This window comes from Rousettus aegyptiacus, unplaced genomic scaffold, assembly GCF_014176215.1.
Source record: "Rousettus aegyptiacus isolate mRouAeg1 unplaced genomic scaffold, mRouAeg1.p scaffold_m13_p_5, whole genome shotgun sequence".
Taxonomy (NCBI): Eukaryota; Metazoa; Chordata; class Mammalia; order Chiroptera; family Pteropodidae; genus Rousettus; species Rousettus aegyptiacus.
The window spans coordinates 66,906,616-66,965,448 of record NW_023416308.1 but is presented as its reverse complement, the minus strand read 5'-3'; the positions used below and the strand labels follow the sequence as shown (position 1 = coordinate 66,965,448).

At 37.1% G+C, this 58,833-nt stretch overlaps 1 protein-coding gene and 1 pseudogene across 1 annotated transcript; both read left to right on the top strand.

Moving 5' to 3' along the window:
• The first annotated feature begins 6,470 nt into the window (after positions 1-6,470).
• Positions 6,471-6,589, top strand: LOC118603192 (annotated as a pseudogene).
• A 7,844-nt stretch (positions 6,590-14,433) lies between these two features.
• CCDC83 (coiled-coil domain containing 83) lies at positions 14,434-55,466 on the top strand. Its single transcript, XM_036220477.1, has 11 exons — positions 14,434-14,944; positions 20,779-20,901; positions 22,858-22,942; positions 31,116-31,278; positions 34,556-34,723; positions 41,423-41,514; positions 44,106-44,174; positions 48,806-48,927; positions 52,227-52,306; positions 52,840-53,042; positions 55,284-55,466. The coding sequence occupies exons 2-11, from the start codon at positions 20,807-20,809 to the stop codon at positions 55,443-55,445; spliced, it is 1,239 nt and encodes a 412-aa protein (XP_036076370.1). The 5' UTR covers positions 14,434-14,944; positions 20,779-20,806; the 3' UTR covers positions 55,446-55,466.
• Positions 55,467-58,833: the final 3,367 nt, after the last annotated feature.

The window sequence follows — 58,833 nt, the reverse complement described above, 5'->3', positions numbered from 1 at the left end:
GCTATCTAGCCAGCTCTGAGGTTCAGGAATGCTGACAGACCCTCCACCCAAACATGGGGTGGTCATGAGCAAATCCTTCTTTGGTCTGTGTTGATTCCTTCTCAAAGAGTTCCGATTGGTGCACAACAATGTTAGGCTGAAATCCAGTAATGTGCAAAACATGTTTAGGAAATGCAAAGTGGGACATGCTTGGGAAACGTTGGTAGGTCCATGTGACAGCTGTCTTCAAAGTGACCATAGAGAGTTATTGGCAGATATCTATTTCTTATGATGATGGTTTTCATGCATCATCCTGATCTTCTGCCACCCTGAGGGTTTAGAAATAAGTAGGTTCTAAATCTGACTGTCTTCTAACACTAGTAACCATATTTGACAATCCTAGCGGATAATCTTCCAAAAGTCCCACATGGAATTAGTCACAACTTCCCTCATGCCAAAATACAGCCATAAAACATAGTGTTTGGTATTTCACAAGAATCTCTGTAGTGGTTAAATGAATCTCTCCAAGAATATCCATCTGACAAGAACAACAACAACAACAACAAAACGCTAAATCAGTTTAAATTAATGTTGCACTAAATTTTTTCTGAACATGCAAGCGGCTATAAATGCTAAGTCAACATATTCCAAAATTGGTTCTTCTCATTAGTAAGTCGGCGGTAATAGTTAAGAAAAATTAATTATCTCTTTAGATAGTATTACCCCAAAGACTACTTTTATAAGCTTTGTAGAATGACTCAACAGGTTAACTCGAGTCTCTGCTTAAACAATATTTTATTTGAAGTGACACTTCCTGGTAAACAGGTTTTTAATTAAAAAAGAAAATTATATTTGCATCCCTCGAAGATAAAGGAGAAACTACAGACTATTTAACTATCTACACTCTCTGTCTGTCTCTACTTATCTTTGGCGCCAGTTACAAAGCAAAACTACCTGGAAGGCTAATTTCTCCCATAATAATCCCCTCCAATTAGACAGGACTTAGCAATTTATAAAGTATGTTCTCATACATGATTTCATTTGATCCTCTCCATAGCCCTGTACTGCAGGTATAACAAGAATTAGAGTCAACTTCATTTTATAAATAAAAATGCTGAGGCCATGGAAGCCACATGACTTGCTCATGGTCACTGATAATTAGTGATAAATAGGACCCCTGCTAGCATGGGTTCAGCCAGGCCTTGAATCCAAGGTTTGTGATCCCAGATCTGTCTCAGTGTTAGCATCACTAGGTAAACTATGATTAAGTGTGCCTTATGTCTTAGATCACATTGCAGAGGTACCTTGAAGGTTTTCTAGTGCAGTGGTTCTCATACTACCTTCTAAGAACCCTAAAGGTCCATAGTGGTCCTTAAGAAGCCGTGGCAGAGAAAGTGAGGAGACGGGATACTGACCTACTATCTCAACCAAGGGGCTCTGTTTTTATGTCTTAGATCTTCACGTTTCAAGTAAAATTTTATTGGAAGAAAGTATTCCACTGCTTTTTAAAAAAAAAGTTTGAAACTCCAGTATTCTAGTTCAAACTTCTCATTTCACAGATTAGAAAAGACCTATAAGAATCACATAATTTGTCCATGCTCATACCTAATCAAGACTAGAAACCAGATAGCTCTCTCCATACCCAGACCACTACCCTGTGATTGCGAAAAGGTTAAGTCTCTCTGTACAATGTTTCATCTACATCTGAAGCTTTAGCATGTATCAGCATTACCTGGAGGGCCTGTCATAGATTTCTGGGTCCCACCTCCAGAGGTTCTGATTCAATAGGGCTGTGGTGGGGCCCAAGAATTCACATTCCTAACAAGTTCCCAAGTGATGCTGATGCTGCTGAACCATTAGTCTACAGGAAACACAGTAACTGAAAAGTCAGCTGAATTGACCAGCTAATTGCTCATTTCATTAATCTTACTTCATTCTGGGAAGGTGGGAAAGGGAAATTCCCCAACAGAATTCATAAACGCATTGCTTTAATTTTGCCGCTACGCATCCCTCAACATCTAGCACCGATATTCTATCGCAGCACAGATCCTAAACCCTCGTGTAGCAGATGACGATGATGTCCCAGCCCATAGCCCCTCATCCAACCTCTGAGTTTATCTGCCCCTGCAGTGGGCAGTTTCTATGCGTCTATGCACACTGCCAGCTTCCCCCGCCCCCACGGTGGCATCTCTTTGGTGCCTATCTGAGAACTTTCTTTAGCCAACAAGAGCTCACTCAGCCCACAGGTGGGATAGATGTGTGTGTGCCATTAATTCCCCCACTTTCCAGGGCTTCCTTTCAACAATGAGGACATTTATGTGCAGATAAATACTCCAGCATCCCTACCCCTCAGTGAAATAATTGGGACACTTTTTCAAAGATTCCTCAGAGGGTTCCTAGTGAGACTGCCTCAGTTTCCCACAGCAGTAACTTGCTCATTAATGTGCCCTTTATTTGCATCTCTCCCTTCCCTGTCCATGCCCTCTATCCAATTTCTCATTTGTGCTACCTGGGATCATTTCCTAAATAAACTAACTGCATCCCAAGTTCTTGTCTCGGACTCTGCTTTTGGGAGAAGACAAGCTAATCGCTGTCTCAAAGTTCTTCACTAAATTCACAGGAGCATCACCTTCTAGCTGACCCACACCTGCTCTTGCTCAGCTTTCGGCTAGTTCTGTGCTCTGGGGTGGCATTCACAAACCTTTGGGCTGGCAAACCCAAGTTGGTGCATACTCGCTCCATGGGTGTTAAATAAATGATAGGATTGTTGCTGCATTAACGGTAGCAGAAATTCAGGCTGTTGAATCATGTGAAGATACTCATGATTCATTCATTGTATACTTTAGACACTCTTCAGAAAGAGGCCCCAGTTCATCAACCAGATCTGGGAAGGATGCCTGCTTTAAAAAACCTGGTATTGTGCACGTTTTTCAGGGTGTCACTATAAAAAGTACCTGTAATTTCTGAAACAGAGATAAGATTCCTCTTGTACAGTTAAGGCAAGATGAACCTTTGGCAAATATTTACATTTGAGGAGTGGAGTTTCAGTAGTGATGGCATCGACATTTGTCAAACTGCAGTGCAAGTCTCCATGAAAAAAAAAAAAAAGAACTATGTGAGAAACAATTACATTGTACTCAAATTGAAGCCAAATAAGAGACAGATCTTTTTGGTCAAAAAAATAATTAAATGAATCAAACTGCATCCTAAATAAGAGCTATTTCATTTCACTCATTGTTCATAGATTAATTTTTTCTTTATTTAAAAAACAGTTTTATTGAGGGATAATTAACATAATAAGCTACACGTACTTAAAGTGCACAACAAAAAATTTTGACATATGTATACACTTATGAAACCATACAGCTGGCTTATTTTTAAAAGCAACATTGAGTTTTAAGTCTATATTATTTTAAAATCTAATTTTGGGAATAATCTATTAATTATTATATTTATGCCGTGATTCATTATGGGCTAAAAGATCTTTACACTACTCCCTATTTGAAATTATCTGAATATGCTCCAAATAGATGATTGGCCCAATTTCACAGAACTTATGAGGTATATCTGGCAAATATCACTGCCCAGGTCCATTTTGTAGTTCTGTATGTATATCATTTGTAAACTTCACAACAATCCTACGAGGTATTATTAATTCTATTTTACGTACTTGAGACTTAGAGACATTAAATGACTTAGAGACATTTACACAGCTAGAACATGACAGAGCTGGTAACTAGATTCATTCCATTGTGTTAATGTTTCCCAAACTGTTGATTTATTCATTTTTTATTTATTCAACAAATATGTACTAGGCCCTAGGTTAGATGTTAGAGATACAGCAGAGAAGGTGATAGAATGGTTTCCAACATTATAAAGTTTACAGCCAGTGGTGAAGAGAATTACCATTTCATTGAAATATAATTACACAAATAATTGACTTGAATTGTTATGAATGCTATAAAGAGAAGTACGGGTATTGGAAGAGTATGCATTTAAGGATCTAATCTAGTTTTTTGGCAGGCAGTTAAGGGAGGCATCCACGAAGAATTAATGTTTAAGCTGAGACCTGATGAATGAGTAGGTCTATTCAGTTTTTAAGTAGGGGACGTCACACGATCAGATTTGCAAGACTGATTATGGGAAAGCCACTTAACAGCAGGTGACAGTGAAGGAGGGAGGCAAAAAAAGTCTTCCCTGAGAATTGCAAACTACAAGCTCAACCCTCAGACAAGTTTGGAACCAGAATCCACATGCCTATGTAGCACAAGACAACTTCACACCTAAATATCATTCAAATTGGTTCTGAGCTGGTTAATGGTCTCAGGCATTTAGTTAGTGAAAGCAAACTTCCTGGAGAAAGATCTTCAAGCAAGTTTCAAAAAGTTTTCACATATAAGGTTTCAACAAACGTGAACTCACCATCAAAACACAAGGAAATAAGATACCATGAGCAAGAATTAGCAAAAACAGCAAAATTCAGAATCAGAACTACAAAGACTGCAGATATTAGATTATCAGATTCAGAATATAAAATAAGGTTATATATTTAAAGAAATAATAATATCAAAAGCATAATTAAGGGGCAAGGTATTTTAAAATTGATCAGATAGATTTGAAATAGAACCACATAAAACTACTAAAAATTATATATGTATGTAGATAGCACTAATCTTTTCTCTCTTAAATATATTACACACATTTTCTTCCAGGTTTGTTGCTTCTGTTTAACTTAATTTGCAGTGGTTCTTGCCACTCCTACATTTTTTGCTCTTTCAAGGTAAAATCTGTACATTTGCCTTTATGGCTTTTGCAGTTTATGTCTTTCTTAGAAAGGCTTTTCCTATTCCAAAATTATTTTTAAAACACTAGTTTTTTCGTGCTTATTCATTTATTTTAAGGTAGGAGTCTAATATTACTTGTAATAGATTATATTTGGAAATTCCATTTTATAAAATAGACATTTCTTTCTCTGTAATTTGAAATATTACTGATAAACTAATTTCTTGTTATAATAGATGAAAACTTATTTCTGTTACAGTTTCAGACCTCGCTTACTCCTCTCCACCATCCTCCCAATTTTTGGTTAAATCATTAGTCTCTATTTATATAAAGAAAAAGTGTGCAAATATTATGCACTGTTGAGCAGGTAGTTCCTACAATTATGTTTCCTTTCTTGAACAACTTTTTATTTTTCAGGAGTTAACAATTACCTTGTTATTTTCAGTTGCAGTTTGCTATGAATCTATTCAAGTACTTGATTGGGTTTGTCAAATACCTATTATTATTGTTTTCCAAACACTAAAATATAGCAAATAATCTTTCTATTCCATTTTCGCCCCCTGATAATCTTCCTTTTAGAACTCTCTAGTTCTCCTGTTCTAGTCTGGGTTGATTACTTTCTAGGCCTACTGTCATACTGAAATTCCCTTCACTGCTTTCTTGCACTGGATCCTTCAAATGTCAGGATATGGAGATGATTCCTCTTTAGAGAAGAAGCCTCCAGTCTCCTGCCTAGGGGTCATATACCTGATGGCTATTTAAAGTGGGTTCTTTCTGGGAGTAGATCTGAGAAAGAAGCCTGGCAGTCTCACTCACTGTTCATTACTCAAACTTCCCCATAATCAGCGTGTTCCAGCCTCATGCCATAAATCCAACCCCAACTCACTCCATAGGTCTTGTGTTCTGAGTCTGTCTGAGGTCTCTCTGGCTCATTATCTCCAGGAAACACGCTTCCTGCTCCCTATGGAGGGCAGCTCTCTGACTTCCAGGGATGGGGAAGAGGCCCTTTGGCTCTGACAGCCCCATACAAACTTCCACCAGTCCCTCCACCTCATTCCCCTTGAGTGGCCCCACCCCAGGGCCACCTCCAGTCCTGGGTCCTTTATGGGCTCTCATACAGGAGGCTCCCCTGTTCCAAATCATGTTTCCATCTACTCATTTTCTGCTTTGCAAAAAAATTTTTCTGAAATTTCTCATTTGCTAATACCTCCTTTTCAGTTATCTCTGTGGATTTGTACTCTCTCCACCTCCCACTTTGCCCTACCCCTCCCCATTTAGTGACGTTTCAGTAGGGGGAGGACACTTGGCCATGTAGAACCGGAAATCTCTTAACGTCATAGTGCCACATACACAGACGTATGTGGCACTACATATGTACATATAGCACTATGAGGTATGAGGTATGTAAACCGCCCCCTGAGCAAATAACTACTCATCTGCTTTCTGTCACTATAGATTTGTTTGAATTTTCTAGAGTTTTATACAAGTGGAATCATACATGTGTATTCTTATTTGTTTGGATTCATCTCCAAATATATTTGAACTTCATTCAGTTTTTAAATATCAGTGTTATTGAGGCATGATTTACTTACAAAGTGACCAGTTTTAAATATAGAATTTGATGAGTTTCAATATATGAATATCATCATGTAACCAATACTACAGTCAAGATAGAAAACATGTTAAAATAAATATCTTAAATTTAAGCTGTCTAAGGCCATGCCACCCTGAACAAGCCCAATCTCATCTGATCTTGGAAGCTAAGCAAGGTTGGGCCTGGTTAGTACTTGAATGGGAGACCACCTAGGAAGACCAGGTGTTGTAGGCCTGAAAAATAAGGGATTGTAAGCTGAAAAGGTCCTTGCAATCTGTGAGGTCAACCAAGGGTTGCCGCACCTAAAAAAAAAATAATAATAATGATAAATAAACAAATAAATAAAATTTAAGCAAAGATTTAAGGGAAGCGTGAAGTTTATAAGTTTCAGAGAAAGTTATGTGCTGTAAGCATGGAATATTCAGACATTATCCCATTTGCACACAAAAATCAATACCATTTTACCTCCTTTTTAAACTTACAAAGCTATGAGAACTCGATTATTCACAGGCAATATTTGTGATTGTTTATTACTTTTCTTATAAACACCTCTTTGATGCTTCAGGAAATAATTTCAAAGATGAAGTAACACGAAAGGGTTTGTGAGAGAGATTAAAACCTGAACTACGTTTGCATGCTGTTTATTCTTTAATTCATTCACCGTAGTGATTCCTCTGTTCCCAACCAATCTAGTCACCTTCTGTGGAAAGTGCCTCACAGCCCCAAAGTTTCTGTCATCCATGTTGTCTCAGGCCTCTTCCTTCCCATCTTGTCTCCCAGCCTTCAGTCTCTCCCCTTCCCATTCCTGCCTAAATATCGCTGTTCCTTTAATCTTTCTGAAGTCTTGCTTTTGGCATGCTGGGAAACCTTCCATAGCTTCTGGTGCTCACAGGATAAAGTCTGAGCTCCATAATGTTACCACCTTCGGGTGCTCCACCTGTGTGTATTCATGCTGATAGGCAGCTGGGAGCCTTCTTAAGAGAGACACAGGGCTGAGTCTGGTTGTTGTGCAGGATGGGCTGCTTTATCTGCCCCACCCAGCACAACGGGTGGAGTGGCCTGGGTCTAGAGAAAAAGGTGTTAGGACTATATTTGTTGCAAAGGGAGAAAAATTTATATCCTAAGCTTTATGTAGAAAGCCTTATAAAGCCCTTTCATTGGTTATTGTTAAGAAATTTCAGTGATTTATGTGAACTTAGGGATTCAGATGCTATAATAACTTAGAGGTTTTATGCTACATGTGTAATTTATTTGCCAAATACACAGCATAACTTGCCTGGGTTATTTTCTGAAAAGAATCACCATTTATTCATTTATCCAAACATTTACTATATATCTGTTGAGCATCCATTACATGTTAGGCTCTGTGCTGGGCACTGGTGGTATATTGGTAAAGCAGAGAGATATTGTCTACACTCTTACAGAGTTAACAGATTAGCTGCATGAGTCATTACAAGGGCAAAGAGAGCTGTAAATAGGAGGTAAAGTGCATTCTGGGAGCTGTGGTGGACACTACGCCCTGCCCACATCCCCTCAGCTGAAGGGCTCTTCCTATAGGAGACTCAGCCTGAGTGAGGACTTCTCTGGCCCGCAGAGGACAGGAACATGCTCAGCCCCTGCAGGATGCAAGCGAGAAGTGCAAGGGACTCAGTGTCCTAGGGAGCAGTCCTTGGCCAAGGGCCAATGAGAATTGAGAACTAAGTACCAGTTTCCTCTCCCTCTGGGTGGGACAATTCTGAGGGTGTTCTATACTGTCTTAGCCTGGGCTGCTATAATAAAATGCCATAGACTGGGTGGCTTAAACAACAGAAATTTATTTTTTCAGTTCTGGAGGCTGGACGGCTGAGATCAGGGTGCCAGCATGGATGGTTGGTTTCTGGTGAAATCTCTCTTCCTGGCTTGTGGGCAGCTGCCATACCCCTGGTGCTCACATGACTTCTTTTTGTGTGCTTTCTCTGAGAGAGGGGATGGGGAGGGGGGGAGGGAGGATCATGTGAGCTTCCCGGTGTCTCTTATGAAGAAACTGATTCTATTGTATCAAAGCCCCATCCTTAGGATTTCATTATAGGCCCTTTTTAATTTTTGATTACTTCCTTATAGGCCTTATCTTCAAATATCATCACATTTGGCATTAGGGGCTCTACATAACAATTTTGGGGAGACACAATTCAGTTCGTAGCATATATTGTCTCCCCTAGAGTTCTCCAGGGAGACTGAACTCCAGTTACCCACTTCCCAGTAACCTGTTTTTTAATACACTTACTGGCTTCCTTCTCTCCTCAATCCCCCATCTTCCTACCCAAACTTCCTGAGACTACTTCCCAAGTAAACTACTTGCTCTCAAATCCCTGTCTTACAGTATATGCTTCCGGGGAAACCCAGCCAACGACTGCAGCACATAACAGAGGGACCTGATGCAGACCTGATGGGCCTGGGTTCTAGGGAGCCTTACCAGTCATCTCACAGTTCCTTTCCTAAGGTCTCTGTGGGAGGCCATTTAAGATCTTAAGCAAAGGAATGAATTTCTGGAAGAATGTGGAAAAAGGACTAGAGGAGGTAAAAGCTGGATATAAGGCAACTAGGTGAGAAGTTATTCCTTCAGTTAATAGGGAAAAGATTGTGACCAGTACTAGGAAGAAGGTAGTGAAGATGAAGCCTGACACAGTGTCTAGCTCATAGTAGCTTCTCAACAAACAGTTCTGGATGAAAATTAGTGAATGTGTTCAACTATCTAGTCTCTAGATAGACTGACAGAACTTGAAGATTGCTTAGATCTAGGATTTTAGGAAAAGGATATAGTTGAGAATAATTCCTAGTCTTCAGGCTTGAACAGCTAAGTGGATGCTTGTGCTATTTACCGAATAAGGAACACAGCCTTGAGAAGATGGGACAAGTTGGAAGGGGTAGGAGTTTGGGGCATGATGTGCCTATGAGACATCTAACTGAGGCTGAGTAAGCATCTAGGTATATAGGTCTGGAGCTGGGTCAGAGATGCATGTTTGGGTCCCATCATATATAGATGCTAAGCGAGTGGAGCAAGAAATGTGACCTGGAAGAGCTCCATCTTTTTCTATTGTCTGACATTCTAAAATACTTTAGGAGGAGTACCAGGGAGAATTAATATTTAATGAGAACCTACTATGTGCTGAGAATCACACCCGGTGTGTATTTTATCTTCAGAACAGCCCTGAGGGGGATGCAATATTATTGCTATTTGCAGGTGAGGAGATTGAACTGCAGAAAAGTAAGTAACTTACCTAAGGTCACACAGCTAAGGTAAGCAGCTTCAGAAAAAGTCTGGACTGTCTTACTTCAAATTTCATGTTCTTAAAGAAAATAACCTTCGGCAAAGTACATTTCTGTATCCAATGTTTCTCAGTCTCACCAGACTCCACAATGAGCAATTTCTAAAATCCAGTGCATTCACTAGAAGGACCTTTCAATTTCTATTTCTGAAGACTATTCTCTATGAAGCACCCTCGTCAGCTACCCATCCCTTACGTGGACATCACTCTCTCCAAGTGGTCCCCCTGCTGGTGATCCAGTTTTGTACAGCCCTAACTGAAGTGTCTCAATTTCTGTCTCTGTATTTGCCTTTCTTTTCTGGGCTTATCATTTAAATGGAATCACATAATGTGCTCTTTCGCAATGGGTTTCTTAGCTAGTGTGCTAATTAGAAGGTAAAATATTTAGTATTTCCTCAACGTCGTATAAAGTATAGGGAGTGACCCCCACACCTTGTTATTTCTTTTTATTTAAAAATACATTGCAACAACATGGATACCTCAAGATAATTATGCTAAGTGAAATTAGCCAGACAGAAAAAGTTGAAAATTACATGATATCACTTATATGTGGGCTATAAACCTAAAAGTAACAAATGAACAAGGCAAACAAACAGAGACTCAAGGACATGGACAATAGACTAGTGGTTACAGGGATGGGGCGGGGGGAGAGGTAGACGTAGTAAAAGGGGTCAAATATGTGGTGACAGAAAGAAATCTAACTATAGGAGGTGAACGCACAGTATAAATACATACGCCTTAAAAGGGTACAACTGAAACTTACTGGATTTTTTTGACCAATGTCACCATAAAAATAAATAAATTTAAAAAAATACAGCACTCTATTGGTGTGGCTAATATTGATATATAATCCTGACAATGTCCCAATTACTTTCCCGTCTGCATACACTTTTTTGTAGGTCTGCATTAAACTTATACATTTATCGGAAAGAATTGACATTGACATTATTTAATGTTATGTATTTTCTACTCAAGGACATAGTATTTCCTTTGCAACCCAGTCTGTTAAGTCAAACATTTTGAGAACTTTTCAAAAAATTAAAGTTTAAACATATACTATCAATATTGTAGTTAAACTCTTTAGCCTTTTTGTGATATTTTTATATGACATATTTTCCCATAGTCTGTTCTAAGTCATTGTTTCTGATAAACAAAAAAGCTATTGAACTGTGTATAACAATTCTGCAAAGCAGTATAAAAGTTCTTCAAAAAGTTAAAAATAGAACTACCATATGATCCAACAATCCCATTTCCTGGTATTTATCCAAAAGAAGTGAAATCAGGATCTCTAAGAGATATCTGCACTTCCATGTTCAGTGAAGCATTATTCACAACAACCAAAATATGGAAACAACCTAAACATCCACTGATGGATGAACGGATAAAGAAAACATGGTATGCTCATACTCTAGAATATTATTTAGCCTTTAAAAAATCAAAAAGGAAATCCTACACATGTGAAATTATGCTAAGTGAAACAAGCCAGACACAGAAGGACAAGTACTGCATGACTCCACTTACATGAGTTGTCTAAAACAGTCAAACATACACAATCAGAGAGCAGGATGGTGGCTGCCAGGGGCTCACAGAAGGCGGGAATGGGGAAGTGCTTTAAACAGGACATAAAGTCTCGGTTATGCCAAATGCATAAATTTTAGTTAAATATTTTTGCGAGAGCAGATCTCATGTTGTATTCTTACCACAGTAAAAAAAAAAAAAAAAAGAAAAGAAAAGAAAAGAAAAAAGAATTAAAAAGCAACTAGAAAACAATTATACAAATATAGCTCTTAAAAGACGGAAGTTAAAATTCATGCTGCCTCATTCTCTAGATATGAGGTAGTGTTACTCCATGTGTTCTAATTCTTTTACTATGTTTGTTGGAGGCAGAGTTTCATAGACTACTTCCTGGTGTGGGAGTGAGCATCTTACCTGAATCATAGAAGGCTTTAGAGATTGCACAAGCTGACAACTTGAGCCAGGGAGATAAAGTCATTTTCTTTGCCAGTCACTGCAATCTTGCAAAAGGCAGAGCCTGAGACATGTTTCTTGGAACAGAAACTAGAGCAAACTGAGAGGCCCTCAGGCAGAAGAAAAATTGGAACTGTGATCAGTGGAGTTCGTCCTGGAACCTGTCCCTATCTTGACCTCTCCCACGCCCCTCCATACTGCAGGCAGAGTGAACTTTTGTAATCATAAAAGATTATGGTTCAGAGGACCTCTTATCTGTCCCTGCTTGCTTCTCCAGCCTCCTATCTCACCCCGCTCCTGTCTCTGGGACCCTATTACCTAACCATTATTAAATTTCTTTCAGCTCCATAAAATACTCATCATTTTTGTTTTTACCTCTAGGCCTTTGTACACATCCATCCCTTTGCCCCAGCCCCTCTCACACCCAACCCTACAAGCTCATTGTAAAGTCTCAATTGAGACCTCACTTCCTCAAGGAATTTTTTTCCCTGACCCTCAAGACCAGATGATGTTTTCCCTTAGCACTCTGCTTTTATTTACCCTTATTTCAGGGGTTATCCAGCCATGTTGCAATTTCCTATTAACTTGTCTGCTCCTCCCTCTCCTTAGACTGAAAGTGCCTTCAGGCAGAGATGGAATCTGTCCAATATCTGACCTCATGAGATACCCCAATTTAGAACTGCCCAGTCAATTTGCTCCTGAATTCCTGATTCATAGAAACTGTGAGATAATAAGTGATTACTCTTGTCTCGAATCACTAAATTTGGGGTAATTTGTTATATAGTAATAGATAACTAAAACACTATCAAAACTTAGTGGCTTAAAACAACAACCATATCTCAGATTCCGTAGGTTAGCAATTGGCAATCTCTTGCTCCTTGCAGCATCAGCTGAGGTCAACTCGGCAGTACTCAGCCGATGGATGGGCTGGTTGGGAGAAACCAAGATGGCTTCACTCATTCATCTGGCACTTTGTGGGCTAGAATGGTTACAACCTATATTTGGAGCCTATATCTGGCCTCTTTACTCTAGCAGTTTTATAGTTCTAGCTTTTATGTTCTGATCTATCATTCAGTATGAGTTAATTTTTTTTTTCATGGTATATAGTCAGGTCAAGGCTCATTTTTTTCCAAACGGATATCAGATATGCAATAGTTACAGTAGTATTTGTTAAAATATTACTCTTTCCTCATTTAATTACCTTGGCACTTTTGTCTGAAGCAAATGATTGTATCTATTTCTTGATTTTTTTTTTGTCATATTCTATTGATTTGAATGTATATCCTATTGATCATATTTTTTAAATGCCAAAAGCATGAAGTCATTCACTGGAACTGAATTGTTCTCAGAACATCACAAAGTCCTCAGGCATAACACATATCACCTGGCTCAGGCTCCCGATACCTGACACTCTGGCTCTAATTTACCATCCCCTGCTCTTCTCCCTGAGAGAGACCAAAGAACTCAAAAGTAATTTCAAAAATTAGTTGGGCAAAAGAGATTAGTGGGAAAAAGAGGTGTGATCTCTTTTTGCCAAAGTTCTAGAATGCTTAAAGGCAGCATAAACTTTTCCTCTCGAGAGTGTATTTTATATAATGACTTTTCTTTTGCAAGACACCAATTTCATTTTCTCAAATTTGTCAGAAACAAAGTTTCGGATAAAAAATTATAACAGGTTTCTTCTACTTCTCAAAAGTAACTTTGTTGTCAGTAAAATTTCTGATTTACTAGAAGCTTGAACTGGTTTGCAAAGTCAGTAGGTTAATCACTAACTCAATTCTCTAAAATTATTTTGAGATTTACTGTTAATACATTTAGTTGATTGCCTTAGGGCCTATTTGCGGAGGTAGTGATTCTCAACGAAAACAGGTGAAAATTTTCGAGAAGTATAAAATGTTTAGCAACTGTGCAAACCAAACTGGTTCTTGTGGTTTGCCAAAATCAGACAACATATTTGGCTTTTTCTACCACGGATAACCTCTATTCTACATCATCCAACATAGCAAGGCTAACAGAAAATCAGGGTCAAATGAGGAAACTCAGTAAATGGTTTTGATCTGGCTTCACTTTTTAACCACCAACTGGCAAAGACATAAGAAAAACTACACAGGAGATAAATAATAGGGTAAAAGTACATTTCTGACTATAGGCCTAGGCTCTTGTAAAAAAGCAGGCCTCAGATTTATAGGAAATACTTTGGGAATGAATTCAAAGTGCTAAGGAATTACAACATTGTTTTTCCGTTTAACAACAACCAAAAAATCCCCATATTTAAAAATTTTCGAGCAATAGCTTTTTTTTCCTCCTGCATCTGTGCTCTATTTAATAATTTTATCCCATAACCCCACCTGTTGTTGTTATTTCAGGGAAGACCAAATAACTAAAAAACCTTTATCAGATGTGTGGATCACAGCAAATTACTGATACTTAACAAATATGTAACACTGATAAAAGGAGATTCAAATGAGGTAGAATACATAAATGATCTCGAACAGGTTAATTTTTGGGTGACTTTTTACTCATGAGAAAAACTTCCTTAACCAAAAGCTAATTAACATTTTTATTAACTGCTTTAGTTCCCTTCCTATAAGTTCTTATGTTATCAGTATAACAGCATCAATCATAAAACATATAATAACATATTTTTTAAAAAATCAAATTTAAGAATGCCAAACAGGTGATTTTACCAAGAGGCCCAAGAGAGCGACTCACTTCTGTCATCCTAGGACAAAAGAATAAATGACTCAGATGTAACTAGTGGAAGTAGGCGCTCCCAGAATGTAAGAAATTGTCTTGAGGCAGAAAATGAGAAAGGACACAGGAGAGGAACAGGGGAACCTTAAAAGTTGTAGGTGTGCGATATTTTAACCCCTCGAATTAGGAGAGAGCTACAAAAAGTGGAAAGGGGGTAAAACGTAATCCATATTGTTTTACTTGAGGTTTAGGGGCAAAAAAGTAAAGTAAGAAGGAAAATAGGCAGGATCAAGGACTTTCAGAGCTGGAAGTTACCAAACCCAAAAGAATTCTTTCACACACACACACAAAAAAAACAACAACTACATAGAAATTGCTGTAGTGGAAGAGGCAGAATGCGGCAGAGGCCAGCAGAACCCCCATGGCGCGCACCACATCCCTTTCTTTCCCCATCCTACAAGTCTGAGATCTCCTTTTACAACGGAAGAAACGCAGATGAAAGTGACCGGCTCACGGTCCCAGCACGGAGGCCTGATGTCATGTCTCTACACAATTCACCACTTCCCGTTTTGCCACTAGAGGGAGAACAGGAGGGGCGGGAGCGCTTTGTGGAATCAGCTGGGTGAGTTGTGGCGGGGAAAATTCCTCGGGGAGGAAAGCTGGAGGACGCGACCTCAGTTGCAAAGGCGACGGCGCGGACCGTCGGCCCGGACTTTTTCCATACGGCCACCAGGTGGCGCTCCCGGCCCGCCGCGCGAGACTGGGCTGGGCGGTGGGACTTCGCCGGTCGCCTTGGAAACCGAGGGCGCGGCGGCGGCGGTGATCAAGCCGGTGCGCCTGATTCCTCCAACCCCAGGAGAGTGCTACCTACCCTTCTACTGCTGAATATCCGCAGCTGGAAGCCGTGAAGAGAGGTCGGGAGACTGTCCGGCCTCCTCGCTGGGTCCCTGACTTTTTCAAGTCTCTTGAAAGGTTAAGACTCAAGCATCTCCACCCCACTCCCACTGGTCCTGGAGCTTGTTCTACCCCTAAATGTGCCTGGCGTCGCACCCTCCTGCTCTCCTTCATTGGGCACTTAGCCATTAGATGGCGCTGGGAGGAGTTGGTAGAGGCACACTCCACCTCTTCACCTAGGGGAGCGAGAGGGAGGGAGATCTTTTGATCTAATGGGATTATTACTTCCCCCCCGCCCCCCCCCCCCGCCTCTTTCCGCCTTGCAGTGGAACTCCTGGATATATGGCTTATTTGCTGTTCTAGATCATCTGCTCTTGGAGGGCAGGATTTAAATTTGATTCAGGTTTGTAACCATCATGGTGCCCTCACAGTCTTTAGTACACAGTAGATGCTCAGTAAACTAATAATGCCTTCCATTTGCATGTGCTTCATCACTTGACAGTTATCCCTGGAGCATTTGAGTTTCATTAAGAATCCCGAGAGGAGGTAAAGATGGAAGGGTAACAGGGTGAGAGAGGTTTAGAGACGTCCCAGGTTATAAAACTCACTGGTGGAGGAGTAGGACTAGATTCAAGTCTTGCAGGACTAGATTCAAGTCTTGCTTTCCTCAGTGCTCTTCTAACTGAATTCCGGGTCAGGTGAATGCCTTCTGAGTAAGGAGGACCTCACACGTTCCTGCATCCTTCTCCACACCAGCACAGAGCGCCCCCAACAGTAGGTACTTCCTAAGTGCTGTGTGTGCTGTTGATGTTACCCTCATCCTCCGGATCCATAAGATTTTGGCTTATTATTATTTTTGTTAGATTTGTATAGTACCTTGTTTCCTCACTTCCCTTCTTACCCTTTAATTAATTCTCCACAGGACAGAGACAGTTGAGGAAGTGGTTGAGAGGTGGGAGAAGATGTCCCATCTAAAAAAAAAAAAAAAAAGATTTCTGTGAAAGCTGAAAGGGACAATAATAAGACTGGAATCATTTGTTTGTTGATTGGTCATGGATTTCCTTTTCACCACCTCAAAACCCAACCCCAGTATACATTTTTTGTATTCATCACTGCTCTTTGAAGACAGACAAGGCTTATTATTATTCTCTCCCATCAGAGTATTACCATTATCCTCACGATGATCTCTTAGGGGCTACGTTTCTTTTCTTTTTTAACATTTCTAAAGCCAATGGAGCACAGGAGTTGGGGAAAAGGGGGTGGTTCTGGTTGCATTTCAAACTATGTTATTAGCAAGTCAGGATCAGAAGCTAGACTAATTTTTAAGCTAAGAATCCAATATAATTGAGAACTTCAGTTCAAAAATGTGCCACTAACCAAAGGGTTTGAATTGATAAAGAAAATGCATGCTAATGTAATCATGCCCATCACAGTCCTGTGAATGAAGGTTGAAACTGTTATTCATCCAGATATTTTTAAATACCTTGATTTGAACATATGGGTTGTTCAACCGATTTTTAAACTGGCTCTATTTTACGTTTTAAAGCTATATATACATAATCTATGCAAAAAGATTATGTTTGGGCTATATATACATAATCTATGCAAAAAGAGGTCTGAAATATTTTAAGCTAACTTTTAGATGACATTATCACTACTAAAAGGCTTTCTATGAATACAGGGTGTTTTTTTTTTTTAATATATACTGGAGAGCACTTCTAAAATATTTTTAAATTGTATTAAAAATGTGTTCAAGCCTAAGTGAGGATTTGAGTGTAAAAGTGATTTCACTTTTCAAATTCATTATGAGCACATAAAGAGGGCTATTGGTAAAGAATGAGCACACATTATTTACAAGTCAGTCATTTAAATTAGACATTTATTGAATGTCTAGTGTGTGCCCATGGGAGATGCTGGCCTATGTGCCGATGTCTATTTTTGAGTTCCCAAAGATAAGGGTTTATTGAAGTAGTTGCTATTTGTATTTAAAAAGTTATATTTTGCCAAAGATGAATGCCATGAATGTTTTTAAATACATAGCTGAACACTATAGTGAGATATGTGGCTTTAAAGTTAGACTGCTCTTTAACAAAGGCTTTTGGAAGTACTGTATTATAATTATTATCATTACTATTATCATTATTATTATTATCACTTAGATTTACACAAGTTAATAGCTACTTAATGGCAAATCCAGGATTAGACTTTAAGACTTTTAATACTCATATGGAAATCTTTTACCTAAACTATGCTCTCAACCCCTGATGGAATCTTATTCAGAACTTTTGTCATTGCTAATGCTATTAAGTAAATATCTTCCATTTTGATCTACATTTTTATAAAATATTGCCTAATGTCAAGATCTATTCCAAATGTCCAGAAAAGGTATTAGGGCAGACCTTCCATCCTTTCCAGCCTCTACAAAATTATGACGGGAGTCATAATTTTGGATATTCATGGCTCTACCTAGTCGTGAAAAAAAAGTCATTAGGAGCTTTCTAGATATTGAACCAGCATCCTGAGACTTCACAGTAAGGGACATGCTCTGTTTTTTGAGCAATGTTGCAGAGTCAAGTAAGGCATTAGGGAGTAATAGTACATTGAAGAATAAGGCTAAGTGCTTCTCACTGAAAAGCAAATATCTCTTTAGTAAAAAATGGACACACGATAGCCTTATTTTTGGAAATAAGGGGAATATTTTTGGAAACATTTTCTGGCAGAAGGTGATTATAGAGTAGTCTCTGAAGAGGCTGGGACTTGAGTCTTTCAAACCCAGCCTCCTTACCTGCCCTCACTCCATAGTATATGTTATAGAATGCCCAGATGGAGGACAGACAGACAGCCCAAAAGGTCACACTGTAAGTGAAGATCTCTGTAGCATAATTTTGCTAAAGTGTTTTAAAGCTGTTTATTATTTTTAAAAATTTCTGCTATGGTATGCTTTGTTCTTCCTATCAGTCTGAGTAGAGATCTTGCCTCCTCTATATTTTATAACCACGGGCCAGGTAAAGTGCTACACGTAGAGCAGGCACTGAATGCATGTTTGCAGTTACTGGCAAACAGATTAGGTGTCCGTTTGTCAGGACATATTTCAAGTGAAACCTTCCTATAAGATAATCACATTACTTTGTGAATATTTTTCTAGAATTCTCTTCTGTTACTGAGATAGAAATCATCTAGGTAGTCAGGAACTGTAAATTCTTATAAATGTTTATGATAATCCCCCTTGTTTGTAGGGCATTATCAAATGCAAAAGTGCATTTTGAAGCAATGTCATTAGCTCATAGCACTAATGCAACTATTAAGCAGACAATCCAATTCACTTACTAATTTTCTGGAAAGTGTGTGAAACAATAAATCTTTATATAGTTTATGCATAAATTATTTGGGTTTAATGGATGCACACTTTAACTCATATTTTATTAAAATCCTTTTCCATGAGCTGCAGTTAGGTAACTAATTATACATTAGAGAATTGAAAACATAAGAGCCAGGTAACTTAGATAATTGAGTGAGATGAGGTCATTTTCCTTCCAGCACCAGATGGGTGCTGCAGGTGGGAACCGTGACACTTTGATCTCTTCCATATGACTCAGAAAGAAAATTAGACATTAATGTTATTCGTTTTAATTTTTAAATAAAATATTTTATAGTAAAAAAGCATTGTTATTACTAGGTAATTGTAAAATGAAACACTTGTCATCATGCTATCTTTTTGTGCAATGGTCAAGTTTAAAATTTCAATTCTGAATAGAAAATAATAAAAATTCAACTCTGCATCTGAAACAAACGAAAGTGATTTTTTTTTCGTAGCTGGTAAATTTTTGTGAATTGTGACAGTATAATGATACACTTTGGTTTGTAGCTTATGAAATTATTCTCAATATTTTCATATCTAAGAAGAATCCAGTTAATATATTACCTTGTCTTAATATATTAAATCTTTTTCTTGTGTCACTATGTACTTTTTCAGTCAGAAAGCATTTTAGTACATTTATATTCACATATAATAGAATCCATTAGAATATAAGGATGAACACACTTGGCTAGAAAAGTCCCAGATACAAAAGACTGAACTTTGCTGGAGGTCTGGGTGTGCAAGCAACATGTCTACAGAGAAAAAGTGTTTTCATTTTAAAGAGTTTTTCCATTTTGAGTCAGAGTAATCTATGCAGATTGCCAATTCAGCGATCCAAATAAATGATGAATGTTGACAATAGCAAACTGCATGGATTAACCTTTCCATATGTCACACTTGGCAGGGGGAGACGTCTCTGCTTTATAGTTAGTTACCTAAAATTTGAAGAAGTGTGATCTGGAGTTGTAACTAAAGGGAGCATAATAAAGCTCTTTCTATATGTCAGACACTATGTTAGGTGCCTTATATAAATATTAGCTTATTTAATCCTCACAACAGCTTTCAGAATACAATTTTTGTTCTCACTTTACAGGTGATGAAGCTAAAACTCAAAAAGATTAAGTCAACTACTCAAGGTTACATACATAGGTACTGGGTGGTGGTGGATCTAGGATTTGAGCACATCTGCCTGATTCGTTCATCTATCCATTCATTTATCCATTTGACAAAGATTTATTGTGCATCTTTTATTTTAGGTGGGGAAATACAATAATGCATAGGAACTATATCATTCCCACTCTCACAAAGTTTCCAGCCATTTTAACAAATAATTACAAAGGTTATGTATGTTCTTTCTGCCACACTCAACTGTTAATAGATTGATTGAAGGTTAGGCACTTATGTTTTTTTTGAGATTAATGGAAATCGAAAGATAAAAATTTGTTAAGACTGTGATCTTAAAAAAAGTAGTTTAGTGCCTATATCAAATCTATGAAGTATTCCGGTTTACTATAAAAATCTATGAACTGTGGGCCTGATTTCCCCTTTTTAAAAATTTTTTTTGATAACTTTTTATTATAACATGCAAAAGCAGTTAATAGTTGATGAAAAGTTACTGCCGATAATAGTACATTATTATTATTGTTATTTATTATTTTGCATTTATAAACCTCTTAAACATTTACAAAACACTGTAAAATATGCTCTTATTTCTTCTTTATAACAACGCTGGCCAAACATAATTCCTTTAGATTCTAGTTTCTTGGTGCTTGTGGAAAGTTGTGCTTTTGCTTTATCTTAATTTTAAAAAATTGACAGACATTTACTGAGCTGCTGCTATATGTGGTACCTTCTGCCAAACACTGGAGAAATAAAATAGTTGAGAAAGTTCAGTTCTTGCTCTTAAAGAAGCTGGACAGGAGCAACAGATGTAGATGAATAACAAGGGAGTGAGTCTCAGATGGTTTTGGGTGTGAGAAAGCTGTACATAGATCTCATCAGACTCAAGAAGAAAATAAAAAGGAATTCAACTGATTCATGATGTCCCAACATGGTGGTGGGTGTTAGGTCTGGGGACATGGAAGTAGTCTTGATGGAAAAGCCAATTTTAAATTAAGTTTCAGTAGTGCCTTATCTTGAGTAAACACAGGAGAGGGGCAAAGATAAGAGTTTATTTACTTTTTCTATGTCTCTTTTCTAAACAGGTATATTTCTTACTAGCTAAGCAACACAATGGAAAACACAGCAAAAGCAAATAAAAATGATTTTCAAGATGAGCCACCAAAAGACGTGAAGTTGCCTACCAGTGAAGCATTTCTGGACTATCAGTAAGTGTAGATTATTAAAAGTTTCCTGTGTAAATGGCAACCATTGTTAAGATGCATGTAACTGCAAATGGAAAATGATGCATTCGAAAGCCGTCAGGAGAACTAGATTGGAGGTGGATGGGAGGCATAATTGCACTCTTGTGCTATGTGCATATTTTTAAAAGTTTTTTTGAAACTGACTATAACATAGTCCAAAGTAGTAGCTATGAAACAGCATTCATTAATGTGGTTAGCTCCCTCCTTCTCTCCACTGTAGTACTGGTCATTCTCCCATATATTCACACCAGCTTGCTGGCCTGCCTCTTAAAATACAGCGCAGAATAATTAGTGAACATTCATAGAAAAGTAAAAGAAGAAATCTTCCTTCTTTACCTAACGTTTCATTTCCAGACATTCCAATTTGCATTATAGTTATAGATAAAATCCAAATGATTTAGAGAGAATTATTTTCAGCAAGAATAATATTTCTTAATGTTGCACTCTCAGGAGCTGGGGACAAAACTAGAGGTGACACCTATTCAGTGTTGATGTTCTGCTCAGCTGATGGAGCAAAAGCCCCTTGAGAGCTTTTGAACCTCACCTTTGGGCCGAGAGCAGGTGTTTCAATGTGCAATTCTTAGGGAGTGAGTGATTACATGTCAGTCTTTTTCCAAATACGAATGTACTTCATTTATACATTTATGGAACTAATACTTGAATGTTTACCAAGTACAAGGCAAGTGCTGGGTACTGGAAGACAATAGAGAACAGGACCACATGGTCGCTGCCCTGATGAAGCTTGGGAGATAGACATGAAACAAATAATCCAAGCATTTGAGAAAATGACATAGCTAAATCGAGGTTCTATAAAAGAAAAATGTAGGGTGCTGTGTAAAGGCATAACTGAAGGACTTGATATAGTCACAAGGGTCAGGAAAAGCTTCTGTGAGGAAACAGTGTTTCAACTGGTCTCTGGAAGGGGAACAGGTGCCATGGAGACAGTGTGGGAGAGAGAAGGGCTTAGGAAGACTCTGGGATGAGGAAGTGCTGCTCACAGTCTAGCAAATGGGAGAAGGCAGAGTGAGGGAGAGAAGCACAGACAGGCGATTTAAGCAAGGGTCAGATAAGCAGAGCCCTTTGGAACACTTGGTATTTGGGAACGGCAAGCTGTCTACTGGAGGGGACAAGGTTGAAAGTGGGGAGCCCGTGATTACCGGTGATGAGGTATTTGTTTGCGAGAATTGTTTTTCACAACATTCAAGGAAAATTCATCTCCTTCTTGAGAGACTCCAAATTTTTCAGAAGGCAGTGAGTAAAAAAGAACACTAAGAAAGAAATATTCATGGAAAAGGACTTTTAAGAAAGTTTCCCTTTTATTTTCTTCTTGAGATAACATTAAGTACTCACTTCTCAACTTCTCACATCTAACAGATGCTCAACAAATACTTGTTTGTGAGTGTTAAAGAAAGGTATCTGTGTCAGGAAGGAAGCTTTATTATTTATAGAAGAGATGGTATACTAATGAACTTGAACCAATAGGTATGCCTACTTTCCTATTGCAAGATGGTCATGCTTTTATAAAGTCTTTGTTTTGTCATTTTTGTCTGAATTTTTTTAGAAGTCTAGAAAGTATGTTTTCTGTGTGCCTTTTCCTAGATTCTCTTTAAGCTGGATTATTTCTATATAATTAGTATCACAATTATGACTATGAAATAAAAATGGTGACTGATTGGAAAAAAAACTTGAAGTGATCTCTCTAATATATATGTTAATATTTACATCATTTAATATTTTAGTGAGTAAAATACTGAGAAACACAAAATCATTTAATAAAGGTTCTTATCCCTAAATGGGTTCTTATAATATATTTAACACTTTATTTCAATCCAAATAATTTAGTTTTCTTTTTAAATTGTGTTCAATTAATTTTTATTAAGATAAGTAATTGTAATAAATCTTATCTTTGCTTGTTATCAGCTGTCAAATAAAGGAAAATGCAGTCGAACGATTCATGGCTCAAATAAAGAAACTTAGAGAAAAAAACCAAAAGTTTCAGGAAAGAGTGAGTATGAGATTTAAAGCCTATATCTAGTTGTTAAATATTTTTACAAATGCTTTAAGAAATTGTGATTTATGATGAAATGTACTCTAGGAAATTATCTTATTTAATGCTTAGAATTGGTTATTTTACAATCTAGTTAAGTTTTTTTTATATATCTGAAGCAAAAGGATACAACTGTTCCTATTAATTATAATGTCAAAGGAAGTAGCTTGAATTATGTTATTTAGCTCATGAGGACACGGAATCTTATGTTCAAACTTTAAAGCTCTGAAACTATGTTTATCTTTTAATTTCTTATCTAACCAAACTGTAAAACATTGGCTCTCTTTTTAATTTTTGTTCGTTTTTTTTTTTTAGATTTTCAGAGCCTGTGCATATGTTAATATTATTCAAAAAGTACAATCTTAGTTGTTAAAATGACTAATTTAATGTTTAAGATGATATATGTTTAAGATTGAAATAAATATCAAAGAGGTGCTGTATATGACTATCAGAACTAAAGACCAACCTAAATAAAGTTTGGAAGCAATAAATGATCATTAACATAACTTATCTTTTAAAGAGTCTCATGAATGAGAAAATACTGAATGTCCTTTATTAAAACATTTATTTTATATGGACCCTGAACTTTCCACACTTAACTGTTTAATTTGGCTTTTGCCTAAAAAGACTATATATCTACAAATCTTAATGCAATCTGGGGTCAGAAATCTGAGTTCGCATCCTGACTGTACAGCTTCCTGCTTATATCGTTTTGGCTGAAACTGGTATGAGCCTCAATTTCCCTCTTGTAAAATGGGAATTCCTGTCTTCCCCATATGGCTAATTAGTTCATTCACTCAGCAAATATTTTTTGGGCAAGACAAGCCTTGGCGATGATATAACTGTGCCCCTGACGTTGTTATGATTCTCAAGGATCAGTCCCTGGCAATAGGGACTAAAAGAGAAACTCGGGGCCATAGATGACAGTGGGAGATGAGAGTGAGAAGTTTGGCATTAGGTGCTTGGATGCAAGTTCCACATGATGAAATTCAGAGCACGAAAAAGGAATGACCTACCTGCCATCAAGGGACCAATGCATATGCCCCCATGGTCAGCACTGAGGCTCCTAGGTCTGCTTTGGGACTTCCATTTGGTTGTGGAAAGGACAAAAGATCAGGACTAAGGAATCACTTTCCCATAGCCCATCAGTCGGAGCCAGAAGCAAAGTTCTTGTTTCCATGAGGATTTGCCCATGGAGTGGCCTACTGCTCTTGGGGTCATTCACTAATTACACAACAATGAGGAGCATGGAGAGGCAGACTCTACCTCAAACTGTATGAATCTATTTCTTTTCATTTATGCTGCTACAGCCCCAGTTTAAGCCACTATTTTCTTTCCTCGATCCAGTACATTTTCCTGATGCAACCAGAAGTCCCCTTTGAATACTGCAAACCTCCTGTCAGTGCTTAAAACCCTGCAGTGGCTTCCTATTGCACAGAAGATAAAATCCACAGTCCTTCCAAGGCCCTGCAAAATCTGACCTCTACTCACCTCTCCAACCTTATCTCCAGCCACTCCACCTTTTGCTTACCACTTCTTTTAAATCTTGGAAAACCCAATCTCTTTATAATCAAGAGGCTATTTTCTCTTCCTGGAATTCTTTTCTCTTGGCTAGCTCCTTTTCATTCCTCCAAAGCTGGAATGTTACATAGAAATATATCTCCGTTATTAAATGGAAAGCTCTTTAGGCAGCAGCAATCAATCTTACTTATCTTTGTTTCTCTGGAAGGTCCCAGTTCAATAAATAGTTGTTGAGTTGATTCACACCAACGCCAGTGAAAGGAAAAATTTTTGAGGTCACATATACTTAAATTGATAAATTAAATATGACTCATTAGCAAGACATAATTTTTTCCCTTCAGTTATGTCAAAATCAGAAACACCCCTCTTCCTTCCTACCAGTCATCCCTTTGTATGCATGTTTAGTTTTGTTTAGATTATCACCTCATTAATATCTTTCTTTCTCTCTGATTGCATTCATTGTTCCACTTACCTCACTAGACACTTCATAGTTCACTACGTCTACTTCCTTACCTTTCCATTCATTCTTTCACTCCTACTATTCTATTCTACCACCACTGCTCTAGCAAAAGTTATTAATGACCAATTCGCCAGGTCCAATGGACTCGTCATAGTCCTTACTTCACCCTTCATCCCTTCAGCAGTCACTTTTGTCACCCTGAACCTCTTTTTCCTTGGGTTCCAGAACATCACTCCTCCTAGATTTTCCTCCTGTTTCTCTATTTCTTCTTGTTTTTCATTCATTGTTCTTTTTCTGGACCCACCCCTTAATTAGAGTGTTCACTAGGGTTCTATTTTCAAATCTTTTCTTTCAGTCTAACCTTTCTCTAGGTGACCTTATTTAACTCCATGGCTTCAAATGCCATCTATGTGGTAATAATTCTCATGTATATGTGATCAAATTTCAAAATTCTATTCACTGAAAAAACAGCACATGTAAAAACTGGTGAAATCTAAATAACATCTCTAGTTAACTTAAAAACATTGTACCAATGTCAGTTTCCTGGTTTTGATAATGTGCAGTGGTTATATAAGATGTTATCACTGGCGAAAGCTGGGTGAATAGGAACTCCGTGAACAATTTTGACAAGTTCTGTTCTTGTTCTTGTGAATCTTGAAAAGTTAAAAGAATAAAGCCCATGAGATAGGCTTATAACAAAACAAAATTAATCCCTTTTTTTTAGCTTATTTATTGAATCTTTTTTTTGTAAAAAAAAAAAAAAAAAGCTTGAAATGACAGATTTATAAAAATGGAGAACAGATTGATGGTTTCCAGAGGTTAAGGAAGGGGTGGAATTGGGAGGGAGAGTGAGAAGCTACAAAAAGACAACATGAGGGATGCTTGTGTTGACGGAAATGTTGTCTTGACTGTATCAGTGTTGATATTGTCAGTATTAATATCCTAGTTGTGATATGTATTGTACCATGGTTTTGGAATATGTTATAGAAAACTGGGTAATGGGTACATAGGATGTCTCTATATTATTTTTTTATGACTGCATGTTATACTATAATTACCTCAAAATAAAAAGTTTGATTTAAAATATGAAGATCAATCAACATTAGTAACTGAAAAATAAACTTTGTTACTCTTCAAACAATTCTCAAATATTCTATTTTCTTGAATGAAATAGATTTATGTTTTGTTTTCTTATAAATAAATTTAATTACTTAGGCCCAACATAAGTTATTTTAAAATGAAATATTCATAGAAACTTGAATCATAGCAATGAAAATATCCCTTGACACACTATTGCACTGCTAATCCTTTTTCCAAATATGGGCTTTTTCACTTATTTTTTTAGAAGTGGAATATTCCTTTCTCAAGTATGTTTGAATCCTAAATAAATCTTTATCCAATTTTACTTATGTTAGTTAATTTTAATAAGGCAACAACAACCTCTAAAATAAATTTCAGCTCAAAAATATTTACCATGATATATAGGCAGAACATTTACAAAGATGTTGATAATTTTAAAATCACTACATACAATTCATAAATAAACATATAATATAAAGAAATGTTTACTTTACCTTTCATGCCTAGCACATTTCTCAAAGTGAATCCAGTTCTTTTACATCAAATCTTTAACATGACCATCCTTTTTAAACATGTGATGTTTTTATTTATAAATTAAAAGTGTCATGTGTCCTAAAAATGTAATTGAATGTTGCAGAAACATTACTATATATTTGCCATTATGTATAAATTTAATAATATCTATACTAAACTCTGAGATAAATGCCTAAGAGTGATTTTGCTGGGTTATAAGGTAAGCAAATGTTTCATTTTGTAAGAAATTGGCATCCTTTTCAACAGAGTAGCTGCACTATTTCATAAACCCACCAGCAATATATGAGTGTTCCAGTTTCTCTATGTGCTTGCCAGCATTTGGTGATGTCACTATTTTATTTTAGCCATTCTCATAGGTGGGTAGTGACAGCTCACTGTAGATTGGGTTTGCATTTTCCTAATGGCTAATGATGTTAAACATTTTTTCATGTATCTATTTGCTATTTATATATCCTCCTGGGTGAAATTTATCTTTGTGTCTTTTGCCTATTTTCTAATTAGATTTTACCTTTTACTGTTGAGTTGCGAGAATTTTTTAAAATGGAGATAAGTCAGTCGATAGGTAGGTAGGTTAAGAAAATAATCTTTTAGACACTAGTACTTTGTTGGATATGTAATTTACAAATATTTTCTTCCAGTCTGTATCATGTCTTTTTATCTTCATAATAGGGTCTTTTTGCAGAATAAACTTTTTAATTTTAATTAAGTCCAATTTACCAATTTTTTCTTTTTCTGGATCATGCTTTTGGTGTCAAGTTAAAAGCTCTTGGTCTGGTCCTAGATCCCAAAGATTTTATACTTAAATGTTTATAGTTTCACCTTTTCCATTTAAATCATGGTCCATTTGAGTTAATTTTTATATACGGTATGAGACTTAGAACAAGGGCTTTTTTGTTGTTGGTAGTGGTGGGTTTTCGTTGTTGTTTTTGTTTTTTTCTACAGTGGTAGAATAAGAGAGGGCTCCGATCTCTTTCTCTTCTTATAAAGGCAATAATTTCATCATGGAGGCTCTGCCATGACGACCTCATCTAAACCTAATTGCCTCCTAAAGGCCCCACCTCCAAATACCATAATATTGCGGATGAGGGGTTCAACATGTGAATTTGAGGGGGCCAAGGGAGACATAACATTCAGTCCATAGCATAGCACTTCGTTCCTCTTAATGGCTGAACAACATTCTGCTTGCTCGAATCTGGTATTGAGCCCCTCTACTAAATTTTTCATCAATTATTATACTTTTTAGCTTCAGAATTTCTATTTGATTCTTTTTTAAAATAATTTCTTTCTTTTTATTGATATTTTCTATTTAGTGAGACATCATTCTCATACATTTGTTTGGTTCTGTAGACATGATTTCCCTTAACTCTTTGAACATATTTAAGATAGCTGATGTAATAAAGTCTTTGTCTAGAAAATTCAATATCTCTTCTTCCTCAAGGACAGTTTCTGTTGACTGCCCTTTTTTCCTGTATGTAATAAAAATCTCGATAAGAATGTGTTTGGATCATACTTTCTTGTTTCTTTATACTTCTTGTAACTTTTTGTTGAAAACTGGACATTTTGAATATTATAATGTGACAACTCTGGAAATTGGATTCTCTTCTCTTTCCAGGATTTGTTGTTGTTGCTGCTTATTGTAGTTGTTGATTGTTTAGTGACTTTTTAAAAACTGATTCTGTGAAGCCTATATTTTTTTTGTTGTGTGTGGCCACTAAAATCTTTGTTTGCTTAGCTTAGTGGTCAGCTAATGATTAGAAAGAAATTTCTTTCTTTCAAATTTTTTTTTTTTTAAAAAGAAATTTCTCTAAATGTCTCTAACCAATAAATCTCTCAGCCTTTGCTGAGGGCGTGTGTGCTTGTTAAGACAAGGCCTTTGCTGTGTGCTTGGGACATGCCTTCTACACTCAGCCAAGCAATTTACAACTTCACTTTCACCTCTACTTCTTGCTTCTGCAGAGCCTCAAGGTCAGAGGTCAGAGGTGAGCACGTAGGGCCTTCTGAACATGTGCACAGTCCTGAATATGCTCCCAGCCCTCCCTATACATGCATGTGGCCTTTTAGATTCCCAAGAATATGTCAGAGCTTTCAAAGCCCCCTATGAACATTTCATCTCCAGCTTTCCTTTAAAACTTTTTTGTCAACTTGTTGTTTACCCCAACTGTTATTACTACCTCAGGGCGCTATAATGTTCAACAGTTGCCTATGATTGTTTTTAATAAACATCAGTCTGGAAAAAGGCTGTTTACACACTGGGCAAACTCTGAGTCAGGTCAAATAAAGACAAGGTTTGCTAGTGGGATTTTCCAGGGAACTACCAGATTGGTCAAATAAAGACCGCTGTTTGGGAAATGGGCTTTGGAAGAGTTTACCGCCTCTCTTCTCTCCCCAACTCTCCACTCTAGGCTGCGAGGCTGCTGGTTTTTACCTTGACTGTGGGGCTGTTGGTTTTTAGGGAAAGTTAAAATGCCACAAAGCTCACTGTCCTTATCCAGATTCAACTATTTTTCTTGAATGGACACTCCCTAGGAGTTATTACAAGCCTTTAATTTCCAGAGTTCTGAAAAGTTGTTTTTGACAATTTTTGACAATTTTCTTATTGCTTTTATGAAGTAGAGGACTTTCGGAGGTCTTTACTCCAAAATTCCTGCTTATGGCACTCCCAATAAGATTTTAAAGAGTGAGTTAGAAGGAAAAGATCCAATTTTCAGATTTGTCATATTACGAATCTGTTGATATTAAAAATTCTTCAGACAGAATTAATTATACTTTAGAATATTGCAAACAAAATTCAGAGACATTAAACAACTAAACTGTGAATATCATACCTTTTTAATCTTTGTTTCTCTTTTTTGAAATCACTCAAAGCCTGTGTAGTCTCAATCTTTTTTTGGGAGGGGGGCCTTTATCAATACTGAGCATCATAAGGGTAATTGCCTATTACTTTTGTTCAGACTATCAAAGTTTGAAATTAAAATTCAAATGCACTGAAATGACAATCACATCATATAGCCTGTGGAATAGCTTAAAGAGCACTAAGTTTACATTAAATCCTATCTGAGGAGTTTATTAAACTAGTGCCCATTTTACTAAACAATTTTTAAAAATTAAGTTGTCAGTCCTCAAGTTTAAAGTTTGTTGGATTAAGTAACAAAGAATGGAGTTTTAATAGGCTCTAGCACTATCAATAAATCATAAATATTTAAATTTCTGACAGAATCTTGCGATTCAAAGTGTGGTTTGTGGGCCAGCAGGCTTAGCATCACCTGGAGCTTGTCAGAAATACAGAATTGCAGGCTTTGTGACAAATTTACTGAATCAGAACCTACATTTTAACTGTCCCCAAGTGCTTAGTGTTCACATTAAAGCTTGAAAAGTACTGGTCTTGATAATCAATTTTAGGAAAGAAATTATCTTTAAAGTATCCAAGTAAGTTAACAGGATAAAAGACACAAGTATCAGAAATAAAATATAATGTTGAGAAAGTAATAGTCAAGAGAATGTTAAATTATAAAAAAAATAATTTTTAAAAGAAGTATTAAAATATTTTAAATATATATATTTTATTAAGTTTAAAAAATTGAAGGAGAAACACCAAGGAGATGAATATTAGAACTTAAAGAGTGTCTAAGAAAATTACAAGGAAAGGGGACAGGATTAAGATGTATAAATTGCTAGTTATAAAAACAGTCATGGGGATGTAAAGTACAGCACAGGGAATACAGTCAATAATATTGTAATCACTACATACAATACTAGACTTATCAGGGTGATCACTTCATAAGTTATATAAATGTCTAATCACTATGTTGTACACCTGAAACTAATATAATATGTGAACTATAATTGAAGGATTTTTTTTTAATTAAAAAAATTACAAGGAAAATATTGAGTGAACGCCCATTAAAATATCTCAGAATACACATAATAAGATAGCAAGGGGAAGAATAAACTCTAAGCTATTAAATAAGAAGCTTAGAAACAGATGAGATGTCCACAGAGGAACCCAGTCCATATTTCAAGCTTGAAGTACTGGTATGGTAAATAAACATTATTCTAAAAGAAGAGAATTAGGGTCATTTGTGCAAAAAGCAAAGGATAATGTAAATTCTACAAGAGCTGTACTTTTTGTCTCTTTTGTTCACTGATATGTTCCTAGTCTATAGAAGACTACTTGGCACATGACAGATGCTCCATAAATCTCAGTTAAATAAATGAAGATCGTTAGAGAAGAATGGTGTTAGTGGGAGACTGAAGAAACTGACATTCAAGGTCTAATTTTAATATTCATTGATGCTAGAATAAGGTGATAGACTGACGGACTAATAACACAATTTTTAAAAATAGAACTTCCTAATGATTACTGTGCTGATAAGTTTAAGTCTTCCATGCTCCATAAACTTTTAGAGATATTATCGTATAACTTACTTCATTAAATATATGTTTCTCATTTTGCAAGCTTCAATATGTGACTATTTTGAGGGAAATCGATATAAATCCTTCAGCAGGTGCGTTAACTACTGCTGATTTTCATGACAGAACAGACACTTAAAGGATGAACAGATTTGGCACATACGGAACCTACTGAAGGAACTGAGTGAAGAGACGTCAGAAGGGTTAACGGTTGTAACAAGAAAGGATGTTGAAACAGCAATGAAAGAAAAGTGGAAGTTTGAAAGAGACCAGGAACAAAACCTGAAAGGTGAGTGAGGGACTTAGAAAATTATCACAAAGCTGTATCAAGTTGTTTCCTGATTATATTAATGCTCCTGTTTCCTCATACGTTCAAAATGCTGTGAACATTTTTCAGATGACATCTTTATCACCACAGCCACAAACACATGTAGGTAAATGGACAGGAGAAGGAAATGACAAGTGGGCAGTAATATTGAAACTAAGTGAGGAGGAAGAATAGGGGCAGTGATAAAAAACAAAGACAGATGAAAACCGTCTGACTCATACACCAGACAATATCCTATTAGGTACCACTCTGAACTCCTCATGGCGGACATATGTTCTTCTTTGGAAGAATTCTGCATTTTGTGGCTTCATTGGCTTCAGCCTCAGTTTAGACTTGGGAATGATGAGGTGAACATAACCATGAAGCTTCCCCCACCCCAATATCTCTAAGGAAGCTAAGCCCTTCATTTAGATGTGGAAAGAGGGATTAGAGTTAGAAAAGGGGGAGTTTGGGAGACATGGATAGAAATGATGCCAGGTACAGAAGATGAAAGACTCGGGACATACTGTTGCCTTGGGCTTAGAAAATACTGTGGTCCTTGGAGGTAAGTCACATACAGTTTGCCACATGTATTTTTTTTTTAATTTCTATTCTTTCATTCCAAACTTGCTGCTAAGATTTCTAAAACCACTTTTGCCAGACGTCTATAAATACCATCTCTGCTAGGAAGATGGAAAACATGAAAAGTGACCTGAGTGCTATCCGGAAGCAGTATTAGAAGCTGGGAGGCAAAACAATGGTTTTCTTGAATTTCTCCAAATATTTCGGAGAACCTCCTTATCCAAAGCACTTTGCACAGAGCAGACATTCCATTCATAGATATCTGTTGTTTTAAATGAAATTATTACCAAAAAAAAAAAAAAAAACCATTAATCAGCAAACCTCATTTTTTGAGGTCTCCAAAACTGTTCCCATATACCTCCTTCTTCCCGAGTCTCTTTATGGGTAACGGTGACGTCATAAGGTAGTAGATACCATATTTTGAGGGCTCCTTTCCAGAAGAGTTTTGCTTATATTTGGAAGGAATATTTTAATAAGCCCCTTGAGATGGAGGTAGAACCAAAACAGATACTCAGATGTGCTCACTAAACTGCCTTTGAAGGAGAATGGGCCTGGCTAGTTGAGATGTGCCTGTTTGTGGTTTGGGCCGAGTGCCGGTATATGTGTCATACGAGGCTGGGGCCGAGCTTGATGACTGAGCCCAGCAAAGGAGGACTAGGCGTGTGTGTGGTCCAAGGAAGAAAGAAGCCCACAGATGCTGAGGAGGAGAGGGAAAGGGAAATAGATGTGTCAGAAAAGATTTCTGAGGTGGTTATGTTACGTACCGGGCAGTCACTTGCAACTCAGTTTGGTTTGCGGAGCAGCAGCCGCACCTTCACGTGGTTGCTTCAATCAGGGCAGAATCTCAGACCCGTCCACAGTGAATCAGAATCTGCCTTTCGGCAAGATCCTAGGGGATTCCCATACACAGGGAGGTTTGAGAAGTACTAAAGTAACCCCCTTTTCCCAACTTTTAGTTAGGACTCTTTCAGTTGCAAGGATTAAAATTCAACCCAAACTAGCCTAAGCATAAAAGGATGTAATTTTTTTCATATAACCAAGCAGAAAAGGCAGGGGGCTACTGGCCTGGACCCAGAGCCTCATATGCTATCATATCTCAGCGGTTTTTTTTTTTTAATTCTCCCTCTTCCCTATCTCTCTTCCCCTCTCTCCTTCCCCCATCTTCCCCACCTCCCTTACCCTTCTCCTTTTCTCTCTGTCTTACCCCTGAAAGTTGTCTCCTTTTTCTGAGGCCATTGTCCCCATGAAACTGGAACTCTAACCATCGACACCTCTGATCTTACATCCTTATAACCTCAAACTAGAGACAAAAGAGACATGTTTTCCCCCAGCTTCAGTGAAAATATTTCTACAGAAGGATTCTGAGCATGTGCCTAACTTGGGACACATACTTACCCCTGGATCAATCCTTTTGGTCAGGAGAAGGGGCCACTCTGATTGGGCTACTTATTTGACAAAGGGTAGGAGAAGTGTGCCACCAGAAGGGAAGGGAAGAGGGGTGCTGTGACAATGGAGCAACAGCCACTATATCCACCTCTTTCAGAATCTTCAGTGATATCAACCAACATTTCCCCCCAAAAGCTGAATGTGGCACAGGGCTGAGACAGAAGCAGTCTGCTCAAATAAGAGGACAGCCAACCATCCGGACTACAGTAGTAATTGTTTAATGATGATAACAAGTGCCATTTATCAAGGGATTTTAAAATATATCATCTTATTTACATTTTTGAAAAAAAGATATGTCTGGAGTCCTCTGGACCTCTGGACTGAAGAGCATCCCTCTGGCCTGACTGGATGCTTCAGTCATTCCATAAATATTTATTGAACACCAACTAATGGCCAGACTCTGTGCTAAGTACTGGATTTACAGAGATGAATAAGATGTGGTATTGCTGCCAAGGAACTCTCAAACACGACGGCATGTGGTAGTGAGCAAATAACTGTTAAGTTCATTGTGCCTGGCTCTTCATAATGCTTCCTTTTCCAAAATATTCAGCAGGATGATATTCAGCCTTAAGACTGAATAGAATATCATGTTTAGCAAGTGTACTAGGGCAAACTGAAAGCTTATACAGTTGACATAGCTCAATATTTGTATATATTTAACAGGAAACTTACTTTTCACTCTGAAATCTTATAAGTGGGGACGGAGAAAGACATGTTGTTATGACTATCATATGCTATCATTTCACACAAATGAACTTTACATGACAGAATCAAACAATTGATGAAAATTGTTGCCTAGGACTGTGGAACTGTATAAGGTAACATCACTTTGCCTAGAGGAATAATGGCCAGAAAAATGTCAATTTACTAATAAGAACTATATATGATATAATATATTGTACAAGATGGGACCCTTATCAAACTATCATAAGAATCGTTTAAGCTTGTGCTCTCCTAGGCAAATAGCTTGTCTGTTATAGCTCTCAATCACAGCCCAAAATAACACATCTACTTTAGAATTGGAGTTTAATTTTACTTAGATTTTGAATCATGAGAAATAGTTAAACAATAATTTAAATCATTTAGATTTCCTTAAATTGTAGGTATAAAATTGGATTTATGAGATAAGAGCATTTTAATACGAGAGCCCAACTTCATAAAATCAGATTGCAATATATAATGATTGCAAGGACAATAGAAATGACGTGGTGTTTTGATTTTCTTTTAACAGATATGCGCTTGCAAATAAGTAATGCTGAGAAACTATTTCTTGAGAAACTTAGCGAGAAGGAATATTGGGAAGAGTACAAGAATGTAGGGAGTGAACAACATGCTAAACTCATTATCTCCTTACAAAATGACATCAATAAAGTTAAAGAGAATGCAGAGAAAATGTCAGGTCAGTTGCAACAAAGCTAGTTCAAGTTCAATAATAATCTTTAGAGGGCAGACATTTGATGGAAGAAAAAAATGGGTACTTCCAGAATCATTCATTCCTCTCTGCTGTCAGCACGAGCAGCTATGAGTCTAAGAGAAAAGGTGGAGAGAGGAAGTAGAGAAACTATCCCAGGACTACCGATGAAACTGAGAAGGGGAAGTAAAAGGATGGGGAGGTGGGGTGTGGAGAAACCCTGTGAGCAACTGACTTCGAGGAGGAAGTTTCATTCAGTGAGTAGTATCTGTGTGCTCCAACACTTGGATCTGGGGTAAGTCCACTGAGTCAGGAGGGTCCTGGGACCGGGTTATGTAGGAAAGAAAATTCACCTGAGGCAAACCAAAGCAACCCAGCCAGGCTGGACAACCAGAATCATTATGCTCAAGTAAATGGTTAAGTTGTAACCAGAAAACACCGGAGAACAAATATGAGACGGGAAGCAGAGAGGGTGTGGAGCAGGACACATCAGGCGTGACGACGCTTACCAGGGGTAGCCCCAGGAACCAGGAGGCCGCCTTTCGCTGAAGTGAACATACTGGCTTAAAAGAACACTAGAGACCCAGAGACGGGAAAGTCATAGGATAGAACAAATGGGAGAAATGTGGCCTGAAAGCACACTGTGGGTGGGTGACAATCCTGAGCCCTGCTGGTGGTGGTGCCTGCATTGTAGAGGGGTTTGTGTGAAGTCGTTCCCATCATCCCCTGCTGAGGCCCTGTGCAGAACTCTGCTTCTGGACCAATTTTTATATAAGTTTCTCAGCTCAGGCCCAATGCACCACAAATAGTAGTGCAAATCTGGCCCCAAATCAGTCTGAGCTTGCTTGGATTTATAGTTTTTCAAAAGCTTCTCTTCCTCAAAAGAAGAATAGAGAGGGAGAGTGACACCCACTGACTACCGTCTACCCACAGCCTCCAAGAGCCTCTCGCTAGATGAGACACTATTACCCGTTTCTTATGTAGTCTTTCAGAAATATTCTATGCACAGTTCAATATATCCATATATATCACAAACAGCATGCTACAGATGTCATTTTTCACTTGCTTTTTCATGTAACAGTATGGACAGCCTTAGAGATCAGCGCATATTAGTAATTCCTCATTCTCCCAATGGCTACTTTGTTTTATTGTCTTATAATTTTTTAACCTGCCCTCTACTCATAAGCATTTAGGTTATTTCTTGACTTTTGCTATTAAAAATAACGCGGAAATGAATATCCTTACACATATCCCATATTACTGCAATGAATATCTTTATATTTACATAGTTTAATTTATGTGTATCTCTAAAGAGAAATGGTTGGCCCAAATAGCCCCTTTATTATTATTTTGATAGGCTTGGTTATACTGAGGTTATACTGAGTTTACTCCTCCTGGCATCTATGAGGATGCCTATTCTCCCACATTTCAACAACGGGGGATGTTATTCGACTTTTTCTTCTTTGCCAATCTTATAGGTAGAAAACAGTGTCTCATTGTACCTTTAATTTTCAAGTCTCTTATAAGCACCAGTGAATATCTTTTCATAAGTTCAAAATCCATATGAATTTGCTTTCATGTGAACCATCTGTTCACATCCTTTGTCCATTTTTCTATTGTGTTGCAGAGCCCTTTACATATTAAGGAAATTAGCTCTTTAACTTATATAAGGTGCCAATATTTTTTCCACTTGTCATTGGTCTCTTGTTTGTGAGGTGTACATATGAGTAAATTTTATAATTTTATACTGCCCAACTTATCAGTCTTTTATTTTATGATTTCTGATATTATGAATAAATTCTCTAATATTTTCTTCTAGAATTCATGGCTTAATTTTTATATTTAAATTTTTGATTTGTTTTTCCCAGTTGCCCAACATCATTTATCAGATAACCCATTTTTTACCCTACTGATCTGAGATGTCGACTTTATCATACTTTAATTTCCCATGTATATTGAGATCTCTTTCTGTACTTTCTATTCTGTTCCATTGATCTGTTTATGTATTTGTGCCCTAGTACTATACTTTTAAAATAGTTACTGCTCCGGCATGTTTAAAATTTTTTAAATATTTTATCCAGCATTTCTTTATTTTATATTTTTTAAGTAGAGTGATCGCATATAAATTTAACTCATCATCTTGATTAGAAATTTGGGGAAATGGCTGTTATGGGCTTATCTTATTTGCTGTTAGTTTTAGGCGCTTCTCCTAACCATGCAGCAGCAACTCTTTCTGGAGACTTTAAAGCACTTTTGGGGCCACTAATTGGACGCGATGAATATGAGCAGGACTCTTAAACCGATTTATCTACAGCCTTACTACCATTCTTCCCTCTTCTTCCCCTACTTCTCCCTTCTTTCATGATTTTTCTGGGATTCTCCTCTGACACCAATGATCATGGGGTTTGTGTTAGACTACTTTACTCACAAGGAACAACTACTTTGGAAAGAAGGGGGTTTCTTGTAAGTAAAAATGCCCTCATAAGAGGAGGCTCAACCTTAAATGTGAACTAGCACCAGGAAGTGGGACGTCAGCCGGAGGTGGTATCAGTCAAGCGAGAGCTTTCTTGTCCCCTTCCCTGCTCCCCTTCAGCCCCGAGGGAGAAGCCGTAGAAGCTCAAGTCAGAGGAAATGGTAGTGGGTCCAAGTTAGGAAGGGGGATGCCATAACTCTGAATAAATTTGAAAGTTTGATTATTACAAAAAACTGGATACCTTAATACTGATTGGAGGACCTCTCTTATTATCTGAAAAGAACCAGAAAACTCATAGATTTGCCATGTATCTTACTGAAACAGAGTTACTAGCTTCATGGTATGAATTTTAAAGGAAAGAGACAAAAACTGGGTCACTCGATGTCGCATGGTGATTCGTTGGATATAACACTCCTGGAGAGGAATGGGGGGACTGAAGATGGAAACAGAAGGCCGTTGGATTAAGGGTGGCCCTAGGAATGGCTCCTCCCTACATTTATCTCTCATGGTCTGTGAACGTCTCTCTTGTGGCCCCTCTGCTTTGCTTTGTGCCGGTTCCCATTCTCGTCTTGCTTCCAGCAGACCAGTTTTTGCAATATTCTCCAGCCCAGACTCTGAAGAGAACAGAGGCAGTCACTTATATAATCAAAGACGACCAACGACCTTTGTTCATGCCTCCACATGGGTCACAACTGGACCCAGCATAAATCATTCTTTGTCAGCTGTTTAACCCCGCTTTATTCAGTAGCCACACTGAGCGCTGGAGGCAGAGGGAAAAAGCATCTAGAGCTGCTTCCTTGAACCTTAGCTAGATGTTAGGATATTGGGTATAGAAAACACAGCCACTGATATATCCAGGACAAGGCTCTGTCTCTTAATAAAAGAAAAGGAAACCTTGGATTAGGCCCAGGAATCAAGTGTGGTGTTATTACAAGTCATTAGATAATAGAGTCACCAATCATTTTTTCTTTTGTCCCTCATCGGGTGCATAGGACAGGGATCCATAAAAGTTCTTTATACACTAATAGTGAGTTAAAAGACTTGGGTTCAAGTCCACCTACAAAAAAAGTAATATTACTTCTTTGAATGTCAACTTCCTCATCCATAAAATGGGAGTCACTCAGTAATCTCCAAGAGAACTCACCTTTCCAACACCTGCTTTTCTATACCTTATCTCATCTAATTCTTATAAGTTCTTTTGAGTTAGATATCACTGCTCCCAGTTTAAAGACATGGAGACACAGGCGAAGAGAAGTTAAACGCCTTTATCAAACTCACAAACTTAGTAAGTAGTAGAAACAAGATTTGAACCCAAGTGTGTCAGACCCCAGACCAATATACTTCAAATAGTCCTCCAACATCTGTGATTCAGTGGCATAGGGATGGCTCTCTAACACACGCTGTGCCTGAAGAAATGCTACATGGCCAGTATGCCCACCTGCCCCTCCAGAAAGGGCTGAAAGGAAGCCACCCCACAGGAGAGAGGCAGCACGATAAAGCCATGTGACACCAAAAGTGTGTGAAGAGTGGACAATAGACTCCAAAAGAAACCAGAGAAGAGGAAACCAAAGCAGAGCCAGAAACAGCAGAGAAAGGAGAAGAGTGCAAAGCAAGCTTCGGCCAGTGTGGTGTTGCGGTCAGCTTCTGAGTGGCGGCATATTAGGCTGGGCATCTGAGCAACCAACAGTCTCAAGGCATGAAGTCGTAATCACCCACTCTCCCACTTGCAATGTCTCAAAGTTTATGAGAAGGAGACTTCTACCTACTCCCAGTTTCTTTGGCTATATTCACAAATGAATAGTTAATAATTGTTACCTGAAACATCTGAATCATAAATAATAACAAAAAGACCTTCACATCCTCCCTTGTGCTGGTTATTCTGCTTTTAAAAAGAAAAGCAGTCCATAGCCTTTTACATGGAATTTCAAACAGAGTTGGATGTTATTATTCCCTTTTTAGTATTAGTATGGCAGTGTAGAGAGAGAGCACGCTACAATTTTAGTCAGAGCATGTTTGGTCATCTATTTTTTATGACTTACAGCAGAGAATTAATATTTAATATTATCAAGCTCCAGATTTTATGGTTTCTTTCAGATCCTAAGAATGTAAAGTCCATTACAGCTAAACTCTGGTCAGCTACAACTTTTAGTCTGATTGTGTGTCTTGTTGGGTAGAAGTTTCTAATAATACCTAGCATTAGTCTAGTTGAGTGGGTCTGGAATAGAAGAAGAAATTTCATCAGAAGCGAGATTAGAATGATTAATATATTCAAGTGATTACTCTGAATGAGTAAGAAAAATACAGGTTATAGAGATGAGCATATGTAGGTTGGAATAATGAAGACTTCCAATTTCTTATTCTCCAGATGTCAAGTGAAACTAGTCCCCAAAACCTCATGAACCTTCCTTGTTTGTAAACCACTGCCTCAGTCAGACAATCTTGCTCTGGCTCCATTAAAGTCAGAAGCTGGTCATTCCAGTCCCCCGTCTGGCTACTTCACGACTTGGGGAGCTCTCTTCTCCCTTTTCACTCCCCCTTCCAGTCTCCAGCAAAGTCGCTGCTGAAGTGCCATCATCTGCTGCTGCTACCTCGTGCTGAAGCCTTAGATCATTGCCCACCAAAGACTTGCAGTTTGCCAAACTTAATTTTCTTCAAAATATTTTCAGTATTTGTTGTTTCCCAGGGACTGCCGTAATAGAAAGATATGGAAGAAAATTTTCATACTCTGCTTTCAGAGTTTCTGTCTAATAGGAGAAATAGTGATGCCAGTACAAAGCAGAGATGAGGGCTGAATAACTCCTGCCCAGCTCTCTGCTTTCCTTTCCAGAGCCTTAGTTTGGCTCCAGACTATTGAAAGACCAAACCTACAGATCTCCTGCCCTTTAGCCAAAGACCCCTGAGAGTTCTGCTTTAGTTGACTTGGTCTATGGAGAAAATTTTTCCTTTGACACAATGTCTTAAACGGCAGTTAGGTTCCATAGCACTTTTGGTATAATACTATTATTTAGTTACAAAATGAGTTAAATGGGTCTCTGCACCGGGCCAGAAATCTAGCAACTGTAATTCTTAACATCACTTTCTGACTTCCAGATAATTATCCTTCACATGTTACAAATAAAATACAACTGATAGGAACATATAACATAGTTGTTATATGTCATAAAACACAACCAACTTTGTTCTTGGGTTTAAAATAGTACAGTTCCCTCCTGTTGCACCTTGTTGTCTCCCCACTTTATTCAATCTTTGCTCAAATGTTAACTCCTCAAAAAACTTTCTCTGATCACCCTATCTAAAACAGAGAATTTTAGTTTTTCTTCATCATCACTTGAAATATTATTTGTTTGTTTATGTATGATATTCTGGCAGGGGTTGTCTCTTATTCGGCAATATTCCCTGTGCCTTAAATAGTGTCATGCACATCAAAAAAGCTTGATGATGACTTATTGTAATAAACAATGAGCAAACTCGACTCATTTATCCAGCTTTATTTCTCTCTACTTTGTAAAGCAGCCTTAGTGTCACTGCACCTCACTTTCCTTAAATAGGGCTGTTGACTCTATAATCTTTAAGCACCTTTCAAGACCTAAAATTTTATGATACTTTGCTCTCTTCGTTCTGACATTTGTGACATGAGGATATTTGGAGAGGATAAGGAATCTGCACGTCTTCATCTCTGTCTTGTTTTCTTGCTCTGTGCCTAACTCAGAGCCAGGGCGACTGATTTTCACAGCCCCTATACCATTCTCCCCTCTTCTTACTTTGTCTTTCCTATTCCAAGAAACATATGCCAAGATTACTAGAAATTCAGGTAGATGGAGTCAGATGTACAGGATGCTTCTCAAGCATAGAATCAAATCTTTAAATTTCTATTGTGGAATTAGAAGTTGTGCGTATGAAGGCTAGATAATCACACATGTGCTAAAGTGTTGGAAATTCTCCCTTTGTAGAGACAATCCTTTGAAAACACAAATATTCCTGGGAGAGACATCATCTTACACTAATTCTCATTAAGATGTTGGTAAATTATTGGGGCATTTGTTCTAATTGAAGGTACTAGATGCTTCATTAAAAATGTACCCTAAAAATTCAAGGGAAGGGGAATGTGAAGGGGTGGAATAGCAAGAAGTGGGGATCATAGTAAATAAAATTTACTAACATCATAGTTTTACCTAGTATCAGCCTTGTTAAGTGTTCTAATTTTCTTTTTAAAGAACAATATAAAATCACTCTGGAAGATGCTAGGAAGAGAATAATCAGAGAAACTTTGTTGCAACTGGACCAAAGGAAGGAATGGGCCACGCAGGTATATTTCAATTTTCTGAAAAACAAAACAAATATTTCCCCCCTATTTTTTCTTGTGGTATGTTATAATGGTTAAGAACTTGGGTTCTTAAGTCAGGAAGTTTGAGTTTAAACTAAATTTGTTACTTTTCTGGGCTTCAGTTTCCTAATGTATAAAAAGGGAACAATAATAATATTTACCTTTAAAGAATAGTATGAGGACTGAATAAGATGATTTAAGTAGCATAACACCTCATAAGGAACAAGAGCTCAGTAAATTATTGTTCGGTTATTTTTAAGTATAAAAATGATGGCTATAATAGGTTATTTAAAAAAATTTTAGATGCATTATAGAATGAAATGTAATTTGTCTAAAATAAATTAAAAGTACATTCTTACATATCCAAAACGGAAAAAGAATCTACTTACATTACTTGAGCTTTAAAAATTTGGACTATAAAAAAACTATTTGAGATACAATTTCCAATCTTTTATGCTTTCTAACCTCTTTGTTTCGCAAAAAGTATCTGATTCTCTTTTCTTTTCACTCTCCTTCCCCCGTCCCCAGACTCTCTCCTAAAGTTACAAGGTCCTTGCTGGATTTATCTCTTCATCTGGAACATCTCTTCTTGAGAATCATAAATGTCTGTTTTTTTCTAAAGTTCTTCGCTAAATTTTAGTTGCTGTTGTGTTTTGCTTCCCCGTTAGCTCAATTGTTCGTTTACTGTCATTATCCTATTCAACGATTTTTACTGATCTACACAAATACAGAGAGGATATGGAAAACTGACCAATGGTTTGTCTGCCCATGCAGTTTGGCCACTTTGGAGACTCAATATGGTGAAATGGTGAAATCAACAATTAAGTGACCTGACCATAGTTAAGATGATTAAAGTGCATAGTAGGTCAATTATGCTTTCAGTATACATGTTCCATATATAATGAGGACTCATCCAGATACTGTTCCTAGTATTTTACATTTAAGTCTCTCAACAAGGCTATAAGGTAGAAACTTGCTAATGAGAAGACTGAGGCACAGAGAAATTTCATGACTTGCCCAAACCAAGTGGCAGAATCGAGATTCAATTCAAGGTGTCTCCTTCGGATCATTGCTCTTAATCATTACACTATACATTTTCTTCTCTCTACATAACCAAATATACACTTATAACCAAATATACACACATGAATTTTCCTCATTTTATCTGGCTATTTTAACATACTTCTTCTGTAATCCACTGTCGCAGATCATTGGCTGCTTATTGGAGTCACCTGAGAAATCTGTATAACCCAGGTGGCACCTGGGGCACACCTACAGAGATGCTCACATTATTGACCTGGGATATTGCCTGGGCTTCTGGATTTTCAAAGCATCCAGGAGATTCTAATATGTGACCAAAGTTGAAGACCACTGTTCTATTGTTAGTGAATTAAGCCATTAGCCAACTAACTTCAGTTATGAGCTACTTCCTACTTCTGTTCAAATGAAATTCTATGTTTGAGGAAACTTTAAAAGGAGTATCAGTTATAACTGGATATAAAAGTTCCTGGTTCCTGGAAAATGTAGATCTACTCTTAGTTCAGTTAGCATTATTTAAAGAAAAAAATATATATATATTGTAAATCCACCAACTCTAAAGACTTGGATAAATTTGCCCTTAACATATTTTTAAATTATTTTTGTCCACGTTTATGAATGAGAAGATTTTTCTTAATTTCTTTTGGTTGTACCCTTAAGTTGTTGATTGTAACATGGTATCCATATAAAAGTACCTCATAGATAAATATGATCTGTCATCCACTATAAAGTTCCTTTGGGTGGCACTGTAAATATCCAAGTAATTAAAAATGAATTTGCATTTTATGAACCTACTAAGTAAGGCTTTTCCTGTTTTCTTCATCTAAAATGCCTTCCTCCCCACCCCCAAGGAGACTGACTGTCTAGCCTTTCACCTGAAATTATTTGCTGTTAGGTTTGTAAATATGTATATTGCCATCACTGAGAGGAGAGAGAGTGGTAGAGGAGCTGTGGAAGTCAGCAGACCAGGTTCTGAGTTGGACTCAAAGCAAGTGAGGAGGACAGAGATGAAGAAATGCAGATTCTCTATCCTCTCAGGATTTTCTTAGGCCATAAGTGTCAGAATTGAGAGAGCAAAGAATCATAAAATTTTAGGCCTTGAAAGTTACTTAGCGTCAAATTAAAATGTAGTAATGCGATCTATTCATGCTTTTGCTATATGTTGAATTATGTCTTTACCATAAACTTGAAGAATACTTGATCACCGCAGCTTAGCCATCTAAATGTGGAGCAGATCACTTAATGATTGATTTTACCATGGCGGTCAGATTCAGTCACAATAAAGGCTAAAATAAATAGACTGCCATTGTCCAGTTCTTTAAATTGCCTGTATTAGGCAGCGTAAACCAGCAAAAACGATACAGTAGGACAGTAAAGAAAGAACAACTGAAACAAAAGTTCTTAGGTATGTTTCCAAAGTAATTACAAAACATAACTTAAAATGAATAATCAGGTAAGTGGATTGTGCGACACCATTGCTAAAATTGTGAATCATCATGTGACGACTCTTCCTTAATAGAGAAACTTTCTTTTAGAATTCTCTAAGGTTCATTGACAAGGGCAGCTATCGAGAGATCTGGGAAAATGACTGGTTAAAAAGAGAGGTGAGTGCAATTTTTAAATACAATTTTTTTTCTCTTTTTTCTGAACTGGAAATGACTTTTATTTTTGACCTGGAGTCATAGGGAAAGCATGGAACTGTGGTGACTGAGGTAAAATAAAATTTAAGTGGAGCTTTGATCTTATTACAAAATGTTACTCAATGAATACCATAAATAATTTTAATAATAACCAGAAATCATTTTTGGCACCACAATTTACAAAGTATACTCAAATGTGCAAAGCTTGTTTACATGCCCTAAAACTGATCTGGTCTTCCTCAGGACCCCACTTTCTCTGGGTGATGGAAGCAAGGCTAAAGAATCATCCTAACCTCATTGTCTGTACTTGTAAATTGCCCCTTTGAGATGACATGGTCTCCTTTGGATAAATGTTCAGTCTTTTAGATTTTTGTTCTCTTCCCGTTCTTCTCTAAGATGGACCTTTCTTTAAGATGGAAAGTGGGACTTACATGTCTTCTTGTGGGGAGTGTTAGTGAAGAGGGCTGAAATTTATTGGGTTTCCTTTAGATCCTTGCTTCCTCTGCTTTCCAATGTGGAGGCATTACTTAGTCCACTTCCTGCTCTGATGACTTCTAAACTGGACTGCTCTGGCCTTTTGGACATTGTGTTTCAACCGACATCAAACCCACAGTTATAGCTATTTGCCAATGGCCAAGATGTCCCTGCCCACTGTGGTCTCTATATCCCATACCAGCTTGGTCCTCAGGCTCTCTCCGTGCTTCCTTCTGGAGAGCACGTAGGAAATAATGGACCCAGCTGCCCACCTGTCTCCATACACCAGAGTTGTAATACTGCTCTTGCTGGATATGGTCATACGAGGACCCCTCTAGACCTACTTTATTATGGGATACTGCCCTATTTTCCTAGCATTGTACATACTAGTCCCTCTGCCTTTACCGCCTTACCTTCATCTGCCTAAAGAACTTCAACTCTTCCTTTGGCACCGACTCGATTATCAATTTCTTTGTGAATCATTTTACAACTCCCCCAGGAAGTTTTAAGTGCCTTTCACCCATTGGTTTTCTTGTTTCATTGTAATTCATACTAAAATATGTTGAAATCATCTGTTTATGCGTCTGTCTTGTCACTGCACAGAGTGGGCTATGCCTTTTGACCTGTATCTATCCATGAAGTTGAATAAATAAGCTATGCTCATTAAAGAGTTATTGAATGAAAGAAAGAATGTCCATGAGTATAGATATATGCATTGGAGGGATGAATCAAATACATGGCTTAGATTTGGGGTGAAGATGTGAAAGCATGTTATTGGATGAAACAGGTAATTTTTGGTTTAGATGTTATAAGAATGCTACAAAGGATGTGCAAAACTCACTACAGCACTTTGAAATTTCTTTTACATCCAGACAAGTAGCAACCAAACTTATGCTTAGATGCCATCTGCGAAAAAAAAAACTCACCATCTTTTGGGAAAATTCACTTCAACTACACACAGCTCTTGTTATCAAGTTATTTGTATGTGATTCTCAAATGTACGTCATCAGCACTAAATTGTGTGTGTCCTTAGCTGTGGACCTATATTTTTATTTATCCGCCAAGTATTTTCTCTTGGATATCCCAAAGGAATTTCAAATCCAACATACCTAATGCAGAACTCATTGAATTTCTCCCTAGGTTTTCTCCTCCTGCATTTTTTTTCCCATCCACTCAGGTACTTAAGGTAAAAATGTCACGTCACCTTCCCCTCTTCCCTTTTCCTTGCTCCCTATTTGACCAAATAGAGTTGGTGAGTCTAGGAAACAAGGAAGTAAAATTTTAATATGCTTCCTATGATATTGACAATTTGTTTTTAAATTATCTTTATTAAGTCACGGTAAATAGGAGTCCACATAATGTTCAAAAAGTAATCCCCAATTATTTAAAATAAATGTTAATTTAAAAAACTCAAGATGAGTTCAATAGTTAAAGACTATTAGGGAAGAATTTAGTTCTTATATTTTTATTAAATCAAAAGTATGATCCTAATGATTATAATTTAATAGCTCAACTGATAAGATATCATAGCTGCTAGGTTTAGAGAAAATGACTATAAAATTTATATTTCACTAATGAGAACGGCTGTTTTGGTGACTTGATCCTTCCTACCAAAGCCACAAATTACATTTTGTTTTGTTTTATTTTTTTACTTCTCATAATTTAGTGGAAATAAAAGACAGAAGAATGTCAGGTTTAATTGAATCCTGAGCAAAAAGAGCTTAGTAATAAAGAACGAATCATTTTAAGGAAATTCAACAAATTGAATTTCTCTTGATTTCAATAAATATTCATTTTAGCCTTATTAAACATATTCACGAAATTAATTAAAACCGTTTCTGGTTATAAGTACTATCATAAGAATTGAAAATTGCCTAGAAATACAACAGTGTATGTCAGCTAATTTATTTGAAGAAGGTTTAGACTGAACAACAAGGGATACTTAATAATGGAACTCCTAAAAATATTTCTCCATTTAACTCTCAACAATAACAAAAAGCTCTAGGAAGGATATGAGATATCCTGTTGCTTGGGTTTCATTATTTGGTTTTATTTAATATGCTTGTTAGGAAAAAAAAGAAAAATTAAATTTCCAAGTGACTTAGACTAACTTAACAAATGGAAAGCCAGAAAAACTAGACAAATGGACTCCAAGAGGATACCAATCAGAGTTTCAAGTGTGAGGAGGCATAAAGTTGACTGAGCTCTTGCAGGGGAAAATTTCAAGAGCATTCATCTTATTCAGGATTAGAGATCTCTGACTAAATTATTAACTGCTAAGTTTTAACTAAATTATCTTCCCAGTTTCTTAAGTACGTTTCTTGGGAGTTTGGGGAAGAGCAGGATTGAGGAGGGAAAAGTAGTCTTCTACTTCCTCTTTTTCACTTTCTTACCCTAAAAATCTAAAAGTACCTATATGGCTATAAAAAAGAAACTAGTTTTCATTTTCCCAACATTTCAAAAGGCTGGGCGGGAGATAGCCATTGATGAGAATGTTACTCTAAACCAGTAGGCGATGCCATAGGATAGCCTTAGCTTAGAAGATCGGACTTATCTCCCCAAAAGGGCCTTCATTCTTAGCTCTGGAAAGAGACCAAGAACTGCTTGTGCCTCCTCCCAAGCATGCCAAGCCCTTAGGTCAAACATTTCCAAATGTTCTATTAATTCCTCTTGTTTATAACCTCTAACTATAATTTCTTTCTCATCCTTTGTCATTTGAAAACTATAAAATTTTCCTTAAGGCATTCAAGCTTTCTAATCAAACCAATTATCTCTCTCAACATAAGAGATCCTAAAGCACCAATCCCTAGCTTTGTAATTTAGTATTATGGACTTAAATGACTTTGCTAAATTGGTTAAAGCAGGTGGATAATATATTCTTTCTAATTCCAATCCACCAGCAATATTTGAGCCTTTTCTATGACACTGGTATTGTTTTATAATATGTTATTTGTATATTTGTTCACTGGATTGTAAACCCTTTTGAGAGTAGGCATGCCTAATTCACTTTTGTATCCTTCTACATCTAGCACAGAACCTTGCCCATAGTAAGAATTCAATCATTTAATAAATGACTTACATGATAGAGGTATGCATGTGATCATATACTGAATCCTTCCAGATTTTAAAATACAATAATTAAGTCTCGATTACAAAGCAAAATTGTTGGTTATCTCTTTCTAAGTACTCATCTCGGTTACACTCTTGGCAACTCTCAAGAGTTGAATCTAAACCCTGGTGCCTTTTTGGTCTCATTATATTTCGTCAAGACACTTTACTTTTTCCAGTTTATCTTTCTATTACTCTCATCAGCCTATCACTTTCTATTTTACACTCTTACTTCTGATTCTTTTATGATTCTGACCTTTGCCCACGAGCACCTCTTACTCCAGCACCTGTGCAGCTCATGCTGTTCTGGGAGAGGGAGGTGAGTTGGGTCCTATTTAGTAGCATTCTCCTATGTATTCTTCCCAATATCAAGCCTTTAGACAAAAATTATCAAAATACAAGTCTTAAAGACTGATGAGATCTGTATCAATAGAACCAACAAGTTTTGTTTATATTTGAGCCAGCCATATTTCTTCAGTAAATGTTAATTAAACCTGCTTTGTCTGTCAGTGACCTTTCATCACCTGCAAGACAAAAACCAGACTCCTTAGCATTATTTGCCTCTTCCCTAACTATCCAGTTCCTCTCTTACTTCTCCCCACCCCCACTTTAAATCTGTCCACACCAAAATAATTGTGCCTTTACATATGTGGTTCCTTCTGCCTAGAATGTACATTCTTGTTAACCTTATATAGATCCTCACTTAGCTATTAATACAGCATACTGATAAATTCATTAGTACTATTTTCTTATTTATCTTTGCCTCCAGCTCATGTATAAGTCCAATGATATTTTTGAAGGATAGAAAAGGACAACTCTTGTCATTCAGCATGCAAACAAATTTTGCAAGTGACCTTTTTAGAGAGGAAAGACAAAGGAAATTCAGTAATAAATAATACTGGATATATCTTCCCCTCAGGCAAAAGCACTTTTAGGAATTGAATTTCTTATTGAATACTAAATAGAACTAAACCTATAAGTACCAACCATTCATTCTCATCTTCTGAGAACAGATTGCAAATCATAGGAAGGAAGTTGAAATATTGGAAAAAGCTATTCATGAACTGGAAGAAGAAAATTTGGTGCTCATTGATCAACTATTCAACTGTAGACTTGTGGATCTCAAAATACCCAGGTGAAAAATTTTAACATATCTAGAAAGTATTTGGTAAACGTTTATATCTGTAAAAAGTTATTTTTAAGATGATTTAATTTTTTAACGTATCAGCCAGAATCTAATAGTTAAAAAGAAAGCAACTCATAAAATGGCCATGGCAAAGGTATAGGATTATTACAGCTGATCATTGGTACAGTGCAAACTTTGACTTGCTTTCTCTAGCAATGCGCTGCAGTTATATAAGCAAAAACTTAACATGAACACCACAACTGATGACCTTCAGAAGCCTCCAGGCCAGCAGGGAATATGGGCATGAAGTTAAATGCCTAATAGTGAACCGGAAGGTATATTTGGTATAGAGTTAGCACCAAGGTGGGAGTGATCAACTTTGTGGTATCTGCTGGAAGTGTTCTGGGCTTCCGGTTACTTTGTGGACTATAGAATCATTTCCTTTGACAGTTAATGAAAGTATCAAAGTACTTCCTAGATAGAGAAAACAGCTTATCCATCCAAGTCACATCTATTCCTGCACAAGAAAAACCGAATGTGTACATGGCTTTGTATTTTAGGTTATCTCTTTTTACTACCTAACAAATAAGTCTTTATATACCAATTTTGATGGGAAATTAGAGCCCTGGAATATGAGAGAATTTAAAAATTCAAAGTGGCATTCATAATTGGAACAAGTATTTAGAAACAAGAAATAATCTAAATAGTGCATGTTTAGGGACAGAGGAAACATGCGCAATGGGGGGAATGTCTGAGTCTAGGAATGGGGGGAGGGCCAGGAAAAAAGTTTTGCCCAAGAAGTTCCTGTTGCTTGTGTGGCATGGAGAAATGCTATTTGAGATATAAGAAAGAATTTGTTACTTACAAACTTCCTAATGTGTTCTAAGAAGGGTGGATGCAGGTAAGTTGTGGAGTTTTTGTTTGCTGGGTTAAGTGATAGGTGTCAGGATACAAGATTGGAGAAATTGGGGCACAGTACAAATACCTTGCAGGCCGAAAGCTACGTGGGGCAGGATAGAGAAAGAGGGACCCTGCCTCCTTTCCACAATTTATGTGTGCTATCCTAGAGAGGTAAATACCATTGTAGGTGATGTAAGCAGGTGAATAAATTGGTTGATTGGTGAACTTCTGTATTTCCAGATTCAAGCTGATGCCCTTTAGGAGATGAAGGTCTCACTGCCCCCCCCCCCCAGTAGGCAATTATCTCTTCTGCCAGCCCTCCTCTCTATGATCAAGTCTCCAGCTCCACACCTCTGTCCACCTCTAATCCCTGCCATCTGCTATTACTGCCACCCTCTTGTAATCGTGTCTAACCTCTTCCAGCTGCTGCTGGTGTTGTGGCCTCTAACCACTGCTCTACCTGCTTTCTGCTTTCCTCTTTTCCTCTTTTCCAAACCAGTCAACCCTTGGAAAAGAGCTACCCTATAAACTGCCAACCCCACTTCCTGCTTTGGTCAGCTCAGTCTGGTGTATCTGATTAGGATCTGACAAGAATGTGAAGTGCTAATTATAACAAGAGAACTCTTTCATTGGCCAAAGAGAACTTGGCAAGGACAAGAAGGGAGATGAGAAACTTTTAAAGGGATTTTCATTAAGTCATTCGCTGTGTCTTATGCAATTTAACCCCATCCTCTGTCTTCCCCACAAAAATCTTCAGTGAAATCTGCCTTGTTCATCAATACTCTGTGGGTTAGTTTTCTTTGGTGAGATATATGAGTGTTTAGTTTTGTTTCAGAGTTGGGAGAAATGAAATCAAAATCCGTGTAAGGAAAAAGAAACAGCATGGGTGACATAAGAACTCAGTTATGTACCCCAGTATACGCTTCCATAGCACCCTGAACTTTTCCTCTGTAACTCACATTTGTCACACTGGCGAGCATTTATTTAGTGTCTGCTTCCTTGCTAGATTATAAAATCCTTGAAGCAACTGTTCAGGACATTTTAGAAAGATCTGCATAAAGAAACAGAGAAACGTGTAAACCCTCAGTAATCTGTTACACCTCTTATTCCAGAAGGATAATTTTAAGTACATTCAGAAGCTTCTACTGTACCCACTTTCAAGTCAAAGAAATATAACACATATTGTGTATTTTATAGTAACTACCCTTTCCACCTTTTTGTTGACAATTCGGTTCTGTATAATGGTAGTAGGATGGTGACTTCATGTTCTAAAGTTCTTTAAAATATTTTCTGCATTGTGAAATATCAAGTGCTGCTGCCCTATGGCGGCACAAGAGTGGCAGTAAACTAATGATTACGAGAGAAGCCAGATGTATAAAGGTGACAGCATTTAGTGAGATCTTAATTATTCAGAATGGTAAAACCAAAAGAGAATGCTGCGTGGATTTTCACTCTGGTCTGTCTACCTACAGAGACCAGAGCTATATGTGAAACTAGCCTTTACTAAGCTAAGTCTTAAGAAGATTTTACAGATGTAGACACTGTGTGTAGTTACGTTATTTGCTGAAGCCTTAAGCATTTTGAATAATACTTTATTCATGTTCTTTAAATAACGGACAGTGTGTAAATCAGGGATTCACTTTGTTTGCTGAGATGCAAAGTATAGGGGGTTGTTTGCATATCTACAAGGGTCCCGATTGCTTCATGCTGTCTTCAGACAAACTTAATAGAAATGCCCTACAGAGCTTTCAAGGCATCATATTTTCTGGCTGATAATTCAGTGGGAATCCAAAAAGGCAGCAGATTAAACACGTGTGCAGAGAGCCACAACAGCAGACACAACTCACGGGGCTCGTAGCTGAAACATGCCATTCAGCGAGATCCGGAACCTAGATGTCATCTGGACTCCTGGATTCCTACTGCTCACTGTCTTTCTCTTTATCTCTTTATTTTAAAAACATTCCATTCAGGCCACTATCATTTCTCACCTGGATTATTACAACAGCAACCTGACTGGTGTCATGTTCACTCTCATTTCTGGGACTTTAGGTGTGTTTATCCCCTTATGGTGAGTGGCCCTTCCTTCACCCCGTGCTCTTCCCTGGCAAACAGCTCCTGGCTCTTTAAGACTCGGCTCAGCTTTATTCTTCTCCTGGAAGCCATCCCTTGCCTCCCAAGGCTAACCTAGGTGCTTCTTCTCTCTGCCCCACAGCACTTCTCACACCACACTAATTACCCATCATTGTACAAACTATCACCCTAAAATACTCTAAGCCTGTCTGCCACCTCACTGGGCCTTACACTCTTCATCTATATGGCTCCAGCATCTGGCAGAAAGATAAACACCAATGAGCAGGTAGCACAGTGTTTGTTGACTGACAGATGGCTTTTCTTATTTCTTCTTTCAGGCGACTATATCTTACTAAAGCTGCTGGACAGGAAGTGCCACCTGAAGAAATGCTTTTCGATATTCCAAAAATATATATAGGTATTATTTTATTGTAACGATGGTGGTTTCTTTTTAATTGGACAAACACTTATTGGGCATCTGTCATGGACAGGTACCGTAGATCCAAGAGCTATTCAGTGAAGAGATAGATACACACCAGCTCCTCATATTTCTCTCCTTGCAGCACTTGTCCTAACCCATTTTCTTTCTCTAGTTCTCTATTCAAATCAAAGTCACCATGCTTCACAGGAATTAAATAGATAGTGGTAGAGAGGTTTTCTACATTGGCGTGATTTGGTTTCCAATTAGGCCAACCAACTAAAAAACCAACACACACAAATGTTCCCATTATTACTGTAACTTATTAGCCAATAGAAGAAAATACAACTTAGAGTTTCTGAAAATGGGGCTCACTCTCACTTGAATACATAGGTTCCACATTTCTAATTCTCGAATTTGTCTCCTCCAGAAGATTCGCAAAGGTCTTTCAAATTAAAAATGTACCAATTATGTATAGTATTTTTATTTTTATCTGTCCAAAATTATACATAAGTAATTTTCATTCATCCCAGAAGAGTCAAAATTGCAACCTGCAGAAGAAACAAGTAGAGACACGACTAGCTCATCAGTTGGGATCAGTGCTTTAGATCTTAGTGAGGAGGACAGCATCAGACCTGACGAGCATCTGAAGACATGTGAAGAACAGGACTCATATACACAGCTTGAGGCTCCTGATGTGAAATACTTACTGTATGAGGATGAGTTGGATTTCAAGGTAGGATTCATGAGAAAATTTTGACTGCTAGGATAATGCTGTTTTATTAATTAATGGAGAAAATTAACCTGAACTATGGATATTGAAAAATTCTATTTGCAATTATTAGTAAAATTTACCCACCATTCACATCCCTCATTGGATACTATTTTCGCTCCTACTCTTACCCAGCTTGCTACCTATATTCATGTATAGACCACCATTACAGTGTATCATATAGGTTATCTAATGCTACATAACAAATTACCCCAGACTTAGTGGCATATAACAATAATTACTTATTTTTCTTTGGTCCTTCTGTTGATTAGGAATTCGGGAAGGGCTCCACAAGACAATTCTCACTTGACTCTCAGGCAGTTGCAATCATAAGTTGTCTGGGGCTGCAGTTATCTGAAGGCTTAATGAGGGCAGGGGATCCACTGCCAAGCTGGTTCATTCACAAGGCTGGAAGGTGGATGCTGGCTAAGCTGGGGGGCCTCAGATTCTCTTCGCATGGGCCTCTCTATAAGGCACTTTTATTGTCCCTTTGTAATGGTGTCTGACTTCTCCAAGAGCAAGCATTCCCAGAGACAAGGATGAAAGCTGCCATGTTTTATATGACTTAGCCTTAGAAATCACACACCATCCCTTCCATCATAATCTATTAGTTGATGTAGTTACAAAGTCCCACCCCAAGGGGAGAGGAAATGTAGTTTGTACATCTTGAAAGAGAAAGGTCAGCACTGTATTGTAAGAAAAACATGTAGGATAAGCTATATATTAGTACAGCCATCTTTGAAAAGTACAAACTGCCACATGTACCTGGAGTATCAAGCCTTTTTATTTTAAAATCTTTTTGGTACATTCCAATTACTCTTACATCTACCCCAAACTATTTTCCTTCTTGGTATACTAACTTTAAAAGTTCTCCTAGAACTTAAAGTCTTATAGGTGAAAGAGTGATATAAGAAAGCAGAAGAAACTGAATAATTCAACAAAAATCATTTTAACTAACTACAACTCAGTCCTGCTGCCATCGATTGACAATTCGAGGACCAAAGTTCTAGTCTCCATAACATTCAAACTCCCCATGAGTATCTTGGAATCATGGCACCTAGAATGTTATGATGACCTCGGGATAATGAACAATGGTCTACAAAATTCCAAAATTGCATACCGTTTGGTTGACTGAAAAACCTTACTTACCATGGAAGTTTCTGATGTGGTGAAAATAGCATTGTGTATGTTATGGACCCAGTGTAACTGTATCTGGACTTAGGGTCTTCAGGAGGTAATTAAGGTTAAATGAGGTCATAAAAATGGGGCCCTAATCTGATAGGACTGTGGCCTTATAATAATAGGGTATACCTTGTGAGGACACAGTGAGAAGGCAGCCAGGGGGAAAAGTCGCACCAGAACCCAATTATGCTGGCCCCCCAGTCTTGGACTCTCTAGCCTCCAGAACTGTGAGAAATAAATATCTGTCGTTTAAGCCACTCAGTCTATGGTATTTTGTTATGAAAGCTTGAGAAGACTAATACAGTATATTAGGATTTTGAAATATGTGATAGATGTTTATCAATTTGCTCTTCTCCTATCTTACATTTATTGTAGCTCTCTAATTATGTTTTTTAAAAACTAAATATAATTATATGCAATTTTGAATAATAAAATGGGGCCTGCCTTTTTCATTCTTTGATATTCCTAAGTTCTAATGTTTATTGAGAATCCCACAACATTTTAGGTTCTTGTTAGATGCTTGGGAATTTAAGGGGGAGAAGAAGAAGAAGTGAAGTCTCCAAGATGACTATATGGCAGACCCTAACTTCAACTTGCTTACAAGCAGATCTTTCCTTTTGTTCTTGAATAATATAGAAAACTCTGCTAATTGGTTATATCCTGGCCAGCAGAGGCCTATCTATATATGTACCCAACACTTTCTTTTACCAATTAAAGAGCTTACAGAAGATATATCTCCCCACTCCAGATTGTGGCCCTTGCCCAACCCCCCGAAAGCCTGTCTGCCATGATGCCTGCTCTTTGGGAGTTCTTGCCTACCATCCCTCTCTGGGCATAAAAGCTTGCTTACTGAGAGGCTTTTTATTGTCAGTAGCTCTGATATTTCACATTTTATACAGCATTCAGACAATTAGGAGGGCAATGAATTTTGTCAAGTAAAAGCCAACTATATAATAAAGAAAATCTGATCTTTTAAAGGTGGTGAAACTTGCTGAATAACCTCTCCTATTCTCTTCACCACAGGATTATGTAAGCTTGGGCCCCCTGGAAGTAAAGCTCATGCGCGTGGAGAGCAAGAAAATGCCCATTTATTTTCAAGAGAAGGAAGCTCCAGTCAAATTCTATGAAGATGTCAGGAGCCCAGAAAGCCACATCACATATAAAATGATGAAATCTTTTCTCTAAGACTGCGAGCTACAAAGTAAAAACAACAACTTTTCCTTATAAATTTTCTTTGGGAACTGAAATATATCAGGTGCCCATTTTATTTACACTTTGGTCCATTTTTAAACCAGCTGTTACTTCTAAAGGTCATAATTACATTTAAAATCAAAGTTTCAAGTATTCAGCTATCCATTTACCTGCATGGCATGAGTGGCAAACATGAACATACGCTTTATATTCCATATTCGGGTAATCAGAAGCATGACAGTGGGACTGAGATGATCCCTGAGGTTCCTTACCACTTAAACATTCACTAATTAATCTATTATTCCAACATGAAATAGTTCAATTAGAAATTTTTCTGAGAAAAATTTAGTGGTTTGCAAAGCACTGACTGTGCAACATCTTTGCTTCTGAGGGTGCCGAGTGGGTAGATAGCCATTCCACAATTCGAGCCTACTCTTCTTTAACCTTACATTGTGCATAATGAACATAAAACATTTTAGAAATAAATAAATTTGAGGGTGGTAATCTGTTGTATCAAAACATTCCACCAATAGGGAGAGCCCTCTCCTATTATCTATATCAAGTCTAAACTATTGAGTCCCTATCAAAGGCCATTACCATTTTCCTCTTATGGGAACCACAAACCAAGGACACTGTGACTGTGCCTGAATTTCACATCGGCATGCCATTGAAAAGCAAGGTCTATTTGAAAAGCTTTCTACAGAAAACGCCTTTTAAATATAAGGCCACGAATATATTGAAAGTAAATACACCATACAAATATTAACCAAAAGGAAGGCAGTGTAATTAAACTATCAAGTAAAGTAAACTTTAAGGAAAGAATTGTTAAGAGATATAAAGAGAGAAAATGAAGAGAAACATTTCCTAATAATTAAACAGATCGATTCCTCAAGATGATATGACAATCCTATATTTATATGCACCTAATAAGAATGAACTCAAAAAATATAAAACAAAATTTACCAAACTAAAAAACACTATGGCAAACCTTATGTATATTTTACCACACACACACACACACACACACACACACACACACACAAACACACACACACACGAAAAAAAGACAGACAAATTTACAATCGGACTTGAAAATATTACCACACCCTTCCAATTACTGATAGACCAGATTTTTGAAGATCATTAAAGACATAAAATGTTGAACAACCACAGAATATATATTCTTTTCAAATACACATAAAACATTACAAAAACAGACCACTGCTGGGTCATAAAGCAAATCCCAACAAAATATTCAAAAAAATTGAAATGTATAGAACACAGTTCTCTGACTAGAGTAAAGAGGAAAATATCCAAATAATTTGAAAGTAAATAAGATAATTCTAAAAAGCAAACAAACTAACAAATGAACAAAAACCCATGGATGGAAGGAGAAATCACAAGGAAATAGTATTCTGAATTAAATAATAATAAAATAGATATGTCAAAACATGTGGGATCCAGCTAAAGTAGTAGAAAAAAATTTTCTAACTAAATTCATGTATTAAAAAGAAGAAAGGATGAAAATTTAATCTAAGCTTTTAGCTCAAAAATCTATTAAAAACAACAAAAATAAACCTAAAGAAAGCAGAAGAAAGGAAATAATGAGCAAAAAACAATTAAATAGAAAGCTTACCTATAAAAGAGAAAATCAAGAAAGCCAAAGGGTGGTTCTTGGAAAGGTTCATTAAAATCAATAATCCCTAGTAAGATTAACCAAAAAGAGAGGAAATAAATGAAAAAGCAAATATCACTACAGATTTTACAGGTATTATTAAAAAGATAAGAGGAAATTAGAGGAAAAAACTTCCCCAATGAATTTGACAGCTTGGAAAATGGAAACATTTCTTGAAAGACATTTCTGAAAATCAGGAGGAAATAAAAATTCTAAATAACCTAGATCTCTTTTTAAAAATCAAATCTCTATTTAGAATTTTTTCCACAAGGAAAATTTCAAACCCAGAAGACTTGCCTCACTGGTGAATTTTTCCAAATATTTTGAAAACATGTAACGACAAACATAAACAAACACTTTAAGAGAACAGAGAAAAAAGAAACACTTCCAAATCATTCTGCAAGGTCAATAAAATTTTAATACCAAAACCTGGCAGGTCATTCCAAGAAAAAAAATATTACAGTCCAATAACTCATGAAAGTAGATGAAAAATCCTCCACAAAATATTAGCTTATTAAATCTAAATCCAGCAATAAATAAATAAATAAATATATAATATCAGGAATAAAGAGCGCAAGTTTGGTTTAATGTTCAAAAATCAAAGTGGAAATGAACAGGATCAGTGGATTATATCAACATCAGTATCCTGATTGTGATATTGTATTATAATTTTTTGAAATGTTATTATTGAGGTATACTGGATAAAGAATACACGTACTCTATTATTTTATACAACTGCATGCAAATCTACAATTATATCAAAATAAAATTCAAAGGTATAATTAACAGAACACAGGAGGTAACTCATGGTCATCTCAAACGATGCAGCATTTGGTAAAATTCAACAGTGTGATAAAATTTATAATATGTATGATAAAGCTCTTAGTGAATGAGAAATATCTTTTTTAAAAAACCCTATAGCTAACATTGCACTTAAGAGTAAAATATGAAACATTTTCCCATTGAGGTCAGGAACAAGACACATATGTTCACTATCCATTACTATTCAACAGCGTTGAATAGAACTAGAAGTTCTAGCTAGTTCAATAAAGGCAAGAAAAAGAAATTAAAAGAATAGAGGTTAGAAAGGGAAAAACAAACTATACTATTTATAGGTGCCCAGATTCTATATGTAGATAATCTAAAATAATCTACAAACTACTAGAATTTATAAGTGAATTTAGCAGAGACACAGGGTACAAGGTCAATAAAGATACTATGTATTTTTTATGCCAGCAACAAATAATTGGGAGGAAATTAAAATAACAATTATTATAACAGCATCAAAAACATCAAAATAAGGGAAACATTAAATGAAATATGAGCAAGACTTCTATGCTGAAGACTTCCAAAGAGAGGAGAAATTAAAGGAGACTTAAGTAAATGAAATAAACAGATACATCATTATCATGAATTGACAGATTCAAAATAGTTAAGATGTCAGTTTTTTCCAAATTGATCTATAAACTCAGTGCAATGCCAATCAAATTTCCAAATTTTTTTTTTTAAATTAGCAAGCTATTTCTAACAATATTATGGAAGTTTATAACCTAGGCAAAAGATTTATGATAGCCAAGACTATCTTGGAGGACAACAAAATTGGAGGATTTAGCACTACCAAATTGCAAGACTTAATGTAACATTTCAGTAATTAAGACAGAGCTATTTTGGCTCAAGGATTAAAAAAAAGTCCAATTAAACAGAACA

What these genes read in the sequence shown, in the direction of transcription:
- CCDC83 (XM_036220477.1), top strand. Translation starts at nt 20,807, where the DNA reads ATGGAAAACACAGCAAAAGCAAATAAAAATGATTTTCAAGATGAGCCA. An exon ending in GAAGCATTTCTGGACTATCA is followed by an intron (nt 20,902 to 22,857) that starts GTAAGTGTAGAT and finishes GCTTGTTATCAG; the next exon opens with CTGTCAAATAAAGGAAAATG. An exon ending in AGGATGAGTTGGATTTCAAG is followed by an intron (nt 53,043 to 55,283) that starts GTAGGATTCATG and finishes TCTTCACCACAG; the next exon opens with GATTATGTAAGCTTGGGCCC.